Source organism: Mirounga leonina, unplaced genomic scaffold (genome assembly GCF_011800145.1).
Source record: "Mirounga leonina isolate KUSES-001 unplaced genomic scaffold, KU_Mleo_1.0 Mir_168, whole genome shotgun sequence".
NCBI lineage: Eukaryota > Metazoa > Chordata > Mammalia > Carnivora > Phocidae > Mirounga > Mirounga leonina.
Window position 1 is genome coordinate 67,869,537 of NW_023270426.1, and position 72,089 is coordinate 67,941,625.

General features: G+C 35.8%; 1 pseudogene; it reads right to left on the reverse strand.

Moving 5' to 3' along the window:
• Window positions 1-16,885: 16,885 nt before the first annotated feature.
• On the reverse strand, window positions 16,886-29,846 carry LOC118017153 (annotated as a pseudogene).
• Between the last annotated feature and the right edge of the window lie 42,243 nt (window positions 29,847-72,089).

Here is a 72,089-nt window from a genome sequence, read left to right on the forward strand (position 1 = left end):
GAACCGCGAAACAGACCCAAGTAATACATAATTTAATATGCATTGTGGTTGTCTTTTTTCCCCATTTTCCCTGGCGGTCCCTGTTACAGACTCTTAATCCTTCACCCTAGATTTGGAGACCAGCCTTCATGGCCTCATTTTATACACCGGCCTCAGGTCGCTGTGCTCCACAGTCCTCAATCCTCAACAACCTCCAGCGATCCTGCCACGATCTGTTATTCCCCAGAACTGCTTTCATTGAACCTAAAAGCACGTCTGCTCTCTGAACAGCTTCATCAGATTAAAATGCTAACGTCGTGTCCTACTGAAATGTCAGAAACCTCATCCATTTCCTTTTTATAAGCTGCCTGTTTCTCCAATGAAACATATTTATGAAGTGCTGCCTGACATACCAAGACAGTTTTAGAGGAAAAATCAGAGGCATATCCAGGTTTTGAAACTTAGAAAATTTGATGCGTCCTCTGTAAGAAAATGAAAGCATAATTACAACTGTTAAATTAAATCTCAAAATGACTATATAAATCACGACAAATAACACACTGCAGAAAATTACAAACACTGCTAGATCACAAAATCCAGAAAAAAATATTTTTACCAAATAACTGTCTTATCACCTCTATAATACTTCTTACATTTTGATGCATTATTTCTGATTGCCTTGTCAAACGAAAACAATCTTGTAATATCATTGTCAATGTAGAAATAAAAAATATAATTCAGGCTTTCTTCTAGCATGGTCAATGAAGACTTTTATTAGTTATTATTCGGAAAAGTTTATTTTGGTTTCAAACTTGTTGGAAATGTCATATAAATTCTAGGGTTATTTCCAAATTTGCCAAAACCTCTTTTGAGCTTCTTTCATGTATGAAATTTAAGATTTCAGGACTTTTTTTTTTTTTGCTTTCTTATGCAATGTCTAGTATTAAATATTTTTTTGAAGTAACCACTATTTGTTGATTAAATCCTTTACCTTTTTTGGTTTAGCATTATAATTTTTAATATTTTGTGTTATTCAGCTGGAAATTAATATGAGTCTGTAAAGATATAATTGGGCAAGTCATTTCAGGCTGAAGCAAGTATATGATAAAGGCATAGTCAAGCAGAGACAAAGAGCCAGGTAGAGTACAGTGTATGGCTGGGATGTAAGTGGGCAAGAGGTGTGGAAAACATATGTAGAGCCAGATAAGGAGATGGGTCATCGTGCCAAATTCTGGAAGTGACTAGGGATCAACCAGAATGCTCTAAAATAAAGCAGATGATATTATATATTGTTAAAATCATTAGCATTTATATCAGACAGATTAAAATTTAATCTTAGTGCTGTCCTTGTTATCTTATGAAAACTTGTTAGCAATGACTGAAGTATCCACAGAAGTACCTGCAATCTCTCCGTCTGTCTGTCTCCTCTCTCTCTCTCTCTCTCTCTCTCACATACACGTATCCCAAACTGAATTTGTATCCCCAATTTAACTTTCTTTTAATTGGGTTCCCCAAATGACCGTAGTTACTCAAAGGAATGTGTCAAAACAAAAATTGCACCAGGGAAAGTTAAACAGGAAGGGAAGATTTTATTTAAGGCTATTGCAATAAATGAGAGACACCAAAATGCAATCTGAACTCAAGGCTATAGAAACAAAGGTGGAGGAGCTTTTAAGAGCTGAGATGGGAAGGATCATATGTCATCTGTGCTTGGTAACTGGCCTTATGCAAAGACAAAATGAATTTTCTCGTACCTTCATGACAGGAGGTAGTTTTACAACTTAGAGCAAGATGCCTCCCAAAATTAGGCTCCTACCTACAAAATTAGGCTCCAGTTCTACAAAGACCAGGAGATAGGTGCACTATCTTCCTTGATGGTCTCATTCTATAGAGGGATGAATCCCATGTCCTTGAGAAAAACATTCCTGGGTTGTAAAACTGGCAAGAGGCTTTTAAAGAGATTTATTTCTAAAAAAGGGGCAGAGAAAAAAGTTACAATTACAAATGTTATAAAGCAAAGCACTAGGATCAGGGAGTTCAGTGCCTAGAGTCAGGAAGAAACCTGTCTGTTTAGTCAAGCTGAGGGGAACTTTGAGACCATCTTGGTCACACCCAACATAAAGAGAATTGGTAGAGAAGTGTCTGAGTAAAACGACAGTGGACTGAACCATAGTTAAAATCTTTTTATAGAAGCACTGCCATGAGAACACATTTCTAGGGCCACTTCAGTGCCTTTGAAGGGACCTGAGTAAATGAAGGACACTGACGTTCAAGTTTCTTTCACCCCCAGTATATCTACCTCTGTGAGTACGTGGGAGCACTGAGTTCGGCAGAGCCAGGTTCACATCGCAGCTCTGTCATTTCTAAAATACTCTCTTGAACAAATTGCTTGTTCTTTCTCTAACCATCATTCTTTACACTACGCCAACAGCAATTTATGGAAATTTGGCTTCCTAAATGGTTCCTAATTCTTCTCTTCCACATTTGCGGCCACCATGCTGGTCCAGATCATCATGATCTCTCATTTACAACAACGCTGACACGACGGAGTCACTGTGCTTCTGCTGCCTTCACCACAACCACAGTGATCTTTGAAAGATTTAAACAGTCTGTCACTCACCTGTTTACAACTTCAAAGATATTCCCATTTCACTTCTAAATAAATCCACACTCTATCCCACAACCCACAATGGCCTAAATGACTTATTTCCTTTATCCAGTATATTCCAGAAATTCTGACCTGCTTTCACACCTTGAGCATGTTAAATATTGTCTTGTCTGGGCATGTTCATAGATTGATTCCACTGAAAAACAGCATTTTCTTCATTTTTAATTATTATCAATATGATGGAGAGAAACATTTAAACTTAATTTGATTATTAGTGAGGTTAAATAACTTGATCATCTTGGATTCTTTTTCATATGTATTTTTCAGCTACATTTTTTATTTATTATTTCTATCGTGCCCAATGGTTTCCAAAGGCTTTTGTATAAGTTTGTGTAATATTTTTACATATATTGCAAATGTATTTCCCAAGTTTACATTTTGCTTTTATTCATTATTAAAATATTTCCCCCATATTTTAAAAGTTTAAAAGTTCTACGTTGTGAATTCTTATACAGTTTCTAGCACATTCTTTTTTAACCATCATTGCATTTAGGTGGGTAGAAGTAGTGAGAACGTATATTCTCTTACAGTTGTCCTATTTTTCTTAGAGAAATAACAAGCAAAGTCATTAGCTGAAAGTTAGGATGTTTTGAGGGAAAAGAATAAGTCTAGGAAAAGAGGCAAAGGAAACACCAGGTTTGCTGAGCCACACTAATGGACAATTTGACACTTAGGCATTTATGTAACAAATATTTACTGTGCTCCTTCTAGATTCTAAGTGCTCCCCTAGGCTCTTGTGATACAACAGCAAATAAAAGAGATTTCTGGTCTTAGGGAACTTAGGTTAGTGGTCATGAATTTTAAATGAGACAACTGTGATTTTCACTAGCCATGTTCTATTGGGAAGTTTCATTCACAAAGTAGAGGGAAGAGGAAGGTAATCAGAGTTGAGGTTTTGCAGATATTGACATGAGATGAGAGAAAGGTAAGGAAATTGAGGTTAGACAGAAAAAAAAAAAAGATTTAAATCATGAACCATGGACTTTTAGCTGGTAAGGAACAAAGTAAAGGCATCAGATTTGTGAAGGATAATAAAAATTGGCAGTATTAATGAAAGGTAGATCTTGATGGAAGTCAAAAGATTGCTTAAATCAGAACTAGGCTGGAATAAAGAGGTTGTTTGGAGAACAGGATTCTTGAATGTGAACTTAACTGTAGTAGCAATAATTGATCATGATAATATGAATGACAGTGATTCTTGATTCTAAACTGTACAAATTGAAGCAGATCACAAAACCCCAGTGTGAGTCCTGAGCTTCTGTAGTTTATAAGTGCTCCCAGATGACTCCAATTTACAGCAAGAGCAGAAAACCTACCCTGTAGGAATGAATGGCTGAAGTAGCACGGAAGTTGAAAACATTCCAGGAACTGAGAGACCAGAGAAAGAATCAGCTACGTATGTACAAGGACTTTCAAAGCATCAAGATTCACAACAGGACTAGTGTTGAAGAGAGTGATGGTGATCTAGGTCGAAAGAAGGGTAAGTAATCCCAAAGTGGATAGTAAATTTAGAGCTGATGGCATGCGATTCAGAGCTGGGTGGTTTTGTTCTGTTTTGGAGAGAGGCGAGATGGAGAATGGCTTTGAGGCATCATGAAGAATGAAAAGGTCTCGTACCCAGAGGTTTGAGGGATGTGAGAAACAAAGAGCAGAAACAAAAACACCTAACATAAGGAGGCAGCAGAAAACAAAAAACAAAAAACAAAAAACAATGTCTATGTTTAGGGACCCTGACCGTGAGATCATGACCTGAGTGGAAATCAAGAGTAGGACACATTTAACCAACTGAGCCACCTAGGCGCTCCTGTTTTGTTTTATTTTTAAATAATGTACATTCTCCCAAAAGATCTGATTGTTACATTAAAGCCTAAAAAGCAAATTAAATTAAATTTAAAGGTGATTACTATGATCACTACAAATGAATTACATGGAGATTTAGGTAGCCATTGCCCGAAAATTATATTTTTAAACTTTTTCCCTGAACCATAACCTCTCGGGCAAGGAATCCAATGGTCTCTGTGCTTGTCTCCAGCCCTGATAGAGACTTTAGTCTCCCCATTGTCAACAAAGATATTCTTTCTTTCTCGCTTATGAGGAATGCAGGCTTTGTTCTCGACATTAAATGATAACTATAATATATTAAGCTCTCCCTGTACTGTACACGATCCTCCATAGCCATGAGGAATGCTAACTCTAGAGTCTCGAAGACCCGGGTTTAAATCCTACCTCTGTCACTCCCTAGAACGTGACCATGGACAAAGACTACAATCTCAGATCTCTAGTTTCTTTGTTTATAAAAGTGGGCTACTATGGTCCTTACCAAATGTGGGGGTTACGTAAAGGAGAGAAGCCACGTGGTATGTATTATCTATTCATTAAAATTGCTACTTTTCTCATCTGTCTCTGCCCACAACACTCTTGTGATGTAGATGTTATTAGCATCACTTTATCGACAAGGAAACTGAGGAACACAGCCAGCACATGGCAGGACCAGGCTGGATCACATGTATCTGCTGCTGCACACTGCAGCTGACTTCTTTTCAGTCGGTGGTGGTAGCAGATCACCCTCTCTCTCAAGACTGACTCGCAAGAACAGAGAGGAAGAGGGCTCATTAGCCTAGAACTTCTTCAAGAAGAACCCCTCTGAAGCGAAACTAGAGTTAGCATAGGGAAAGAACACTTTGTCTCAAGTGTCAGCATTTGGCAACAACCCAATACCCCTTTGATCCTGGTTGCTCAGAAAACCCAATGGGGCACAGGATCACATATTCAAATTAATTCCCAGGATATTTACATATATACATTTATATTTATATTTGTATATAATGTATATTTATATATTATTATAATATATAGTTTCTGAAGGGGTCTTTATCAACTAAATTCTAAACTCTAACAATGCTACTGATACAATTACTAATAAAAATAAATAACATGGATTGACTGGCTAAACTCAAGGCTCAGGGATTTAGCAATACAGAGACTTACAAAGCAGGATAGCTTTTATGTTACATTTATGGAGAGCGGCTTCAGTAGCAGCTGTTCTTTAGAAATCTATCTGGGAGGACAGACTAAAAACATGGCATAATTTTCTGTGATGCTAAACCTAGTTATATCTTTAATATCTTTAATAAAATTATTTTTAAGTAAAATGGATTAAGGTTAAACAGATTGCCTGTGTTATACCTCCCCTTCTAAGCAACATTCAAATTCATTCTTTTTCTTGGGTATGAAAATGCAGACCCTGCATACATTTACTTTTAAAACTAGTTCTAAAAGAGTAAATAAAATTTTAAAAAAATGGTCTCTGACGATAAATTTGACAGCTTCCCTAAAAGAGAAATATCCTTTCTCCGTATATGATCCAGATATCATGATAAGAAAGTGAATATGACGTAATAACCATGTGCTTGTTACTATGATGTCAGGCAGTCCTGAGCTAAAATTCTGGTGTTATGACTTGTTTAAGCTCTCTAAGCTTCCATTCCTGCATTTAAAAAATGATAATAATGTAATTAATTCATAAGATTGTTGCAGAGATTAAATGGATAATGTCCTTAATATAGAATTAGCAGATAGTGATCATCCTATATTATCTGCTATTAGTTGTTGTAGGAGTAATAAGATGGCGGAAATATTTTCATTTAAAATACTCTTCATGGGGTACCTGGGTGACTCAGTTGGTTAAGTATCCGACTCTTGATCTGGGCTCAGGTCATGATCTCAGGGTCATGGGATCAAGCCATCCTGTTGGGCTCTGCGCTTAGCAGGGAGTCTGCTCAAGATTCTCTCTTTCCCTCTGCCCCTCCCCCCAAAAAATAAATAATAAAACTTAAAAAATATAAAATAAAATAGTCTTCACAGTTTGTGACTCTAGGTAAAGAAAGATTAAGATTTCCTCAAAACCTCAGCTCTAAAGGATTCCAGATCCACCCTCTCAGAAGTCTGAATGGGGCTCACCCCTACTCATTTCCAGGTCTGCATTTCCAATGTAAGGCTCATTTTATTAGTTGTAGCACTGCCACTTTGGTCTCTCTTTGTTGTATATCCATCACTCCTAATAAAGAAGAAATTAGACAAAAACAAACAAACAAAAAATGCCAGGTTAGAAAATGCTAGCTGCATTGTTGTAAAGAAAGCGGTCAATGAAAGCCACATCCAGAGCATTTCTAGCTTACCAAAACAAAGTAAGATAGAAGGCATGGCCTACATGGAGGACATATTAAGTGCAAACAAATTAGTCAGTGGGAGAGAGTACCTGCCTATCTTGGGCATGGGACTGGGCATTGTATATTTGTTATACATTTTAATCCCAGAGGAAGGTTCTGGTATCCTTTAACAAATAATGGAGATAATGAGAGACAGGTGGAGGCTATGGAAGACAAAGGATACACAACGGCAGAGAAAGCATCCTAACCGGTCTTTCCTGACTCCACTGATCAAATTCTTTCTTCTATGCCAAGCTGCAAATTCTCTGAAAATGGTAACTGACAGTTTTCTTTAGATGGAAGAACTTTTCATTCAAAAGCTGGAAAGCTTTCAGAGCAAAGGAGGTTATATAGTATATTTCCCACTGCAATGCATAAAGTGTACATTACACCTTATGAAAAATGGGAAAAGAAACCGCTCTTTAGTCATAATTACTAGGGTCTCTTATTATAATGGGAAATACCAAGTTTATTATTTCCCTTAAACATAAGTGTGTGTATTTACTTTCAATGAAGTAAATGTGCCATTTTTGTAAGTCAAAAGTTATCAAACACTGGCAGTTGTATGCCATTCAATCAAAAATAGATGTGAAAAAAATTTTATCCTTGTTAATTTCACATTTTATTTTATTATTTATTTAGTTTTGTTTTGGGGGTTTTTTTGACAGAAATTTAAAAAATTTTTCAAAATGAATTATATACTGGATTCATCACTTGCCAATACTTGTCAAATGATATACTTGAAAATGTGATTATACTCCTTTAGAAAACAGAAAATGGGATATGATTTTTCATAGTGAAGGTTTAATTAAAACTTTACCTTTTTATCCTAAAGGTTTTGTCTTTATATATGCATGTGTGTGCCTCTGTATATGTCAGCCGAGGGTTTCATGGAAATGAGCAGAAGTGAAATAATATTTAGGAAGGACAATCAGGAATGTTCAACAAGGACTTGTTAGTACTTATAGAAAAGGAGATGGAAAGTGTTTGTGAATGCTTGTTGATAAAACTGTCATTTTAACTCCATTGAGAGAGTCTCTTTTCCCCAAGCTGCCTTAATGTCTTAAAATACATCCTATACTAGATGAAAAAAATGGAGAAAGTAATCAGTATTATTCCAAAAATAAAAACATAGAACCTAATAATAGATGTGATTGCTAGAATTTATGATGTGAATAAAAAATTGTTGCACTTACAAGTTTATTAGGCAAAATGTCATAAGCTAAAAATATGTCTTCATGTGATTCTGCTATAAAAAAAGAGATGAAACACATAAGTGCTCTATAGTATAATTAAATTATTTTTGTTAGTGGTAGTAGTATTTTTTTTTTTAAATATTTTATTTATTTGACAGAGACATAGCCAGAGAGGGAACACAAGCAGGGGGAGTGGGAGAGGGAGAAGCAGGCTTCCCGCAGAGCAGGGAGCCTGACGCGGGGCTCAATCCCAGGACCCTGGGATCACGACCTGAGCCGAAGGCAGACGCTTAACGACTGAGCCACCCAGGCGCCCCGGTAGTAGTATTGATATTACTGTTATATTCTAGGCAGTAGGGCATGAGGGGTAATGACACCTTTTAATTAAAAGATAGTGTAGAAAATTCTTCCCCAATTTATTGTGTCTCTTACATTTGTAAAAATCTCAAGTGAGGAACATGCTCTGTGGCACTTTACCCCTTGAATTGATCATGCTGTCTGGCAGCAGAAAATGTTTAATTATCCTCAAACTTGATCTCCTGCTTCTGCTAGACAGAACATTGTGTTCAGAGCTGGGTAAGAAGTCAGACATGTAAACAATCTATTTGCATTAGCTCTTTTAATCTAATGTGTAATTTAATTCTTGCAGCTTCTCTCTTATAATACTATTGACTTTCTTAAGGGACTGGTGATAGCAGAGCCCTAGTTACCTTTCTCTACAGTCTCCACTTAACTCTTGATTTTCAAATGTAGCAGGGCAGAAACTAGGTGAATTTACAGCTTCAGGATATCCAAATGCTTTATTTCACAAACAATAGTTAGATATATGATCTAGATATTTGAAGAGGTTAGATACAAAAGAATGCCAGATTTTTAAAAATAGTATTTTTAAAACTTTGGGGCACAACTCAGCTTTAGGATCAGTCAGAATCATTTTACTTCACTCATTACTTACATTAAGTGGATAAAATTAAGCCTTAAGAATTAAAATATATTTCTGGGTGCCTGGGTGGCTCAGTTGGTTAAGCAACTGCCTTCGGCTCAGGTCATGATCCGGGAGTCCCTGGATCGAGTCCCACATCGGGCTCCCTGCTCGGCAGGGAGTCTGCTTCGTCTTCTGACCCTATCCCCTCTCATGTGCTCTCTGTCTCTCTCATTCTCTCTGTCTCAAATAAATAAATAAAATCTTTAAAAAAAAGAATTAAAATATATTTCTTAGATTTATATTCACAAAAAGCTGAATTTGTTCTTCCAGCAGCTTTTCATTCTGGATCTCTACACACAGCATACCATGTAGACTCTTATGTTTCTTAGGAGTCTCCCCTCAGGTATCTCAGGAACCCTCACTGACAGTAAAATTACAAAAGCGCATTTCACAAGAGTCATTAATAAAAATGAATAGTGACACGTTAAATTTGAGCCAGCAACTTACTGATGCAATAAGTGGGATATAAAATAAGGTGGGGGTGGTCACTCATACATTTCAGGACAAGTAAGAGAGGCCCTGGTGTTTATCTGAAGGGTTCATTATGAGAATTGCCAGAAGATTCCTTTTAAGATGGAAATTAATATGATGATGTTAATATGAGATCTCCATTCATCTTTAACTGATAGTCATGATACCCACCTAATCAATAGAGGCAGTTTCAAATAGGACTCATATAATTATAAACATAGGAACCAAATTTAAATCATAATTTAGTTGAATAACAAAATATTTCAGGATTAATTCAACTAGAGCATGTTATACTCCAGAAGTAGAATATAAATAATCTATAGATCTCTATTTCACAAATGAAGAGAATATTTTTTTAAAATTTGATGTGGATGAATAAAGGTATAATCATCAGCTAAATGAATAACTCATTGTACTAAAAGGCAAACAAAAATCATTGCACAAAGGAAGATAATCCGTCCATCTTCCCAATGTTGTGTATTTCAAATCTTTAATAGAAAACATAGTCATTCATTTGAGTATTCAAAACTAATGTATTACTGCACTCTAAACACTGGGAATAAAGATATGTGTCTGTTTATCTATCTAACTATATGTATATATATACACACACACATATACATACACTTCAGGAGCTCACTGGCCCTAAGGGTAATAGACTAGCAAGCCAAATATTTGATATTTCATGATGAGTAGCCTAGCTATATTATGCTATCAAACCATAGAGACTGATCATCAAACTCAGCCTGGGAGAAGGGTTTTAGGAGTTTATACTAAAACTGAGCATTTGGTGTGGCTTGAGTGCTATAGAATAGATGGTCTTCCAAATAAGACACGTGGATTTAAATACTTTGACTTGGGGGCAAATTATATTCTCTCAGCATTAATCTAATGGAGAGATAAAATGCCTGGACTGATGGCAGTGAACAAAGCAGATGACAGAGAATGAGAGCTAAAAGAGGAAGACTGGAAATGAAGATGATCCTGATTAAACCAAAGTGTACCCTCCAAAATACAAATTTTGGGATTCCCATTATTCTCAAGGAGAATTCTGTAATGGATAATTTAAAATACTCCTCTCTTTTGAGAGGGTTGCAAATATGAAGGAAAACCAACTTGGTTTTATCTGGAGGTGGTCACAGAAAACTAATTTTTTAATTCCTTTGCCTTTTCACTTCCCTGCTTGACAACATTTACTAAAATTTTTCTATGTGCAGGCAGGAGTAAGGATTAAGAATTCTCGGGACGCCTGGGTGGCTCAGTCAGTTAAGCGGCTGCCTTCAGCTTAGGTCATGATCCCAGTGCTCTGGGATCGAGTCCTGCATCGGGTTCCTTGCTCAGCAAGGAGCCTGCTTCTCCCTCTGCCTGCAGCTACCCCTGCTTGTACTCTCGCTCACTCTCTCTTGCCCACGCTCTCTCTCTCTAACAAATAAATAAATAAAATCTTAAAAAAAAAATAAGAATTCTCAAAAAAGAAAAAAAAAGTGATTCATGGGAAGCACCACATTTGGGTTCAAGCAATCAACTGTAAGCATAAACAGTTTTACTCGTCTTAGAGGTGGGAGGGAACTTTTTTTTTTTATTTTACAATTTATATTGTTCAAAAAGGGCCACTGCTTTATTGAAAAAATTCAAAATCCTCTTCATTTTAGAGATACTTGAGGTAGCTGTTTGAAATTTAGCCTGAAGAACAGAAGGAAATCTTCAGAGGGAGCATGACAACTCTTCCTACAGGTGGTGGTGGATTGTCATGTGGAAAAGAGACAAAAAGCAGGATCTGTGAACCAACAGGCAAAAGGTTTATTTGATTCATTTAGAATGAGAACAGTACTTAATCCTCTACTACACAATCCATGTAGAAGCTAGAGACTACTTATGGATAATTTCTTGGTGAGAGTATAATGGTCAAGTGTAAATGACACTTCATGTTACTCTTAAACCTAGAATTACAATATTCTATTAAAGTTTTATAGTCCTTTAATAGTCCCATGTTTAAAAAGTTATTTGGAGTGAACACTGGCAATAAGTAGACTCATTTAAAAATCTTTTTATAGAAAATTAATTCAGATTTATATAATCTTTAAAAGATATAATCAAGAGACCATATAATTGTCTATGATTTTCAAAATGGTTTATTCTTAGAACAAAGCTCATTGTTCATATTTCCTATAGGACAATTGGTTCAAACGATATGAAGAGTATTCTGCTAGAATAGACAGACTAATAGACTCCTATTATTTTTAAGTGCTGGCTAGGCTTCAGACAGAGGCTGTGAAGCTTTCATCACAGGAGATCTTCTATGATAGTACAATATCACTTTTGGAGGTTTTAGAGATTCATCCCATCATCCGTGTTTCGGATGGTACATAATATGATATCAGCATGAGTTCATCCATTCCTATGGTTGTTCAAAATTTCCTCTTGTGTGTTATAATAGTTCAGTCTCCTACTGCCGTTGGAATAGCTTCCCCATTGGTAAGTAATATTTTGCACGATTTAATTTTAGGATGGTAATTAGTGCTTTATTGTTTCTTTTTTGTTAAATAAATAAGGTCAATAACTTTTATCCTTTTGATATTAGTTATAAATGCTGGATTATTTCAAGAAATTAAATACCTGTATATTCATTTTAAGTATTTTCTAATACACATCCTATGCTACTTTCAAGTGCTATTATTAAATATTATGAATAGTGTTCTCAAGAATATAGGAGATAATCTTTTCTTATTATCAAATATCATAAAAATATAACTGGAAACATTTCTCTCTGATTAACACTATCTTTACTAAATCAAGCTGAAATCACTTAGAACTATGATTTTTTTGAAAACTAAAATAGATTTTACAATTTCTTATTCTATTAAATGCACTGTTTATAACAACATTTTTTCTGGTTTATTTTTATGAAATAGAAACATGTTTTAATCCAACTGGAAGTATTTAGATCAGTTCAGGGGTGATATGGCAGCTTTATGGTACAAACTTTTGTTTTGCTACTCAACTGTCTCTATCTAAAAGAACTGCAAACCCAAACCAGCTGCTTTAAAATGATTTCTTAACCTCTAACAATTCCTGCTTATATCCTATTGGCGACGATGCATCACAGGCCACTGTTAGTTGTTAGAAAAGGTGGGAGGTCAGGAAACTGATCCAGACACATTGCTGCCCCGCACCATAAATGGATTAATATTAACACGAAAAAAGAAAATGAACGTCATAAATGCAAATAATTGTCTGGCATAGAATTGAAGGGACTAAAAATTCCAAGGAAAACAAGAGTGTGTGAGTTAGTGTTTTGAGAGATAGGCTAGAAGGGGCACCCTTAGAGAGCAGCTGTCTCATATCTAATGCTTGTAGAGATTGTGGTCAATGGTTCTTTAATTCATACCATGCTTGAACAGTAGTTGAAACACTAATTGAACTATTATTATGAATCAAAAACACTTCAGGAAAATTCCTTGAAGAATGTCATTGCTTCAGGTACTGTTCAACTCATAAAGGAAATAAATACATGAAAAAAGAATAATGACATAATACCTTTGCCCTTAACAAGTTCACCCTGAAACAAGTGACAAAAGAACAGAAAGCATAGTGATATAAGTACAAATAGGAATATCTATAATATTCTACAGGAATAAAAAATAATTTGTTCTCACTGGAATGGGCAAAGGTCAAATAAATTAAGGTAACATGGGATCAAAGAGTGTAAGAATTTTTAAAAGGGTCAAGGCTTCACAAAATGTGGTTGGCAGAAGCCATCCATTTTTCTAACAGATGTATGTAGACATGGTTTTATAAACTTTTTAAAGGAAACTTCAAGAGGGTAATTTCAAAAAAGATTATATGTTCAGTGCTCACTGATCCATTGAATTGCATAGTCTCCCATATCCCATGACTTAGTTTGTCATAATTATAATTTGAAGATATTTCTGAAAAGGCATATAATATTACCATAGTCCTAAAAATGACAACCCCATGGAGAAGATTATAGCAGAAGGCTAGCAGATTATTCAAGGGTTGTGAACTTGGTTAATAGAATAAGTCAACTTTCATACTGAAAAACATATAACACTAAATAATATCAAATGGGCATATGAACTCTCTAGCTTCTTTTTCACCTTTTAATAGTCTACCTTTATATGCCCTACATCCCAAATTGACATCCCTGAAATCAAATCCCATCATTAATTCATTTAACTATTAATACACAGAAAACAACAGGACAGAATTCTTCACAGCATCCTGTGACTGGGTTCAACTTCAACGATCAGAGCCTTTGTCAGTTTCATTACTGAAAGATTTTTTTTTTTAGGTATTGCCATCTGCATAGTAAGTTAAACAGAAATTAGTGACCTACAATTACCATTCTGAAACTATTCTTACATCTGAATATCCATCTCAAAGACAAAAAGAAGACAGGAAAATAAAAGAAAGGGAAAGAAAAGTTTTAAAAGGCATCAAAAATAATATTAGCATAAATGTTTAATATTTTCCCCAATGTATAACCTAGGTAACATAAAAGTCAAACATGACATGATTTTTAACTAAATGTAATGGATTTTTTTTCAAATAATACTCCTGGAGACCAACTACTTAAGGAAGTAATAGCTATAGTGAGCAAAAAATAAAGTTACATTGGTTAAGCTTTATTTTACCACATCCTTTGAAAGACTTGAAAAAAAATGAAGCTAACCATAAACACAGATGAACTGTATATACAACAAAAACATTTGGTTAAAATAAGAAACTAAGATTTCTGAGAATGATAAATGTGTTTTCACTTTAATAATAATAACTTTTTAATAAATTGATTTACTCAGAGCTTTAATGTGACAATTTTTACCACTATGGGGCACATGAAAATAAAAATGGTGCAAATATTTTGCATCGAGGAGAAATCTTATTGCATCTGCATTATACACTCCCATCTTCTTAGATATTTTTGAGAACAGCACAAGACTTAATGGGAGCTATTATTTTTTTTTTTTTTAGATTTTATCTATTTATTTGAAGAGAGAGAGATGGTGTCCAAGCAGGGAGAGTAGCAGAGGGAGAGGGAGAAGCAAGCTCCCTGCCGAGCAAGAAGCCCGATACGGGATTCGATGCAGGACCCTGGGATCATGACCTGAGTCGAAGACAGATGCCCAACCAACTGAGCCACCCAGGTACCCCAGGAGCTATTCATTTTTAAGCCCTGTTTATGTCATGAAATGGAGGAGAAACTCAACCAAAAAAAAAAAAAAAAACCACAAAGTTAAGATTTCCAAATTTTATTTATTTATAATAAATGTCATAATGTAGTATACTCTATCATAACTCTATCATAACTCAAATATTAAGCTAACTTTGAAATTCAGTTTTTAGTTAGCTTGAATTATTAGTTGAAAATGAGAAATTAACAGTTATGTTTGTGAAGATTTCTTTTAATACTAACCCTCATCCATTTTATTTTTATTTGAACACATCAGTTACCTTGGGCATATTTAACAATTTTTATAGAGGCTTTGGAAAATCTAATAAGGCTCCTTCTCTCTGTCGCTGGCTTTGCTCACTTAACCTCATCTCCATCTTCTTGAGCTTGAAAAGCAGGGTTTTCCATTTTATGTACAAGAAAAAATGATAGAGAGACACTTTAAAATAAAAGGAGTTTATTGTTCAGAGAAAGAGCGAGCACAGGCAGGGGAAGTGGCAGGCAGAAGAGAAGCAGGTTCCCTCCTGAGCAAGGAGCCCAGTGCAGCACTTGATCCCAGGACCCTGGGATCATGACCTGAGCCGAATGCAGACGCTTAACTGACAAAGCCACCCAGGCGTTCCTAAAAATTATTTTGTACCAAAAGAAATGGAACAGATTATCTTGCCTTTCATGGAGCCATAGGTAGCTTTATAAGTTACCCGTAATTATGATTTAAAACAATGAGTTTGCATAAATCTTTCATTGGCTGTCTTAATGCCATTTGAATTTTAACTGTGACTAAATATAGATCTGTCCTATGGAACAAGTAACTTGACTTTTCTAAGTCTCAGTTTTTTTTTTTTCCGTAAAGTGGGGATGAAATTTATCTTGCAAGGTTTTTTGAAAGAGTCAGATAAGATAATAAAGGTAAATCATTATAATGCTTGACCCATTAAATATTAAAATGTTATTCATCTTCTCTTCTGGCAGCTAAAATCTAAGTAGCTATGTTTGTTATGCATCATTTTGAATCAGTAATTAGAAATTAAATAAAAGCATATGTATTGATTTCAACAAATCAAGTATATATCATCTTTTGCAAAAAGAAAAAAGCTAGCGTCTTGATATGAATACTCTAAAAGTCAGCAAATCTGAGACTCAGATGATGTTTTGTTGACACTATAATTACGCTTAGTCTACTTCTGGGGTTCACTCTTAATTTTCTTAACTTGAAATTACCACAATTAATACAGCTCTCTAAAAAATATTTTGTTAAAAAAGAAATCTGATGGAAAATAAAGTAGATATTTTTGAGAACAGCACAAGGAAAATTAGGAATAAAGTTGAAAGGAGACAAAAGACTGAGAGGAAAAAAATGAATCACAGTTATCTTCTGCTTGCTTTTCCCTAAAAAAAAAAAATCACTTAGATAATAGCTATTTTGGTGTGAGAAGAAATGTGTAGGTTTTCTGCTGTTTTAAATATTTGAAATTTTATTCTCTTTTGACATAAAACAATGGAACACTCTGATAATCTATACCATGTTGGAAAGTATAAGAGAAAACTGCTTAAACAGTATTTAGAAAACAGTACCAATAAACCTTATTACAAGCATTAAATGTGTTTAAAAAGTTGGTATTAATTCATACCTACAATTGTCAAATGTGTATGACTTAAACGTTAAAACTCCACGTTATTTTATTTTTTTAAAAGATTTTATTTATTTATTTATTTGAGAGAGCGAGAATGAGAGAGAGATTGAGAGAGAGCACATGAGAGGGGGGAGGGCCAGAGGGAGAAGCAGACTCCCCGCTGAGCGGAGAGCCTAATGTGGGACCCAATCCTGGGACTCCAGGATCATGACCTGAGCCGAAGGCAGTCGCTTAATCAACTGAGCCACCCAGGCACCCCAAAATTCCACATTTTAAATAGTCTTCTTAATTATAAACCCAGACTTTCTGTAGTCTACACAAACCAGATAAGCAGCTAGAATATTTAAGAGCTAGGGGATAAATAATAAATGCATATATTATACACATATATTATTATATGTATGTGTATAACATATACATATAAAATACATATGTATCAGTTATATTATCTAATAAAGCCATATTCTGTTAATGCAGATACGGATTTATTCCAAAAGTTTAATCAAAAGTATCATTAATAGTATAGCTGTTGCATTTTCCAATATTGATAAAGTTATTCAAGTTTTTCATTTTCACGGACTCCAGACTGAGCTGCCAGATGCTGAAACTCTCCTTCTGGGTTAAAGGTTTGTTTCACATCTAAACTTTTCCCGTTGAATGCTAAATATCTGCTGAAAGTTGGTTGAACACATAACAGTTTAGGAGTTGGAAGAGTTTGGTTTGGACAGGCTGTAACATCTAAATCTGTTACACACGGTGATTCATTAACTCGGCTTTATTAACTACAAACACCAGAGTCTTTCTTGTTGACATCTTTACTCATTAAAGGAACTAGTTGTAGTTGTCATACTATAAGCTTATTCAGTCACTGTTGAATTGCACCATTTCATTATTTCTTTTACCAGAAAAGCTTTGGTGGAGGTCCTACTGAGATCTGGTATTCTAGCTTCACCGAGCCTCCCTCAAAAACTTGTTTGCTTTGTTGTCTGAGGACAAGCATTGGTGCTCTTCTATGTTCTTTTGGAAGGATGCTCAGCAGCACAGTACAGCTGGCTTCTCCTGTTCTGCTCATGGGAACACATGCAAAAACCCTGCATCTGAAGCTGCTCCCACTTCAGAGATGAATGAACGAAAACTCTTGTCAGACACCATCATTTTGTGAAAGTCGCCTGATTAAACTGGTTCTCCACTTATAAAGCAAGACATATCAGGAGCTGGTGGTCCACTCATGCTGCAGAATCTTCCAGTTCAGTCAACATGTTCTCTGGCACTTGAATGAAATATGGTGGGTAAGATTTCTTCTGAATTGCATCCTGATCATTCACATTTCCCTCTGAAATTTGAACTTACAGTTGTGCATGTTCAGAACTGTGCTGTGGCAAATCTTGTGCCTCTCTGCAATTTTGAGCTTGAAACACAGCAGCTACACTCTGTGATCCTAGCAATCTGCAGCCCACCTTCTCCTCATATGTTAGCCATTGATTTCCATTGTCCTTACATTTCAGCTTTCCCTCCAAATCTTGACTCAAAGCTTCTCTTTTGATCCTTGTGTCTCGTGGTTGGGAGTTCCTGATGTGGGCCTAGAATTTGCAGTTTGAGATGGCTTAGCATTTATAGTTGACCACCTTAGGGTTGACGATAGTTGGAGTCCACAGTGGAGGGGATTTACTGCTGTGGTAATCAGACTGTGATGGCAATATGGAGCCCAGGAAGCTGGCTGAAAACTGGTTATAGGTGGCTATAACCCTTTGGCCCTGGTTGGAACCAGAAAGGTGCTGGAGAGAAGGGAAAGCAGAAGGGGACATGGTGATGTGAGAATTCACTGTTGAAGAGATAGAACATCTTTTCTCTGTGCATGGGTTAGGCTGGATAGTGGAACACTGGTCTGGCTAAAAGAGCTGGAGGTTTCAACAAAACGTGTTCTTACATGCATTATCTTTCCTGCAAATTCTAATATTAATTAAACAAAATGGAAGCAAAAAATATTAAAAAAAAAAACAAGCATGGTCTTTCAGATAAGACTTCTACTCAAGTGCTTAACAGGGCTTACTATTAAAATGTATTTTAAAATAATAACTTGAGGATGTAGAAGTATGTATTAAATCCCACAGATCCTTTGCTTTGCAAATGGGCTATAATTTGGAGGTGATAGTAGTTTCCATTTTACTTGAGTTTGTAAATATTGCGATGGATGTTTTAAATTATAAATGCCCAAGACCTCCTTGAAATATGTTTATTTTAAAACCATTCCAATTATTTATTTTGTCATATGCTGATAGGTGAAAATAAATCAGTAATATGAGGTAGAGATCAGTAGTCAGAAGAGGTTAATTTAAATCAAAAGCTTTCTGTGTATAAGTCTGTTCCAAAAAAAGTTTTACTCACAGTGTGTGTGTGTGTGTGTTTGTGTGTGTGTGTGTGAATGAATGAATGAAAGAGTAATGTAGTGGGGAAAAAAGCATGAGTTTTGGAATCAGAAGACCTATTAGACCAACTTGGAATATCTACTTGGATGCCTTTAGGCATGTTAAGCTTTGTAGACTTTGATTTTGTTTTTAAAATGCTAGAAAATGGGCTATAATTTGGAAGTGATAGTAGTTTCCATTTTACTTGAGTTTGTAAATATTGTGATGGATGTTTTAAATTATAAATGCCCATTATTATCCATATGTGTGGCTCTGGCCAACTATACCATGTTGTGACTTTCATGGTACTTGTGGCACAATGGATATTTAGAGTGTATGTCATAGACTTTTCATAGTCACCTGGCTTTGTCCTCAGTAAGTATCCTGCTAATAAACTCTACCACTACAATTTGGTCTCAAGATTTTTTTAAAAAAAAGTTAACCTTTATTGAATGTCTATTTACTAGAAATCATTCTGAGTGCATTTATGCATATTACTTAATTAATGTATATGTATAATACCATGGAGTATTTATTTTTAATTCCCATTTTTAACAAACAAAGCAAGCTTAAGAATAACGTACACACACTGGTACTTAGGAAAGTTACAGGACTTTCGGGATCAGGAAGGACATACTTAGAAATGTGTATGTTGAAGATTTGGATGTTAAAATAAGTTAAATTGAAGTAAGTGTAGAACTGCTGAATAACAGTCTAAGGTGCTTGGAATGAAACTCACTTAGGAGTCATAGAAGATTATTTATGTTGAACCAGAGGTGGCATTGGAAAAAGTATGAGAAGACTGAAAGAGCAATATATATACATCCTTCCTCTGAAGCCTACTTTTGTTTGTAGGCTTCATTATCATGCACTTCATTATCATGAGAACTATGTCACCAATAGAATATATTTCCCAATGTGGTGCAGTAGATTGAATAACTGGCCACAATCTTTCAGCCCTCCTTATGTTTACATCCTTTCAATGTAGCTTGGAATCTCTTTCTATTAAAGAGTGGAATTTCTTTTTCCATTTCTTGAATATGGGCTGGCTGTATACTTGGTTGGCCAATACAGTGTAGTATAAGTGATAGCATGCCAAGTCTAAGCTCATGGGCTCAAGAATCCAGAGTCACTTCTATTCTCTCTTGGAACCCTGCCCAGTTGTCATGCAAACAAATTTCAGCTGGCCTGCTGAAACATGAAAGACCATGGAGAGAAGAGACATTCTTCCAGCTGCAGTCATTCCACATTGCCACTTCCAAGCTGACTTTACTGTTGAGCTCAGACATATAACTGAGCCAGTGAAACAAGAGTTGCCCAAATAAGGCTAACCCAACTGTCAAATCACAGAATCATTAGTTAAATAAATGGTCATTATTTTAAACCTTTAACACTTGAAGTGGCTTGTTATGCAGCAAAAGCTAACTGATACATGGTCAATAGCCCCCTGATAGAGGAATATGGTTACATTAGTTTATCATGCAGGGAATCTATATGCATTCTGAGCCTATAGGTTTCATTGACACTCTATCCAACTGTAACATAAACTTCTTTTTCACCAAATTGTATTAAACAAGTCAGAAGTCTTACTTCTTTAAGTTGTAACTTAAAATGAATATGCATTGTAATTTCACTCTCCAGTGAGTTCTGGCTTTCTGTTCCTGACATATGAATGGAAGGTGGCTTTGTTGATTGCCCAGTCCACTTTTGGAATAATCAAAAAACTGACTTCTGGTTTTAAGTCATTTTACATTAGGATGCCACACAACTGTCTAAAATACCAATGTACATTTTAGTTAGGCTCAGTGTAACTCCAGATTGGGAAGCTTTGTAGCATTTCACACATTTGCCTTTCTGTGCACAGACTCTGTGTATATGTGTGTATGTGTGCATCAAAGAATGAATGGCAATATAAAGCAAATTGTCTTTCTTATGCTCCAATGTTAATTAAAACCAAATGTCCCTTCCACAATGTAGCTAATATACTTTAATTATTCTGTCTTGTGCAGTTGTGACAAAAGGGAACATGCAATTATTAAAGAGAAAAAGTACACATTGTACCAATAATTGTCCACATTGTGAAATACTATTGCTTTTCTCCTGTGAGTAACTTGAATTGTTGCCAAATAATCCTCTCCACACCATTTAAGTAATGTAAATTATTCTTTAACAATAATTTACCTTTTTATTGAGTTTAACTGAAACATGTTTATTTCCATTTACTTTCTTTCCACAGTTTTAAACAATGCAAAGCCAATAACAAAACAATAAGTTTTTAATGTTCTCTACTGGCATAAATTTTTCTTTTTTAATTTTTTTATTGTTATGTTAATCACCATACGTTACATCATTAGTTTTTGATGTAGTGTTCCATGATTCATTGTCTGTGCATAACACCCAGTGCTCCATGCAGAACATGCCCTCTTTAATACCCATCACCAGGCTAACCCATCCTCCCACCGCCTCCCCTCTAGAACCTTCAGTTTGTTTTTCAGAGTCCATCGTCTCTCATGGTTCGTCACTACTGGCATAAATTTTAAACATAATAAAGTGAGTGTTATTTTACATAAAAAAGAAGGTTGGTAGCAATCATAATTACCTTTAAATGTTAACCTTTTCCTTTTAAACGTGGGAAAATCTATTCCCGAGAATAATTTTCTTCTTCTATTAAATTAGGATAAGGATACCAACAAAGATTGCAGATGGAAAGTAGTTGAAAGATTAATAGAAAACATGTATAAAGTGACAAGGTTACATAATAATCTTTCTTATAGTGCTCAATAATTATGAAACAGAAATAGAATCTATTAAAATAAATTCAGATTTCCAGATATTTGAATTGTTTCTCTGTCTCCCACTCTCTTAAATTATCTTTCTCTGGCTTCTAAATTATTTACTCTACCAAAGAACACTTTTTCTTCTTCTAAATGAGATGGTATGATAAAAATTTGAGGACCTCACTCAAATCAAATGCTGATATGTCAGAAAAAGAAACTCACTAATAAAACATAAGGGTGTCTAGGACAACCACCAGAGACGTTGTGTTCTCTTCCCAAAGGAGGAAGTTGATTTTCCCCCAAAAGCATTGATTAAAAGGATAACTGAAAGGAGGAAATGAAGCAGAGACCAATTTCAGTCCAATTTTGGTGGTCGTTTTTCTGCAGCTCTGTTCCAAGCCTATTATTCAGTATTCTGATAGCGAGGAGTCAGCTCTGGTAGAGGCTTTTTGATTCTGACATTAGCTCCTGTGTTGGCTTCAGAGGAAGTGGCTACCCTAGAGAATCAGTTCGTCATTGCTGTGGGAATTGTTCTTGTAGCCCGAGTGAGAATCTGATTCTGGTCTTCAGCATTTCCATCAGTTTTGTAGTCACTTAATTCCCTGTATTGAATTTCTTTCTTGTTAATATACCTACAGAGTTTTCTTTCTCTTGGATTAAACCATGATTGATACAGCTTCAAAATATTTTTGATAAGGCAATAAATTTGTCCAATACAGTAGGATTTCAGAAGAAAATGATTGAGAGATTAGATTCTGATTATAGGTATTCTTTAATGCCTCAGTAACAAATTGGAATTCACTCTGAAATTCATAACAAGCCATGAGAGGGGTCTTTGAGCAGAGAAGTAGTATGATTAATATGTATTTTACAAAAATGAATCTGGAATCTGTGAATGGAGTAAATGGAAGTATGCTAGGCCAGAAGCAAATGGTTTGATCTGATGCAAACAGTTGGACCTAGTACCAGTTACAGCATGGAATAATTGATAATTCTCTGAGATAATACCCCTTTCATAAACAATAGGCATAAAATATTTTCAGTACTATTAGAAAAATAACCGGGCGCCTGGGTGGGTCCGATGGTTGAGCGTCTACCTTCAGCTCAGGTCATGATCCCAGGGTCCTGGGATTGAGTCCAGCATCGGGCTCCCTGCTCCTTGGGAGCCTGCTTCTCCCTCTGCCTCTCTCTCTCTCTGTCTCTCATGAATAAATAAATAAATCTTTAAAAAAAAAAATAACCAAGAAGAACCCATTTTATTTTTTTTTTCAATTACAGCCAACAGCTTTCATTTTGTTAACAGCATTGTAACAGGTTTCCCAGCTAACCCAAGGGCATTGTAGTATGTAAATGAATAGATATGGGGTGCATACATCAAGTATCCTTACTCTGACTGAAAGTTCCTGGCAAATACATCAGTTCTTGAAGCTCAAATACACCAGTTATTTTAATCAAACTGATGGAGCATTGGCAGAATCAAAAACAACTTGAATATTTCCCAGTAATAAAACCAAGTGCTCAGCCTTGTATACCTACTCAGTACATGTTAATTCTCTTACTGTCTATTATATCTACAACACTGAAAACTCCCTGATATTCCAAGACAAAGCTAGGCATGTTCTGAGGCTAGAAGGCACCCCTAGGTTTAGATATTTTGTCTATGACATACCCAGGCAACTGTATAACCATTGAAGGAACTGCCTAAGCACCATTTGAGAAGATAAATATCCCCTGGTGCTCCAGGAAAAGTAAAGTACAAATTCAATTATGGGGCCAGAGAGGGGAGAAAACTTTCTGAGCAATAGAGCGCTCAAGATGAGCAGTGAAACAAAAATGGAAGAGTGGAATGTATGGAAATAGTATGAAGAAAGGTAATAACCAGTATGGGAAAAGAAGGATATAAGAATTTAAGTGAGGTTGAGTCTGTATTGTGGAAGAGAAGAAATGGCCTGCTGAGAAATCAGTATTTAATTGATGGACTATAGAAAAACTTTAAAGGATTTTAAGTGGTAAATTGATAAATAATTTACAAAAACCCTCTAGTGTCTACATGTCATTTCCAGATGGAATTCCTCAGAAAGACAAGTTTAATTTTGCCTGTGCACGGTTGGCCTATAATATAAAGGTTTTACAAAAAAAAAAAAAAAAAATTGCCAACATTTGCGAAGTTGGATATATTACAATTATCAAGCTCAGACGTCTGGCTTTTTAATTTTTTAAATCAGAAGATATGTAAACAGCATGAACTCCTACTTGGCAACTGTAGTAGGTTTAGAGATGAAGCCTTACTTGATTTCATATTTTGAGGCAATGGCATTACCACTGTGGCTCCCTTTGCCCTTTTTTATACTTTCCACCAGAACATTTTACTTATCCATGGCCTCATTATATCTGAGAGATATGAAATCTGGTTTATGGAACTTCCTATATCCCCCTTCCTAAAATATATCCCACCCCATATAAATCTGTGAGATACCTTAAACAGCCCAATATATTTTGCCACCATAGGATTTTAGTACTATTATCCATACAAGTTAATAGACTGTTTATTTCAGGTTTGTTTTCCTGGGCAATTGCTCTGGTTAACAATAAGTGGGAATAAATGTGGATAAAAGAGATATAAGTATAGAAGCCAAACTTTACATTTGATTATGCTTTCATATTTATTACTTGATTTTTTTTTTATTTTTTTTTAAGATTTTATTTATTCATTTGACAGAGAGAGCGAGAGAGGGAACACAAGCAGGGGGAGTGGGAGAGGGAGAAGCAGGCTTCCCGCCGAGCAGGGAGCCCGATGCGGGGCTCGATCCCAGGACCCTGGGATCATGACCTGAGCAGAAGGCAGACGCTTAACGACTGAGCCACCCAGGCGCCCCTCATATTTATTACTTGAAAGAAAGTTTAAATTTGTTCCCTGTGTAACCAAAGTGGAGGGAAAAAACTCTAATTTAAAAATCGCATACTCACCGAATGCTAATTTATTACATTCATCAGTTATAATAAAATGTGTCTACATGTTTAATTTTGCTCTTTCATATTTAAATATTGAATGAATATTTATTTTATCACTATAGTGAAAAGTTTTGCATTAAAATGATTCCTTTTTTATTACAACAAATAATAATTTAGCTAAATGATTGTCTCTGTATGAAGGCACTTGATTAGGCTTACATGGGTCCTTGATCACAAGAAAAGTCAGGAGGTTTTGGAAAGTTTGGAGATGCCTAGCTGAGACATTTAGAATACTACAATTTTGACACTGTTGGGGTTTTGTGATTGCTTTCTGACTAACTAGAAGGTAAAGTCCAGGGAATGGCAGAAAAGAAAAAGGACACAGCTGGGCATGATGTTCCTTCTGATTGCAAAATCAATTCCTGGCCCCTGAAAGAAGCAGAGAAGGATAAGGGATTTCCGTATCTTAGAGATGTGCTGTGTCAACCAGAAGCTCAAGCAAACACAGGGAAAATAAAAGTAAATGTTTCTAGATTTTGTAACTTTCATGTTCCAATTTGCTATGTTTGCACCACTTGTTTACAAAGCCACTGAGTCAGGCCCACAAACTTAAGATTGTTTGCTCACCAAAATAATTTCAAAAAATAAACCAAGTCTTTAACCATTAAACAAACAAAAATATATAGCGTTAAAATAATGCTGCTGCTAAGTGTACAGGTAGTGTGTAGAATTATGGTTTTCTGGTGGTAGCTTTATGTCATTTTGACCCAGGCTACCTACCAGGAATATTTCACAGATCACCTCTGATGGCCCTTATTTGAACATGCATGCATGTGCGTGCACGCACACACACACACACACACACCATGAAGAGAGGAACATATGAAAGAAATGGTATCCAAATGAAAATTCCAGGTTATTAGCATATAGGCTAAACCCGCACTATGACATAGGGTCTGGTAAAGGCTGTGATATAGTTCACAGTGTAATGAAAACACTTCCTGTTTCTTAAATGTTGGCTTTATTTTCTCTATCTGCCTCCTAACCAAAATCAAAGTAAAAGGGCAAGTGACATCATCAGATATGTATAGTCAACTTCAGTATAACTACATCACATGGAAGTGGATGGTACACAAAGGAAGTGGAAAATAAAGAGGAATGGAAAAAGCACAATGGCTGGAGTACAGTTTGATCTCACCTTTTAAAAAGTGTAACCCTATCAATGTCTTGGACTGATGCAATTTGATCAGCAGCTTCTCTTCTCTGCAGGAAGCGCTAGTAGGGAGAGAGGGGAAAGAAGCAGAAACACTATGCAACACCCCTCTTTTGCCCCGCTCCCCTCATACAGCATGTTCCTATTCATTTTATAAGTTCTGTTTATGTCTTCATTGATAAAATCAACTTCCTCGAATAATCAGCACACAGACTATTTGTATCCAGGTTTATAGATTTAAAATACATCCTCTGAGAGTCTATTGTTTCTAAAGAAAAACAAACAAAAAAAAAAGCATTCAGATAAAGGCCATAGTGTAGAGATACAGAATTTTAGCATTTGCCGTCTCATTTTGAGATGCAGTTCTGGACTTTAGGAATTTCAAATTATTCCTGTGATTTGCAGACAACGCAAAGTTCAGTGAGGCAGTATTCTTCATTAAGAAACATTTAACTCAGTAATGGTCTGGGCCAACTGGAGAATGAAGAAAAGCAATTTAAAAGAGCACAGGATCTGTTTTAAGAATAGTCACTTGTTCACCATATAAAATGAATAATTTAGATGGCCGTTAGCCACAATTATTATAGGTGGGCAAAGGCAAATAGAAAATTGTATAATTTCATGGATGTTAATTGCATTTTGGTTGAGGAAGAGAAATTCATGCACTCGCTGAACTGAACTATAATATTAAAATGAAACAGCTATTTGGTTGCTTGTGAACTCATCAGAGTTTTAAATTGCATATTGATCTTTTTTCTAATTTTTAATGTATTATTATAAAAAATATATAAATATACCAAGCATCAAGCTTCAGTAATTAATAAGTCATGGCCAATACTGTTTTACCTAAATGTCTACACAGTTTCTCCAATCACCCCACCCAGATTTTTAATAAATATTTGCATATCCTATCATTTAATCTGTAATTTTTTAAATTGATTCATTTTATGCTGCTATCATGTCAATTCTGAGTTCCTCTCATTGTTTTCAATGAGATTTCTCAAATGACTGAAGCAAAGGAAATGAGCCACATCTACCAAAATATATCAACATTCTGCTTTTCTTGCATGAGCATAGTTTTGTGGCTATTACAGTGGCTGATTGCTGAGATAAAGTTATTTTAGGTTTCCTCATCCTTATAGTCATTATTTCCATATATTACTTATGAAAGGGCTCAATAAATGCTTGTTGAATGAGTTCAGAGTTTCTATATTTTATGACCAATTACTCTCAATTCATGTCACTGTTACATGTAAGTAGATACTCATAACACAAAACCTGTAACAGTACCTACCTCGTATCATCAGAAGAAAATTTGAGTGCATATAGAGCACTTAGCACAAGCCCTGGCTTGTGATATACTATTAAATATATGAACTTAATATTTATGTTTTTGTTTATTAGTGAAAGTGATTTTGTAATAGCAGCCACAGAGGACTGAGGATCTGCAAACCTCCCTGGGGCAGACTTGCCTTCCTGATCATTCATGGAAAGAGAACTCTTCAAAATCTTAAAAACACCTTGGAGCTTGGATATATTTCTTCTGTACTCAACTGATATCAAAAACAGCCTTTTATCAATCATACTTAAACCACAGTGACAGAACAATAGTTTTGTCTTCTCAGTGCAAGACCTCCAAATACTCTGGATATCTACAATGCAGATATTCTAAGAGTGATGATCAATAGGTATGGCTCTCTTCCCCCGACTATTTGCCTAGAATCACACTAATTACCTCAGTAGGACACTCTTGCTCTCTAGAGCTTTAATCTCTACATAGAAGAGTGTCAAGTGGGAGAGAAACTGGATAGGGGAGTGGGAGTGTGAATATCCTTCATTACTAAGAAGAGTGCATTAAAAATTAAGAAGCATTATTAAGAAAAAATAGAGCTAAAACTTTGATTAGATATTTCAGTGGCATTAACCATTTTCTCTCCTGCGAGACACTAGCAGTCTGGTTGAGTAATGGACTCTAACAGATGAAACAATTCCACAGCAATGGAACACCACCTACTATAGTTCCAAAATATAAATGTTGTGTTACATTCCACAATTAAAACTTAACTAAATAGATAGATAATATGTATGAGAAGGGATCTGCAAAAAAATCAGTACTCTTTAACTAAAATATAATTAGATTTCATCCTCAGAGACTGTGATTATGTAACTCTGAGCTAGATCCTCAAGAATTTATGCTTTTAAAAAACTCTAGAGGCAATTTTGATACACACTCCTTGTTGAGTGATGAGAAAAAGACTATGATGTGAGCTGCATATGTACGCAAAAATGAAGTCACTTTATGTCTCCAGGAGTTCCCCAACTGGTCCTCTAAAATTACATAAGTGACTAGTACCTATCAAACACTCAAATGATATTTGATTAATTAGCCTTTTAATTTTTATGAATTAACTTTTTATTTATTGAACCATTGAAAGTGAAGTTAAATTTTAATGGGGCCTGTGAGTAGAACATGGGTCAGAAAATTGATCAAATATTGTTACTCACAGAAGATTAAAAAAGAAATTCATGAAATGCAAGAACAAAAATGTAAGGCTCAGGTTTACTGCATGAGATATACTGAGTTTAGGTGAAATCTACAACAAGGAGACTTGAGGTAGGGCCAGAAAAGATACATAAATATTTTCCACATGTGCATGTATATTATTTTAAGAGATCTTTTCAGAAGCATTATTAAAAATTAACCTAAAATTAGCTTTTGCTAATGCATTAGAAACTCAAGAAATGTCTCAAACTATTATGAAAGTTATATTAATCATTTTAGAAGATTCCAACATATGTCAGAGTTAAAACATGTCTTAGCCAACTCTATAAAAATTCGTTTCATACTAACAGATTTTCTCCCAGTATATTGTTCAGACATATCCTGTTTGTTTGCCTTTTTTAATCAAATTATTGCAATGAATTTCCATACAGTAACTAAATGCATGACCTGCCACCTATAACCAGAATATACTTGTCATACAATATTTTCACCTAATACCCAATACACTTAAAATTTCTGAAATTATAGCTAAATTGGATAGCTTACATTTTACAGCAATATTAGGGTCTGTATTGCTTGCAGCACCAAATTTTGGTATGTCCTAAGAATTCAGCTTTACATTGAAATAGAAACACCACAGAAAATCAGTCCTATAATTGTGGAAAATGTGCCAATGACTGTATGTGTAGTTTCTGCCTAATACTATAATCTAAGGGACAACATTTACCTCTTGTCTAGGACCTCTTTCAAATATGGAGATGGAAGCAAGAATCAATTAAATATCAGGCAAATATTTGATCATATTCTGAACCATGTTAATAACTTAAATTGATTTCATTCCATTCTCTTGTTGAGCAGCCTGCATGCCTTTGTAAACTTGGGCATAGTAGAAGTTAGGGCTGATTTTTTTTTTGAGAAATGTATATAATGATCTTTATTTTCTGTGTAAGCAAACAGATGATAGCCAGTGGCAACCCCGAACAGATTTCATAATTATAGTGGAGCCCATTTTGTGATATCTTCTAACTAATGAATTAGTGAGGAAAACTCAATAAATGCTCAGAGTTCATCCACGTTCTTTCAGTTATCTGTCTCTACTGCCTCAGGCAATAAACCAAATCACATTTAAATAAAATTTTTTTTAAAAGCCATTCTAGATATTGCTCTGTCCTGACATGCTTTTTTGCTTCTAAAATGCTCCAGGTGTTCATATCCTGAGAATTGTGTAAGCCAATCTTTGATAGAAAATTCCATTTTAGAGGGAAAATAGCACAGGATAGAAGTGGCAATTTTTTTCTACCCAGGTCTCAGTGAAAAGTAAAACTTCACTTACATGAAAATGAAGGTATCATCTACAAAGATTTTTTTTCTGAGGTATATATATATTAACAAGATTTTAAGGAAATCATTTACTGATGTTTTATGGATAATCATTGCATACATTTAAGTTAAACAGGCATTCATTAAACACCTACAAGGGATGAAGCATCCAACTCAGTACATTACACCTGCCCCCGAAAAGATTATATTCTAGTGAGAAAACAGAGAAACATGTCAGCATTGAAGACAGACTCTCAGCATACCTGGAAGGTTTCAGGATGATGTTTATATGACCGTTTCTCATCAATAAGACCTATCTCAAGTATAAATATATAATTACTCATATAAGCTATTTCTAGATTGGAAGATTCATGAGGACAGAAAAAAAAACCCTCTGTTTTAACAGTTTTACCACTAGAGTCCAGCATAGTATTTAGCATACAGTAGGAACTCTGTTAAATAAATAGCAAGTCATATGAGTTCTAAGTTGTGATCAAAAGATAAGTGAGACTGAGCGAAAATGTTTGCTGGGAAGGGCAAGGTTTAAGTGAAGGAAGGAGGGGGTAGGATATTAGTGACAAGGCTGTGTTAGACTGAGTGCAGATCACAAGCCGAGGTTTGAAGCAGGACCGGCGAGGAGTGCTACAAGTAAGAGTGTTCAGAACAGGGCATTCCTGGACATGAAGCTGGGAAGCTGCACAGGACCACACTGAAACATGGTAGGCTATATGGGTCCCTTGGTTAGGCACTAAAGTCCATGCCAGAAGGAATAAGATGGCATATACGTTTGTACTCATACTATCACTACCTTCTCGAATAAACCAAAGAGCCTTAACTATTTTATCACTGATCAGAGCATACTTTCACAAGGAGCCAGGATGGTCTCTAAACAAACATTGGATAGAATCCAACAACTGAAACCTTTTTTCCATGCCTGTTCAGGATAAGATGAAGCTTTACAAGTTTCTCACTAGGGAAGTAATAACATCAAATCTGTGGTTTCGCTTATTTTTATTGTAGAAGGGTGACAAAAGATACTGAATGCAGATACTGAATGTAATAGTTCATATGAAATATGAATATCCTATATTAAGGAAAAATGCCATATTCAGCCTTATTTCGTAACTTGATTAATGTATCCATTTGGCATTTTATTTTAGACTTAAAGTTTTAAGATTATATTCACATGTTTACATTTCTTCTCGTTTTTACTACCTTCTAGTAGGATTTGTAGTTTATTTTCATTCCACAATAGTTTTTTTTCTCTTTATATACTCAGTAGGATTTCCAGGCATTGGACTTCCCTTCTGGAAATTGGGATAAATATTTTAATATCCAGGGTCTTTTATAAATGGCTTACTCCTTCAAGTCTTCTGACATACTGCTCTTATACTATACTTCGCCAGTCCTAGATTAAAACAGAGTTTATTTTGGGCTTAACTCATTGATTATTATTTTTTATAAAGACAAATAAAACATATCCATTTTAACAAATTCCCTATAATCATTTTCATTTTACTTGCCTGGGGATAATGAGATAAATTCATTAATATTACCTCCATTTTCAACTTTTTTTCTTTCTTGAATATAAAGTTATTTGTCTATATTTTAAAGAAAGGTTTACTATGTGCTTTAACTCTCAGATATGCTTAATTTTATTCCAATGCATTTATCTTTCAGATAGTTTTGATGAAAGGGAGCACAACTGCCTGTATGCATTGATTTTTTTCATTAAAATGTTTAAAAAATTAAAGTAAGAGAAAACTAGTGTCATACAAAAATATATTGCACGGAAAACTAAAACCAAATACCCAAAAACTATCCAACAAAGGATAGTAAAGCAGAGGTTAAAAAAATTGATTTCACAATTTTCTTATATTTATCACTTCACAAATATACCAAGACCGTGTTAATTTAAGAAAACCTACAGTCAGACATCCAATAGTTAATACTTTTTTTCACTCTCTGACATCTGAGTGTGACTGATCTTTTTTGTCCAGCCCCATGCACATAAAAGGTATATATCTTTAGGTAATATTTCTATAGCAGAGAGTTTTCATTTTTCTACTTCAAGAATTCCAAATATATATCCCTAATGACACTAGTATCATATCATTGATCAAAAAATTTTCCCCATAATCATGTTAACATCATCTACTTAAATGTAAGCCTTGTTGATTCTTCCCTCAACAAATTTTTCAATGTCCCTGAAAATAATAAGATTTAAAAATCTGTTTCTTATCATACTTTCACACACTAATTTTAGCATCATTGATAAATCTTGGCTGCAATATTGATTTCTCTTTTGACGTTTGCCTAATGGTAACTTTCATTTTCCCCTGTCCCTACCACATGCTACTTCTCCTCCGTTTATTTAATGTTTAATTACTCATTTTTAAAAGAAAGGTTGTGAATATTTAGATTAGCCCACAGCTTATTCATAATTTGCATATCCATAATTTATCATAAACTATCCATAAATTAACATTGTTATTTATTTTTTGCCCACATTGTCTCAGGTTTGGCCGTTGCTTTATGTTGGTGCTTATCTCTTTTTTTCAATAACTATATATTTTTGAGCACTTCATTAATTAGCATCATCAGCTGTTCTAGGCTCATCTTGTACTTTCCCTAACCTCACCCTGAAATGAAAGATTTTTCCAAGGAGCCCTGATATTTTTTTTAACTGGCAAATAATACTTAGAAACCAAGGTTTAGACAGTATGTGTGCTCACTAGTGCTAGATGCTAAGTCCTGTATACTAACATACATACATCGATGTATTATCTATCCATTTGTGTGTGTGTGTGTAGACTAATAGCTCTAATTCCAATCTATCAATCACCACAGTGGTCATTTTATCCTTCTTCCTTTCCTTTTTTGTAATTCTCCTCTGATACTGTAGAACCTGGTTATCATTATGCACAATATATTTGCTTACTTTAGTAATACACATAAACCAACATGTACACACATGAAGGTGTTTCAGAATCACAAATAAATTCCCCCATAAGAAACAAATGTATTAACTAGAGTAAAATATCTGTGTATATTTTGTTTAATCTTAAACCTTAAAATATACAAAGTGCTGTTTTCCAAAATTATATAGGTTAGTTCTTCCCAACCCTCTTCACTATGTTTTGTCATTCACTTATAATACAATTAAGTTCCTTTGTTACTGTGTGTGTTCAATCCTGAATAGATCCATTTCCTCATCCTTCTTGATTTTAATTATTTACACATGGAGGGTAGGAGGATATGGAAAACATGAGTATGGTTCTAACAATAAATAACTGCTACGCAAGTGGGATATATGTAAGTTCCACATACAGTTTCTTTAGGTAACGGTATATATAGTTTGTTTAGTCAGTTGCAGAGCAAGATGGCGGAGGAGTAGGAGACCTGGATTTCGTCTCCTCTCAGGAATTCAGCTGGATAGGGATCAAACCATTCTGAACACCTACAAACTCAACAGGAGATCGAAGAAAAGAAGAGCAACAACTCTCTCATCAGAAAGCGACCACTTTCTGGAAGGTAGGACGTGCGGAGAAGTGAATCCGAGGCGATATTCGGGAGGATAGACGGCAGGGGAGGGGCCTCCGTCGGCTGCTTCTGGCAAGTGATAGAGCCGCGGAGCACAAAATCGGAACTTTTAAAAGTCTGCTCCGCCGAGGGACGTCACTCTGGTGGCTAAGCAGGGGGTGGAACCCTCCAGGACAGTGTGGTCTCAGGACCCTCGGGGTCACAGAAAGACCGGGGGTGCCTGAGTGTGGCAGACTCCCAGGTAATGGAGCAGGGAAGCCGGCTGCAGAGGCGGAGCCCAGGTGCGGGCTCTCAGCTCGGGGTCGCCATAAACCGTGATCCGTGGCACAGTCGGGCCACTGCTCCTCCAGCAGGGACCCAACAAGTGGCAGATCCGGGGAGACTCACCTTCTTCCCCGGGAGGAGCGGCGCGGGAGCGCACCGCAGGGATCTGCTGGGTTTGGAGACTCCACCCGGGGTCGGGTGCCAGAGATAGAAACGCGCGGTCACAGGCCGGGCGAGCACGGAGTGTGGCTGGAGACCAGGGAGACGGGAGTGACTGACAGCTTTTCTCTGAGGGCTCACTGAGGAGCGGGGCCCCGAGTTCTCGGCTCCTCCGGGGTGGACATTGGGAGGCCACCATTTTCACTCTCCGCCTCCAAAGCTGTACGGAAAGCTCGCAGGGAACAAAAGCCCCGGAGAGCAAACCCGAGCAGACTACTTAGCCGGGAGGGGGCAAGGGTGGGGCAATTCCGCCTCCGGCAAAGACATTTGGAAACCATGGCAACAGGCCCCTCCCCAGAAGATCAGCGAGAACAGCCAGCCAAGATCAAGTTTACTGATCAATGAGAACGGCAGAACTCCAGCGCTAGGGGAATACTGCACATAGAATTCATGGCTTTTTTACCATGATTCTTTAGTCTTTCAAAGTTAATTTTTTTTAACTGTCTTTTTTTCTTTTTTTTTTTGAATTTTTCTTTTTCCCCTTTTCAACCAACATCTTATCAATCCCTTTTTTTAAAAAAACATTTTTATTTTTCATTTTTAGAGTCATATTCTATCCCTTCATAGTAGTTACCCATGTTTTTGGCATATATATATAAGTTGTTCTCTCTTTAAAATTTTGAGATAGTTTCTTCTAACAGATTAAAATATACCCTAAATCTCTAGTATATGGTGTTTTCTATGCCCCTGTCTGATCACATTCTCTCCCTTTTTTTTCTTTTTTCTTTTTTTAAATCCTCTTCTTTCTTTTTTCAAACAACTTCTTATCAATTCCTTTTATAAAATTTTTTATAATTTCCATCTTTACAGTCATATTCCATCCCTTCATCATATCAACCCTTATTTTTGTACATATATAAGTTTTTCATTCTTTAAAATTTTGGGAGGCACTTTCTTCTAAAAGACCAAAATACACCCCAAATCTGGTGTGTGGCACTGATCTATATACCAACCTGATCATATTTGATCACATTCTGGTTTTTTGTTGTTGTTGTTGTTTTGTTTTGTTTGTTTTTGTTTGTTTTTATCTTTTTCTTTTTCTTTTTTTCTTTTTCTTTTTTCTCTCTTTCTATTTCTTTTTCCACTGCTTCAGGTCTTTTCTGATTTGTTTAGAGTATATTTTCTGGGGACATTGTTACTCTGCTAGCATTTTGTTCTCTCATTAATCTATTCTCCTCTGCACAAAATGACAAGACGGAAAAAATCACCTCAACAAAAAGAACAAGAGGTAGTACCGACTGCCAGGGACCTACTCAATACGGACATTAGTACGATGTCAGATCTAGAGTTCAGAATCATCACTTTAAAGATACTAGCTGAGCTTGAAAAAAATATGGAAGTTATTAGAGAAACCCTTTCTGGAGAAGTAAAAGAGCTAAAATCCAACCAAGTAGAAATCAAAAAGGCTATTAATGAGGTGCAATAAAAAATGGGGGCGCTAACTGCTAGAATAAATGAGGCAGAAGAGAGAATCAGTAATATAGAAGATGAAATGATGGAAAATAAAGAAGCTGAGAAAAAGAGAGATACACAACTACTGGATCACGAGGGCAGAATTTGAGAGATAAGTGATACCATAAGACGAAACAACATTAGAATAATTGGGATCCCAGCAGAAGAAGAAAGAGAGAGAGGGGCAGAAGGTATAATGGAGCAAATTATAGCAGAGAACTTCCCTAATTTGGGGAAGGAAACAGGCATCAAAATCCAGTAAGCACAGAGAACCCTTCTCAAAATCAATAAAAATAGGTCAATACCCCGACATCTAATAGTAAAACTTACGAGTCTCATAGACAAAGAGAAAATCCTGAAAGTAGCTCGGGAGAAGAGATATGTAACCTACAATGGTAGAAACATTAGATTGGCAACAAACCTATCCACAGAGACCTGGCAGGCCAGAAAGGACTGGCATGATATATTCAGAGCACTAAATGAGAAAAATATGCAGCCAAGAATACTATATCCAGCTAGGCTGTCATTGAAAATTGAAGGAGAGATAAAAAGCTTCCAGGACAAACAAAAACTAAAGGAATTTGCAAACATGAAACCAGCCCTACAGGAAATCTTGAAAGGGGTCCTCTAAGCAAAGAGAGAGCCTAAAAGCAACATAGACCAGAAAGGAACACAGACAATATACGGTAACAGTCACCTTACAGGCAATACAATGGCACTAAATTCCTATCTTTCAATAGTTACACTGAATGTGAATGGGCTAAATGCCCCAATCAAAAGACACAGGGTATCAGATTGGATAAAAAAACAAGACCCATCGATATGCTGTCTGTAAGAGACTCATTTTAGACCCAAAGACACCCCCAGATTGAAAGTGAGGGGGTGGAAAACCATTTATCATGCTAACAGACACCAAAAGAAAGCTGAGGTGGCAATCCTTATATCAGACAAATTAGATTTTAAACCAAAGACTATAATAAGAGATGAGGAAGGACACTATATCCTACTTAAAGGGTCTATCGAACAAGAAGATCTATAAATTGTAAACATCATGCCCCTAACATGGGAGCAGCCAATTATATAAGGCAATTAATAACAACACCAAAGAAACACATCGACAACAATACAATAATAGTGGGGGACTTTAACACCCCCCTCACTGAAATGGACAGATCATCTAAGCAAATGATCAACAAGGATATAAAGACTTTAAATGACACACTGGACCAAATGGACTTCACAGACATATTCAGAACATTCCACCCCAAAGCAATGGAATACACATTCTTCTCTAGTGCCTATGGAACATTCTCCAGAATAGATCACATCCTAGGTCATAAATCAAGTCTCAACGGGTACCAAAAGATTGGGATCATTCCCTGCCTATTTTCTGACCACAATGCTTTGAAACTAGAACTCAATCACAAGAGGAAAGTCGGAAAGAACTAAAATACATGGAGGCTAAAGAGCATCCTACTGAAGAATGAATGGGTCAACCAGGAAATTAAAGAAGAATTAAAAAAATACATGGAAACCAATGAAAATGAAAACACAACTGTTCAAAATCTTTGGGATGCAGCAAAGGCAGTCCTAAGAGGAAAGTATATAGCAATACAAGCCTTTCTCAAGAAACAAGAAACGTCTCAAGTACACAACCTAACCCTACACCTAAAGGAGCTGGAGAAGGAACAGCAAATAAAGCCTAAACCCAGTAGGAGAAGAGAAATAATAAAGATCAGAGCAGAAATCAATGAAATAGAAACTAAAAGAACAGTAGAACAGATCAACGAAACTAGGAGCTGGTTCTTTGAAAGAATTAACAAGATAGATAAACCCCTGGCCAGACTTATCAAAAAGAGAAGAGAAATGACCCAAATCAACAAAATCATGAATGAAAGAGGAGAAATCACAACCAACACCAAAGAAATACAAACAATTATAAGAACATATTAGGAGCAACTCTATGCCAGCAAATTAGATAACCTGGAAGAAACGGATGCATTCCTAGAGATGTATCAACTACCAAAACTGAACCAGGAAGAAATAGAAAACCTGAACAAACCTATAACCACTAAGGAAATTGAAGCAGTCATCAAAAATCTCCCAAAAAACAAAAGCCCAGGGCCAGATGGCTTCCCAGGGGAATTCTACCAAACATTTCAAGAATTAATACCTATTCTTCTGAAACTGTTCCAAAAAATAGAAATGGAAGGAAAACTCCCACACTCATTTTATGAGGCCAGCATTACCTTGATCCCAAAACCAGACAAAGACCCCATCAAAAAGGAAAATTACAGACCAATATCCCTGATGAACATGGATGCAAAAATTCTCACCAAAATACTAGCCAATAGGATCCAACAGTACATTAAAAGGATTATTCACCACGACCAAGTGGGATTTATCCCTGGGCTGCAAGGTTGGTTCAACATCCGCAAATCAATCAGTGTGATACAATACATTAACAAAAGAAAGAACAAGAATCATATGATCCTCTCAGTAGATGCAGAAAAAGCTTTGACAAAGTACAGCATCCTTTCTTGATCAAAACTCTTCAGAGTATAGGCATAGAGGGTACATACCTCAATATCATAAAAGCCATCTATGAAAAACCTACAGCGAATATCATTCTCAATGGGGAAAAACTGAGAGCTTTCCCCCTAAGGTCACGAACATGGCAGGGATGTCCACTATCACCACTGCTATTCAACATAGTATTGGAAGTCCTAGCCACAGCAATCAGACAACAAAAAGAAATCAAAGGCATCTAAATTGGCAAAGAAGAAGTCAAACTCTTACTCTTTGCAGATGATATGATACTTTATGTGGAAAACCCAAAAGACTCCACCCCAAAACTGCTAGAACTCATACAGGAATTCAGTAAAGTGGCAGGATATAAAATCAATGCACAGAAATTAGTCACATTCCTATATACCAACAACAAGACAGAAGAAAGAGAAATTAAGGAGTCAATCCCATTTACAATTGCACCCAAAACCATAAGATACCTAGGAATAAATCTAACCAAAGAGACAAAGGATCTGTACTCAGAAAACTATAAAATACTCATGAAAGAAATTGAGGAAGAAACAAAGAAATGGAAAAATGTTCCATTCTCATGGATTGGTAGAACAAATATTGTGAAGATGTCAATGCTACCTAGAGCAATCTACACATTCAATGCAATCCCCATCAAAATACCATCCACTTTTTTCAAAGAAAGAGAACAAATAATCCTAAAATTTGTATGAAACCAGAAAAGACCCCGCATAGCCAGAGGAATATTGAAAAAGAAAAGCAAAGCTGGCGGCATCACAATTCCGGACTTCCAGCTCTATTACAAAGCTGTCATCATCAAGACAGCATGGTACTGGCACAAAAACAGACACATAGATCAAGGGAACAGAATAGAGAGCCCAGAAATGGACCCTCAGCTCTATGGTCAACCCATCTTTGACAAAGCAGGAAAGAATGTCCAATGGAACAAAGACAGTCTCTTCAACAAATGGTGTTGGGAAAATTGGATAGCCACATGCAGAAGAATGAAACTGGACCATTTCCTTACACCACACACAAAAATAGACTCAAAATGGTTGAAAGATCTCAATGTGAGACAGGAGTCCATCAAAATCCTAAAGAAGAACACAGGCAGCAACCTCTTTGACCTCAGCTGAAGCAACTTCTTCCTAGAAACATCGCCAAAGGCAAGGGAAGCAAGGGCAAAAATGAACTATTGGGACTTCATCAAGATAAAAAGCTTTTGCAAAGCAAAGGAAACAGTCAACAAAACCAAAAGACAACCGACAGAATGGGAGAAGATATTTGCAAATGACATATCAGATAAAGGGCTAGTATCCAAAATCTATAAAGAACTCATCAAACTCAACACCCAAAGAACAAATGATCTAATCAAGAAATGGGCAGAAGACATGAACAGATATTTTTCCAAAGAAGACATCCAAATGGCCAACAGACACATGAAAAAGTGCTCAATATCGCTCTGCATCAGGGAAATCCAAATCAAAACCTCAATGAGATACCACCTCACACCAGAATGGCTAAAATTAACAAGTCAGGAAATGACAGATGTTGGCGGGGATGCGGAGAAAGGGGAACCCTGCTACACTGTTGGTGGGAATGCAAGCTGGTGCAGCCACTCTGGAAAACAGTATGGAGGTTCCTCAAAAAGTTGAAAATAGAGCTACCATATGATCCAGCAATTGCACTACTGGGTATTTGCCCCAAAGATACAAAAGTAGGGATCCGAAAGGGTACGTGCACCCCGATGTTTATAGCAGCCATCTATTCTTTAGCACTCAAGCCACACCAAATGCCACTTGCTACCTCCTTTACCACATTAGGAGTATTCTTTGGACAGAATAGTCAGAAATGAAAGACAGCTAAGTAATTAATATATTTTCTCTGTTATTTTCTTCTGTTACAACACTGATCCCAAGCTGCCCAAATAAATAGATCCCAAGATTTATTTATTTATTTTTAATGAGAGAGAGAGCACTCCTGCAAGCAGGGGGAGGGGCAGATGGAAAGGGGAAGAGAATCTTAAGCAGACTCCCTGCTGAGTACAGAGCCCAACCCGGGGCCCAATTTCAGGACCCAGAGATCCTGACCTGAGCCAAAATCAAGAGTCTGATGCTTAACCGACTGAGCCACCCAGGTGCCCCAACAGTTAATTTTCTTATGTGTGAATTAAAATGGTCTGTCTTACATCTGAGACTCACCATCTCTCTCCGTGTCTCTTCAAGTTGCTCAACATGGATGTGATGCTATCACAGGTTTCTCATCAATAGTAGAAATATAGCACATACAATGTCCACAATAGCCAAACTGTGGAAAGAGCCAAGATGTCCATCGACAGATGAATGGCTAAAGAAGATGTGGTATATATATACAATGGAATATTATGCAGCCATCAAAAGGAATGAGATCTTGCCATTTGCAACGACGTGGATGGAACTGGAGGGTATTATGTTGAGTGAAATAAGTCAAACAGAGAAAGACATGTATCATATGACCTCACTGATATGAGGAATTCTTAATTGCAGGAAACAAACTGAGGGTTGCTGGAGTGGGGGTTGGGGTGGGAGGGATGGGGTGACTGGGTGATAGACACTGGGGAGGGTATGTGCTCTGGTAAGTGCTGTGAATTGTGCAAGACTGTTGAATCTCAGATCTGTACCTCTGAAACAAATAATGCAATATATGTTAAGAAAAAAAAAAAAGAAGAAGAAGAAGGTAGCAGGAGGGGAAGAATGGGGCGGGGGAAATCGGAGGGGTAGACGAACCATGGGAGACGATAGACTCTGAAAAACAAACTGAGGGTTCTAGAGGGGAGGGGGGTGGGAGGATGGGTTAGCCTGGTGGTGGGTATTGAGGAGGGCACATTCTGCATGGAGCACTGGGTGTTGTGCACAAACAATGAATCATGGAACACTTCATCTAAAACTAATGATGTAATGTATGGGGATTAACATAAGAATAAAATAAAAAAAAATTATAATAGGATAAAAAAAAAAAAAGTCATCCATTCTGAAAATACACTTGCAATGGCCTGATGTTAGAAAAAAAATCCCTTGTCATGTGTTTGTTTGCAATCTGTATGTCTTCCTAGGAAAAATGTTTATTCAGGTTCTCTGCTCATTTTTTATATAGGATTTTTTTTTTTTTTGGTATTGAGTTGTGCATTTTATATATTTTGGCTATTAACCCCTTAATGCATCTATCATTAGCAAACATCTCCCATTCAGTAGGTTGCCTTTTTGTTTTGTTAACGTTTTTCTTCACTCTGCAAAAGGTTTTTATTTTGATGAAGTCCCAATAGTGTATTTTTGCTTTTGTTTCCCTTGCCTTAGGAGACAGATCTAGAAAAATGTTGCTATGTCCGATGTCAGAGAAATTACTGCCTGTATTCTCTTCTAGGATTTTTATGGTTTCAGGTCTCACATTTAGGTCCTTAATCCATTTTGAGTTTATTTTTGTGTACAGTGAAAGAAAGTGGTCCAGTTTCATTCTTTTGCATGTTGCTGTCCAATTTTCCCATTATTTATTGAAGAGACTTTCCCCCATCGTATTTCCTTGCCTCCTTTGTCACAGATTAATTGACCATATATGTTTTGGTTTATTTCCCACAGTCTGGAGGCTGAAAGTTTGAGGTCAGAGCACCACCATGGTCCAATGAGGGTCCTCTTTCAGTTTTCACACTTCTTGTGTCCTCAAATGGCAGAGAGGGAAATGGAGATTTCTTCGGCATCTTTTATAAGGGCAATAATCACATTCACAAGGGCAGAGCCACCTAATCCTCTCCCAAGGGCCCAACTTTCTCCAGGGTTAGGTTTCAACATGTGAATTTTGCAGGGGTACACTCGAACCTTGGCATAATTTATATTTTTCTTATTATTTATGTTGAGATAGATTCCATCAGATGTGATTACTTAATGAGGGAGTAAATTATAAATAATGTCATTATGTTGATTGGCCAATTAAGGACTTTGCATAATTTGGAGTATAAAGTATTTCAGACAAAAGCCACTGTGATATAAAAAAAAATTCTCAACTGAACCTGGAAAAATAAAAGTTGAATGATGGGACATAAGAATATAATCAGAACTGAAAGCCACATTATGATTGGTTTCAGATTCTGAAAGTGTATTGTTGCATTTGCACACATACACACACACACTCCCTCTCTCAAATAAATAAATAAAAGCTTTAAAAAAAATCTACTATGTCCTAAGCTGTGGATAAAGGAATGAAGAAGGTATGGTTTTTGCTTTCAAGGGGCTTATGATGTTCAGTATCCTCCCGAGATGGTTATGAGCAAGTGAGCAAATAAATTTTGTGAATGTGCTCCATAAGTTGTAAAGTGATCATTAAATGTTTCTTGTCATTCAGGAAACATGTGAGTCAAGTGTATAAAGTTTCTTACCCAGAGAAGGTGCTTGATACAGATTAGTTTCCAACTTCAATTTTATGGTTTTCTAAGTATAATTAAATATTTATTAAGAAATTTAATAAATATTTGTTGAACTCAAACTAAGTACCATATAATATTCTAGGAAGAGGACAAGAGGAATCAATTATGACCCTTTGGATTCTGAGTTCAGTTGGTAGGTGGTTGATAATTCATGCTACTGAGATGAGGAAGAAAGGCACAGATTGAGATCAAAGATTATATATTGCCTTATTATGATGCTTGAGTTACCTACTTGACAACAAAGTAAAGAAGTTAAGATGTAATGGGCATTTTGTTAAGTATTTGAGCACACTGGAAAAATCTTTGCTAGAAATATAAATAAGTGTATGCATAGGAATATGATATGTGTGAAGGGAGAGTCTGAAAACATGAACCATACATATACGAAGTTTTACTGTTACGAAAAGCAAAGAAATGGAACGATGTCTGGATATTTAATTGCTGTCATGGGGAGATTTAAAGTTTTTGCATATAAAAAAAGTCTCCCAAATGACTTTCAGAGAATTTCCCAAGCATCTGTTTACTGTAGTCAGTGTTGTTTTTCTTTGTTAATATAGTTGAAGCAATGCATAAAATGCTTATTAGCAAATGCTCATAAATAATGTAAAAGTATTTGACTACAAATATTATATGGTTCAATCAATACTCCAGCTGAAACAAATTATCCTAGATCAGCATCTGATTGTCTTGGTTTTTCCTAAATTGCTACCTTAAATTTTAATGGACTCTGGAAATGAAATAGGAGTTCAGAAATAAACAAACAGGTAGATTTTAACTGTATGTTTTTCCTTATTACTTCTCTCTTCCTTTAGAAATTTTAGTATGACCACTTTATAATTTACCATTACTCTGTGACCACCATCTGCTCAGCTTCATATTACATTTATCTGTTTTCCCTTTCAATCTGACTCAAAATTCAATTATGATCTCACCTTAATTAAAATAGCAAGAACTTTATGGACATTATCATTAATGCTAATGGTGATTTTTCTTGGTGCATATATATTTCATTTGAAAATGACCACAGATACCCCAAAAGTAGTTGCCCTATAAAGAAATATATTCACAAAGAAAAACAGAATATACTGAATCCTATCTAAGAACCCGAACTAATTACTATTGGTTGAATTTAAAATGTAGTTATATGGCAGATGCAGGCAGGAGAGGAGTTGTTCATCTATTTTGCATACACTTCTTGTTTTGCTGTGTGATACCTTTAGGGTAGCCAATCATCCAGATGTCTGAGGACTGGGGTTTGAGCACTAAAAGCCTGATCCAGGAAATCTCTCAGTTTTAGGCAAACTGTGGCCCCTGGTCACCACACAGTCTACAGAGCACTTTTAAAGAAAAAAATACAAATGGCTAACAAATACTTTAAAGACTCTATTTAAACACTAGTCATCTGTTCTGTATATTACAGTTATGTATATTTTGAGAAAAACAGAGTTTATGACATCTATGTAAAGAGTTGCTTCAAACCTGTTTTAAGAAGTGCATTGGCTCAAAGAAAGTAATTACTGCTTTATAACAAAGATGTATGATACAGTCAGGCGATTTTATTTTTCTAACCTACTGTCTCTAAGCCTAGGCTGAATCAATATTTCTCAATTTGTTTTCAACTTTAAGGCTTTTGCAACTAATGCAACACAAGAGTGCAAACCACAAAGAAACAAACTTCTGAAATTTTAAAATTTGGACTGTTTAGAGAAGGAGTACATGCCATAGACCTTATTCTGAAGACACAAAAAAGCTTTTTTTCAGATTACAAAAGAAGCAGGAAATTCCACAGCGGTTGCAGAAATGTTACTTACATCTTTCCTCAACATCATCTCTGATGCGATTATAAATATTCAAGAATTTGCCAATATTCAGTGTTACATTCTTGATTCTCACTTTTTTTTTTAATTTTATTATGTTATGTTAGTCACCATACAATACATCATTGGTTTTTGATGTGGTGATCGACAATCCATTGTTTTCGTATAACACCCAGTGCTCCATGCAGTACGTGCCTCCTTAATACCCATCACCGGGCTAACCAATCCCCCCTCCCTCCTCCCCTTTAAAACCCTCAGTTAGTTTCTCAGAGTCCATAGTTTCTCATGGTTCATCTCTCCCTCCAATCCTTGCCCCCCGTTTTTCCCTTCCTTCTCCTAATGTCCTCCATGCTATTCCTTATGTTCCACAAATAAGTGAAACCATATGATAATTGACTTTCTCTGCTTGACTTATTTCACTTAGCATAATCTCCTCCAGTCCCATTCATGTTGATGTAAAAGTTGGGTATTCATCTTTTCTGATGGCTGAGTAATATTCCATTGTATATATGGACCACATCTTCTTTATCCATTCATCCTTCTCACTTCTGACAAAGATCACCTTTCACAATATAGTGAATTTCAATAAAACCCCAGGACATGTCAATGAAAGGGGAAAAAGTGAGGATAAGCAAAAAGCTTAAATGAGACCTTTTTTAAAATTTTGGAGACAGGCAATAGCACAAATATAACTAACCTGGTTTTTGGAGATATCACCAGACTGAAAATTATTAAAGAAAAGAAAAATCTTACTGCAGCAACACTCGGAGGATTGTCCCATCTGTCTTTCAGGGAAAAGCACATTACCAAACATACTATAAAGCATTCTGACTGGGCCCAAATAAAAATTCAAGATTGTCAAAATTCCATCGCTGTATACAAAACTTGATTGCTTCTAAAGCAATCAAGTAAGCTACAAAACCAAAGCACTCTAAATACTAATTCTAAATTCAATCTCTGCAGTACTACCTACCTTGTACTTCAGCTAATAATGCTTTCCTCATTCTGCTCCTACTATATTGGCTCCAACTACCCTTCTGTCTAGCCAGCCTTCCTCCAATGTCTGCTAACCATCTTGATATTTCCCTCACTCCTGTGCTAAATGAAATGTTCTGAAATTTTAGTATGACCACTTTATAATTTAACATTACTCTCATACGTTATACATGTATACAATTATACATATGTATATCATCAGCTTATATAATAACAATAATAATAGCTACCTTTTATTGAGTACTTTTTAAATATCAGGCACTGTGCTAAACACTTATATTTATTATTTTATTAAAAAGAACACTTCATGGGCGCCTGGGTGGCTCAGATGGTTAAGTGTCTGCCTTTGGCTCACATCATGATCTCCAGGTTCTGGCTAACCACATCAGGCTCCTGGCTAAGCAAGGAATCTGCTTCTTCCTCTCCCTCTGCCTCTCCCCCACCTCGTGCTCTCTCTCAAATGAATAAATAAAATCTTCAAAAAAAAAGAACACTTCAAGGCAGTTTTTATTATATGTTCTATTTTACATATGAGAAGACCAGAGACTCAGAGAAATAGTTACTTGCCTCATTCAGCAAACTAAAAATGGTGGAGCACCTGGGTGGCTCTGGCAGTTAAGCATCCAGCTCTTGATTTTGGCTCAGGTCATGATCTCAGGGTCATGAGATGGAGCCCTACACTGGGCTCTGTGCTGGGTGTGGAGCCTGCTTAAGTTTCTATCTCTCCCTCTCGCTTTGCCCCTCCCTCCCCCTCTGTCTCTCTCTCTAAAAAAAAAAAAAGAAAAAAGAAAAAAGAAAAAAAAAAACCCTTAAAAAAAGAACACTACAAATGGTAAATTAGAAGCTGTAAAATAAGATTTTACTATGTGAGACTAAATATACAGAGTTTTTCACTTTCTTACTCAAAGAAAACATTCCATTCAGGTTTCTTTGGATGATTTTTAAAGATCTACTATCCAAAAATTAGAAAGTGCAGCATGACTAGAATACCAGTCTACCTATTTGCCACTCCTCTAAGCAAATTTCATCCATTTTTTGGACAAACACTACAAAGAAAGTGATAAATTAGAGGAAAATCTCATTCACATACCTAACTTCAGGGAACCCAGAATCTTCTCAAATAGTGTCCTTAAACTCCTCACAGAAAGAGCTTAAAAGCCTCTCCGCTTGCCCTGGAATAAACAGACTTCTAAAATAATAAAAAAATAAGTATCTATGCCTGTATACACATTGTGTGTGTATACAGAATTAGAAAAAATGATGAGTAGAATTTGAATTAGAAAAAACAATATGTTGATAAGCAGATATGCAGACAGTTAGATAGAAAAATAACTGATTGCTACTAAAAATTGGCAGTGATTATGACATCACACAGTGTGGCAAAATCGATCACAGGAAAACGGGAAAGGAAGGAAGGGAGAGAGGGAGGGAAGGAGGAGGGAGGGAGAGAGGAAGGGAGGAAAGAGGGAGGGAAGAAGGAAAGAGGGAGGGAGGGAGGGAGTGAGGGAGGAAGGAGGGAGGGAGGAAGGAAAGAGGGAGGGAGGGAGTGAGGATGGAAGGAGGGAGGGAGGAAGGAAAGAGGGAGGGAGGGAGGAGGGAAGGAGGGAGGGAGGGAAGAAGGGAGGAGGAAGGAAGGGAGGGAGGGAAGGAGGGAGGGAGGGAGGAAAAGACCTATAAGTCAGAGGGGAAAGAAATCACAGTATGCATTTAGGAAGCACTAAAAATGTGGCACTATTAAAAGCATGCTTTGGTTATTGATTCCTTTTACCATCTAAACTTGACTAAAAATACCAACTGATTTAACTTCAGTTTTTATTCAGTAGGCAATTGGTAGAGTATAAAACTTATGTATAAAATACTTTCATACATGAAAGGAGTAGCTACAGGAAGAGTGTATGTTTGAGTTCTATTTTCTCACTATCCCTCTGAGTATTTTCAAAGCAGCTTACATTTTGTTATATGGATGATACTACAGTTATTTATTTTTCTGTCAAGTTTCTATTACTGTCACAATTTCACACTTGTAGCAAAGCACATGTGATTCTAAGTCTTATATATTTTATGGCTTTTTATTGTTTTGTGTACATGTTCAATAATCACTATTTTTCTCAAATTTATTTCCTTCCTGCAGTTCTGGCCAGATATATGAGCATTATTTTTCTTCATTCGGCTAGGGCTGTCTTTGCTTTTTGTCTTGGTATGCACACTTTCAGATTATTCCAGATTATTCCTTCTTAATAGATTTTCATATGCACCTCTTCAGTCATTTTCATTCTCTTGTGTGCTTGTCCCAGCATTCTCCTTGTACTTCACACTCCTTCCCTTTATTGGCTAGTTTTTCTTTGAGGACATTTATTTCCTATCTATAAAATCCATCTATCTTAAAGCCATTTCTAATTCCCTACCAAACTGAAATCTATTCCATCTCTGCCTCAAGCTAAGTTTTTAGTTTTATGTTCCTCCACGCCTTAGCCTAAATGAGGTACAAGTAGCATAATGAACTCTGACCAAATTTCAAGGATGGCTTATGTGGCAAAGCGAACAGATCGTGCTTCCATTTCATAAGGTGACAGCAGCCAGGAGACTCTTCACTAATATAAAATAAAGCAAGTGGGGAAAGAGTCTTTGGCATTGAGGCAGTGCTCATAAAACTTAGAGAAAACTCTGCTGGAGATCATTTCTTCTCTCTTGACAATTACACTGATTACAAAGCATCACAAACAAATATTAAAACCTATTATCAGAGACACAGACTCCAAAACCATCTCTCAAAGGGAAATAGCAATGTGGTTATCGGAGTTTACTTCCTTTTATTTTTTCTTTTTGTTTTCAGTTTCATAAATCATATTTTAATCTTGCTTCCCATATCTTCCTAAGATCTCTCTGATACAGGAAGCGAGATTAGAAACACAATTACAAAGATAATAATGAGAATTACTCTTTCTGGCATTCTCCATGAAACATACCCACAAATAAAAACTTCCAGCATATAAATAGTGAATCACTGCCACATTCTATCTAACTCTTTAAAGATTGATAACTGTACCTTTATGAGGATTATAAGGAACAGTTAATCTTTAAGAGTGAAAATTACAAAAAATAATAAAGTTATTACAGATTTAAGGTGTCACTATAATAGTATGCTAAAAGCTTGTTACCACTTAGTATTAACTATGTGAAAATTAATGCAAATTCACAAATAATTATTGAGCATAGACTATTCTAGATACTTGCTCCTGAACCCACAAGAAATGCATACTACTTTGTACTTACTACTACGTAAGTAGTTGAAGACAGACAGCCAAAGTTTTCAAGAATTCACTATAAATTGTAGGAAAGATTAAAGGTTTCTCAAAGCCTTTGTGTATTTTAATTACTTTTAACACATATTCTCACAGCTTTATATGAGAATCATCTAGCTCATCAACCTCGCTCTTTGTAACACTTTGCACAGTGATGGAGACTAAAATATTGTAATGAAGGACCTTTTACAGCCACAGTCAGAGATGATCCAGGAAGTATGAGTAATTCCTTTGTCAAGTTTTTCTATCATTATTCTCATAATGAGAACTAGTTTTTCACTCCTGGTTCCAAGCAGTATTTACATACCTTGTAATGGTGGCTTCCAACGTATGCTGAGTGTAATAACCTGTGCTCTTCAGAAAGCGTCACAAGGCATTAAAAGAGAATTGTCCATGTCAGTTTTAGGACTAAAAGACTTCTCTGATGGCAGGTCTAACTGCCACCTGCTACAAGTTCTGGTTGGCAAAAAAGATGCTGTGTCATATCATTAAAGAGCCATGAAGCTACATAAAATCATCTCAACTAACAGTGGCCATTTCTGGCTTGTTAAGAGCAGCATCCCTTCGAAAAGATCATTCTGAATTTTGTCACCAGAAGTTTTTACTGACATAAATAAGATATAGCTTGAAAACTGGAACTCATGCTCAATAGTCTCATAATTTTAAAAATCTACTTAAATATTTCTGGTTTGGCTTTAACTTTGGATGGAGAAACAGTAAAGTATGAATTTGAAAGTGCTTTATTTTTTTATTTAAATTCAATAGAGGTAGAATTTAGTGATTCTTCAGTTGCATATAACACCCAGTGCTCATTCCTTCAAGTACCCTCCTTAATGTCCATTACCCAGTTATCCCATCCCCACACCACGTTCCCCTCCAGCAACCCTCAGTTTGTTTCCTATAGGTAAGTCTCTTACGATTTGTTTCCCTCTTTGTTTTCATCTTATTTTTCCTTCCTTTCCCCTATGTTCATCTGTTTTGTTTCTTAAATATGAGTGAATTCATATATTTGTCTTTGTCTGACTGACTTATTTTGCTTAAAATAATACCCTCCAGCTCCATCCACATGGTTGCAAATGGCAAGATTTCATTCTTTTTGATGGCTGAGTAGTATTTTATTGTGCTTGTGTGTGTGTGTGTATCACATCTTCTTTATCCATTGAAAGTGCTTTAAACACACCTGAAACTTCATCCCTTTTCTGAATAGCATATTGAAAATGGAAGGCTGTCTTCTCTAAATTAGACATAAATATTGAGTTTACACACTAATTACTAGACCAGATTATGCATATTATGAATAACTAGAAGGTAGATAGAGTTAATATGTCACATTGTTACTATTTACTATCCCGGAATTTCAAATAATTGATTATATCTTTCTAAATATTAAGCCCACAAGAAAATAGTTGGTTACCCAGTATAAGGACACATGATTACAATGAGTCCTCAAAATGCTTGCACCCTTTTGCCACCTGTGTTTACTTAGTATTTATTCTTTATCTCTTGTTTTAGGCCTTGGCTTTCTAAAAATATTGTCATTCTAGGAGCTTCCAGGCCAGGTTCATGGAAAATGATTATGTGAGTACCTTTTCTTAATATGATACATTCTTGTTTTAAAAAAAATGTGGCCATGTTAGCTGTTGATTTACATATACAGACTATTCCTACTTTCTCCTTTTACAATGAAGACTAAGGACACAAATTTATTTTTGAAATATATTAAACTATTTTTGCTATTGTTCCTCTGTTTTTCCCTTAAATTCTTGCTTCCTAATTATCCTCTGAGGTAAGATATAAGTAGATGATGGATAAAATGGAGAGTATAAGATAGAGTTATTATGCCTCCCAAATCAAACAAACATATTTTTTAAAGTGCATTGATATATGCATTTATTTTCCTTTCTCCACCCAAATGTTATTTATTGTTTATATTTGACAAATTCTTCAGAGAGATTTTTCTCAGAATGATGCATTCAGATATGTTCTACATATTGGAATAGGACCTTAAATCAAGATTAAGCATATCAATAAAAGTCTAAACTTGAATTGGATCTTAGCATTCTCGACTTCAAATCCTTTCTTTAACTGCCTGGTGCATGACTTTTGAGAAGTTTTTTGTTTGTTTGTTTGTTTGTTTTTAATATAATGAAAGAAAAAGATATATTTCATTATTCTGCAATTTCTATGACAGAACTTTCTTGTCCTAACATTATTTTATCACATATAAAGTTAACACTCTCTTGTTAGTAGACATATCTTGCTGGAGGTTAAGCAGAAATGTGCATATTCCTCTCTGAGTTTGGCTAAAATAATGACTTAGTAGAGAGTCAATGAGGAATTAATTTTCAAAGAGCTTGTCTTCATGGTTTAATTCTTAAATAATATTAGTGCCACTGTGACTTGATTATAAAATTACTTGAAGTGAATTGTGTAAATGATTGCTTGAAATAATTGTGTCCACTGACACGCCACCTGAGAAAATTGAAAATACCTTCAGTTGGATTTGAAGTGTAACTTTTTTCCAAAAGCACACTTATTCTTCTCAGTATTCTAAAATAAAATGAAGTGCCGTGATTTTCACTAAGTGCTCCATCTGAGGAATGATATGAGATATAAAAGATAACACAAGTTATTTGAAAGCATTCTTAGGAAATTTTTTGAAGATTGCCATGCTGTTGAAGATTGCTAAGTATCCTGAAACAAAGTAAAAAACAAAAACAAACACTAATATAATCAAGTAAGACTTCACATGGTTATACCTGCAATGCTTGTGGGTAGAGGAAGCATAGTATTACATGGCAATCCCCCCAAATCATAAGAGAACAAATGACTAAAATTAACACGTATCAGCTTTTGGGAAATAAAATATTACCTAATTTAGGACTGGGTGCACACTTAAGAGTATGACAAATGTAACCAATCCCTAGGATTCACATGTCTTTCCAAGTAGATATGCTTTATTTAGACATAGAAGAGAACCACTATGATTAAATAGGATTGATTTTTTAAGCCTTTAATTTCTCCCAAATTAATTAAAAAGTGCTTTGTAACTATATGATCATACAACTTACCAAAGGATGTTACTCAAAATAATCCCATCTATACTCATTATATACTTTCCTAAAACATTTGTTTATAACCTAAATGTAAGCTTAATATATAGGGCTATTGTCTATCTTTAAAATAAAAATATCTTATTTCTGATTATATAAATAATATATGCTCATTATAAAGCAAAATAAAGTTTACATTATATGGAAAAGCTTAGGGTAAAATGTGACAATTATGTGAAAAACAAGAAAAGTCTCACTGCTTCACATCCATTATCAATGACATTTTATGGCCCTACTCTTTCATGTATTTTTAATTTAATTATGTATGCATGTAAATGCACTACGATCAAAGTTGGTTCATATAATTTAAATTTGTTTTTTCTTGTGGGCAGTTGTGGTAGGCAGAATAAGATGGCCTTCATGATTCTTGCCCCCTGGTAGTCACATCTTCTATAATCCCCTCCTCCCCTTGAGTGTGAGGAGGACCATTAAATATGGTGGGATATCCCTTATGTGATTACAGTACAAATCTGTTGACTTTAGGTGAAGCAAAAGAGAGATAATTTAGGTGGGGCTAACCCAATAAAATGAACTTTCTGAAGGAAAGTGAAGCACCAGAGAGACACTATCCTGCCGGCCCCAAAGAAAAATAAAACTGCCACCATATTAGGAGCTGTCTATCAGGACATGTGGCAAGGAAATATGGGCAACAGCTAGGACCTGAGACAGCACCCCGCTTACAGCCAGAAAAAGGAAGGGATCTTAGTCCTACAACCATAAGGAACCAAATTCTGTTAATAACCATGCCAGAGCATTCTAAAAGGACCTCAAGCACCAGAAGGCAGCAAAGCAGCAAGCAAAACCTTGACTGCAGCAGAGGACCCAACTCTTACTCAAATTATGAATCACAGAATCTGTGAGATAATAAAATGGTGGTATTTTAGGACATTAAGTTCATAGTGATTTGTTGTGCAGCAAGAAAATGTTAATACAACAGATTTTGACAAGAATTTAATTTTTTATTCTTACTTACTTTGATGCTTACTTATTCTGCCTGTTACAAGTTCAATCTACCCAAAATACCTACAAAATTCATCAAATATCTTTGAGTTTTTATTTCATTAATTTTAAAGATTTTACATTATAAACTATTTATCTGACCTAGAGTAGCAATATTTTTTCCATGAACCCATGTTTTACTTTAATAGTATAATTTCTATAAGAATATTTTTCATAGATTCAGATTTAAAATTTTTTAACATAGATAAAACTTCCCTCCAAGAGTTTCTTTTGTTTTTTAATTTAAGTCTTTAATCCATCAAACTATTTTTTAATATGTCTGACTTAATGGTCAAACTATATTTTCTGCCAGAAGACTAAGCACTTGTGCCAGCAACTTTTACTAAATAATTCATTTCTCCACTAAATTGAAATACCAGATAGACATGCATTTTTTTAGTAACACTGCTAAAAAGGTAGAAGAATTTCTCATCAAAATTATAAAGAGATTAAAAACAGTTTTTAAAAGTGTTATACAATCATAAATTATTGACAATTATTGAAAATAGTTATACAATGAATTTGGGAGAATTTCTTAAAATATCTCATTAATAATTTATGATCACCATAATTAAAATATTATGTGTCAGTAGGTTCTTAATGAGATATAGAGCATTATTATTTATCACATTAATTTGTTTGAATAATTCTACCTTTGATTATTATATTCACATGTTGTTAACTCTGTGACAAATCTAAGGTTAGTAACATGTAAATTAATTGGACACATTTGGGGCACCTGGGTGGCTCAGTCAGTTAAGCGGCTGCCTTCGGCTCAGGTCATGATCCCAGGGTCCTGGGATCGAGCCCCGCATCGGGCTCCCTGCTCCGCAGGAGGCCTGCTTCTCCCTCTGCTGCTCCCCTTGCTTGTGCTCCCTCTCTCCCTGCCTTTCTCTCTGTCAAATAAATAAATAAAATCTTAAAAAAAAAAAAAAAATGAAACAAGCTAGGGGCGCCTGTGTGGCTCAGTCGTTAAGCGTCTGCCTTAGGCTCTGGTCATGATCCCAGGGTCCTGGGATCGAGCCCCGCATCGGGCTCCCTGCTCCGCGGGAAGCCCACTTCTCCCTCTCCCACTCCCCCTGCTTGTGTTCCCTCTCTCGCTGTGTCTCTCTCTGTCAAATAAATAAAATCTTAAAAAAAAAAAAATAAAAAAATAATTGGACACATTTTCTGTGGAACAGGAATCACTAAAAAGTGAACTAGAAATGACAAGATTTTTCTTTTTTTTCTAAAGATTTTATTTATTTATTTGAGAGAGAGAGAGAATGAGAGACAGAGAGCAGGAGAGGGAAGAGGGCAGAGGGGGAAGCAGACCCCCCGCTGTGCAGGGAGCCCGACGTGGGACTCGATCCCGGGACTCCAGGATCATGACCTGAGCCAATGGCAGTCGCCTAACCAACTGAGCCACCCAGGTGCCCGAAATGACAAGATTTTTATGACAAGAATTATTAGCTACTCTCCCAAATCAGGATCTTCTCTTCTTCCTGGAAAAATTTAAGAGTCTATTTCCAAGGCTCTATTGAACTTACTTGTGGCCATGTGACTGCTAGCTAGTGGAGTGTGAGCAAAAGTAACTCTGTGCCTGTTCCAGGCCATAAAAATCCTCCTTTGGAAGCTCTTCCATGATCTTTTGCCTTTCTCTGTAACTGGAATGGAGATAAGTCTGAGGGCAACCCTATGATTACCCGAAGGAGGGCCATTCTGCCCACCTGTTACCTACCTGGCATTTTTACATGAATTAGGAATAAATTTCTATTACTTCCAAATAATTTATTCATGTATTTGTTTGGCTTTTGTTTTATTTTTATTTTTTGCTCTGCAAGTTAGCCTGCTTTAATACGTACCGATTACATGCTAATCAATATCCTAAGGAGTTTTAGATGCATTATTTCATTTAAACACTTAGGAACACTCCAAAGGAGACACAACAATATTCTGAGAATAACAAATAGAAATGTGGATTTTCAGTACCTCTTGTATTACTTTCTCATTACTATGTTATTATTTTATTCACACATTTAATGATTAAGATATTAAAGGAGCTGGTAAACACTACTCTTAAGAAGGGAGATACATTAAAAATCTTTTGGGGCGCCTGGGTGGCTCAGTTGGTTAAGCGACTGCCTTCAGCTCAGGTCATGATCCTGGAGTCCTGGGATCGAGTCCCGCATCGGGCTCCCTGCTTGGCAGGGAGTCTGCTTCTCCCTCTGACCCTCCTCCCTCTCATGCTCTCTGTCTCTCATTCTCTCTCTCTCAAAAAAAATAAATAAATTCTTAAAAAAAAAATCTTTTGAATGGCTCAAATTAAATATATTTAAGAAAGATGAGCTGGAGGAGATCTTGCACACCCATTGAACTCGCAACAAATTCTTCTTGAGTGTCTAAAGCAGTTTAATAGGCACGTTTCTAGATAGAAGATAAGGTAGAGATCCCATTAAAATGGAAAATACAGTATTTTATAGATGATAAAACTCAGGTATTTATCGAAATTATGTAGTAAGTCTGGAAACATTCCCTGGATCACTTGACAATTTATATCTAGCAAATGATGAAGCCAAGAATGTAATCCATGTGACTTGACTTGAAAGCTTACCTTCTTTAGCACAGTGCTATACTGAGTACCTCTTTGTATTTTCATATGGCCATAGATAGACTCTAATAGATACTCAGCACACCTTAGCTGCTGGCAATCAAGTCTTCTTACAGGACTTTGTACAATGATACATTAACTCTAAATCCAAGTGAAACTTGGAAATTCATATCGTGAGGCTAAGCGATGCACAAATATATAGAACAGATGTAGGAGCTGGCTAGACGATGGAGTTCAGAATAAGAGTCTAGCTAAAGATGCACAGCTATCATCAAGAGGTGCACAGCTATTAAAGACCATTAACTGGTTACCAGAAAATAATCAGGAGCATGCAAGATATAAAGTTAAGTCAGTTATATAAGAATCTGGAAAGTAATCAGAAAATAGAAATGTTTCACAAGATGAAGTCCTTTTAGAAAGCCAGAAGGTAGTAAAGAACTAAGACTAGAGGAGCAGAATAAAACAAAAAGGAAGTTGAACTTGTAAGAGACCTCTCCCAAGCAAAAAGATGCTGTGTTCATCTGGGTAGGCTTCATTATCATAAAAAATACCTGAAAAATGTACAATGTCTCAAACAAAATAGAAGATTATCATTTGTTTACATAAGAGTCCAAAAGAAGTGTTATAAACAGTGAATAGTTCTTTTCCCTCAGTAATTTACAGACTCATGCTCTTTTCAGCTGGAGCTCCACCATCTCCTGGGATCTTACCGCTATCTGCACCAAGTTGGAAAAGAGGGAAAACAAACTAATATGGGAGGTTTTGAAGTGACATTATATTTTAATAGTTTTGAGAGTTCAACTTGTTATGGCAGTAACCCTACCTTAATACAAGTGATTTTTTTTTTTTTTTGCTAAATAGTATAATCTATCCTACTTGATACTTTAGATAAATCAATTCAATTAACATTGCATTCACAAAAAATTCAAATGCTCATACCTAAATACAAAAAAAGTTAAGAAATGTTGGCTAGCTGTGCGTCCAAAAGAAGTAGAAACAGATTTTGCTATGATGCTTATCTGCTTAATTTAGTACAGAAGTCAGATCCAGAGTTGATCATTTCCTAATCCATGCAAACTAGGCTAAACCACCAAGCTTAGGGCTTGAGGTTGGACAAATTGTAGCATTACTATTTTGCCAAGATATTAAATATCTCACATAAATACAGATGGGAACGTTTGGACAAATTTATTCTGTTCTCTTTTATTTTTCTCTTGAATAGTGTTTTTATCTGTTTTTTTTTTTTTTAAGATTTTATTTATTTGAGAGAGAGAGAGAATGAGAGCACATGAGAGGGGGGAGGGCCAGAGGCAGAAGCAGCCTCCCTGCCGAGCAGGGAGCCCGATGCGGGACTCGATCCAGGGACTCCAGGATCATGACTTGAGCCGAAGGCAGTCGCTTAACCAACTGAGCCACCCAGGCGCCCTATCTGTTGTTTTGAATGTAGTTCTCTCCCACCAGTCATTTGAAACTTTTACTAACATCTTCTTTAGTTTCCTGATATTAAACTAAAATATAGACACACCTACAAGTAGAGACCCTATATATCTGCAATGTAAATTATCAAATGACATTAAGCATCATAGAATGTTGTGTTAAGATAGGTAAAATGTGTTATGTGAGACAATGCATTCACACACACACACACACACACACACAATGGCAAGCAAAATGTAAATCTCCTCTAACAATAACTGGTTAATGGTTTTAAATATGAAGTAACTGTGCTTTAGCCTAATTATTAAAGGTTACTGATACCTCCAAACACCTAAATTAAGGAGGGTTAAATAAGCATCCCAAAGAAGATAGTCAACAGAGGACCGCTGAATGACAGTGAAAAATATTGATGTTTTCAATTGGAATAAAAATAATGTTAAAAAATATGCATTATTTTCTTTTGAAATTAGAATTATATGATTTATAAAGTCTTACAAAGTATTATCCTTTAAGGTCTCCTCTCACAAATTTCACACACACAAAAAGCAAAATATAGCATGTATTTTTTGAATAATAAATTAAATCAGGCCTTCATACTTTATGCTTGAATATAGCTAGTACTCAACTTTTGGAATCATTACTTATGTTTTTTTAATGATGCATATATGCACTTGGGAGGAATATTAAAGCTTATAGACCTAATGGCCTTAGGGGGTCCAAAAGAAATTGTTTTAAATGTTTCCTTTGAAGAAGTAGCAAAATCTTTGTGTTTGCTCTCCCCCAACAATCAAATACTACATGGTACCAAGCCATCACTGGCTGGAACATTCTTAGCAGGGAAATACAGCACTGAAAACAATCAATCAATTTTATCTCAATAGACCTGATTTCAAGAATAACTGCAAACACGCAAGAGTTCAGTGTTCTGAAACACACAGCTATCTGACGTCAGTACCTAAATCAGAAAAATTTCTCTCCATGCTTAGCAATAGAATATTGTTAAGAAATGTACTCCTCTAGACACTTTTTACCACTCTGTTTTTGTCCCCTTATGTTTAGAAACTAAAAATATAGTTTTATTTAAATTCAATTAGCCAACATATAGTAGTATTTTCATTGCAGCTTTCTGTTTTTAAGTTTCAAGGAACTGTGAAAATTAGCAAAGACAATAAGAAACGACAGAGGAGGTGATCTAAGCATGTAATTTTTTCTCTTTACCCCAGTTTTCCTAAGTGTAGCCAATGGAAAAGAGAAATATCAGCCCCACCTAGAAATTTAAGAGGTGCTTATGAGAGAGTTATGAAGGAAGATGCTCTATTGCCTGAAATTTCTGTATCCACTTCCTGATTCTAAGGAGGCTTACTGCCTTTTACTTCAATTAATGTGCTTGGAATGATACCCACCAGAAATGTCAAAATTATTAACCACCTTCCTGTTATTAGAGGAAGACTAGTGAAAGTTTTACTTGCCTATCAAACCCTGAAGCCTCCAGTTGAGCTGAAGAGTAGGCTCTCTTTAAAACCATTCTTCTTCCACCCACGTGAGGAGAAGAGCAAACTTCTACTGACTTCAAGAAGATGCCCCAAAATATGCCTCTGGCCTCTGCTTAGGGAATGAGGGTGAGCATGACTTATCAGGGAAAATCAAATTTGGACCAAAAATATTTGCTCTGGAGAGCCTGTACTAGCTACCAATTCCAGGAAGTATATATAATGACATATAAATAAAAGCAGGTAATTTGAACAAATTAAAATCAACAAATAAAAAGAATCAGCAACTGAAAAACAGACACCTAGGGAAATAGAGCAAATGCATTGCAGTGAAGGCAAAACAAATAAAAAACATACAAGAAGAAAGTTTTTGTAAAAGTATTAATTATACTTTTATATGAGTATTAAAATAAATGCACTTCATTGAGAGTATTTACACTTTCAAAAAAATGGAATCAAATTACAATAAAAATATTTGAGATAAGAAAAATTTTGTCTGGCAAGAGAAACATAATTGCTCAAGGTAAAAATGGTAGAGGATGTGACTAGTAAAATAAATTAGTGTAATAAGAGATAGGTTACATAATACAAACAGAAGCAAGAGGAGATTAAAAAAAGGTGTTATTTAGGAAGAAAAAGAGAGAGAAGGCAGAGATAAAAAGATAAGTCAAATCTAGAGTGTCCAATATCCCTGTGTGTCAAACAGCATTCTATATATTGGACAGACTAGAAGCCTACACTGTCTAATCCAACAAAAATGAAATTTATAGGACATAATGTTCTTACATAAGCAGAGGTTTTGTTTTATTCCTGCACCTAGAATTGTATCTGGGACATGGGAGATTTCAGCAAATACTTCTTGCATAGATGGTTACATGGACAGATGATGGAAAGGTGGATAATGGATAAACAAATGGATGGATTTTTTTTTTTTTTTAAGATTTTATTTATTTATTTGACAGAGAGAGACACAGCGAGAGAGGGAACAGGGGGAGGGGAGAGGGAGAAGCAGGCTTCCCGCTGAGCAGGAAGCCCGATGTGGGGCTCGATCCCAGGACTCTGGGATCATGACCTGAGCCGAAGGCAGACGCTTAACGACTGAGCCACCCAGGCGCCCCGGATGGATCTTTTAGGAAGAAAATTTTACATGCACTGATTTTTGGAAAACAAACATAGGCAGAATTTTCCTTGCCAGCTTACTAAAGAATGGCAAAATCTTATTCCCTCAATGAAATAATATTCAATAATGCTGCAATGGTAACACTTGTGTTTTTAATCTGGAGATAAAGCCCTACTTCTGAGTGCTGACAAATGGTTTAGTACATTAATATGATAAAATTTATTTTAGAAGAATCAATTATAACATAAGTAGTTTTTGTTTATTATGATTGTAAATATTTAATATACAGTCTCCTGAAAACAAGAGAGCAACTAGAGTTACTTAGTGATATGTGCTTAAGAGCACTAATGTATCTTGAAATAATAGTACTCAGGCATGTACATAATAGTTAAACAACAAAACACAAATGGGAAGAAAAAGGACTCAGGGGGTAGTTTATAATGGGATGTTAAACCTTTTAGCTCAAGGTCACCAGTTTAGATCTTAGGTAAATCATCAGTCTTGACATATTTACCAATTTGTGGAAATAAGATGAAGTAATTCTCTCAAAAGCAGTTTTTTTTTTAAGATTTTATTTATTTATTTATTTATTTATTGGAGAGAGAGAGAGAGAGAGAGAGAGAGAGGGAACACAAGCATGGGGAGTGGGAGAGGGAGAAACAGGCTCCCTGCCCAGCAGGGAGCCCGACACAGAGCTCGATCCCAGGACCCCGGGACCACCACCTGAGCCAAAGGCAGACGCCCAACTGACTGAGCCACCCAGGCGCCCCTCTCAAGAGCAGTTTTATTAAAAATCAGGATGAATCGGGGCACGAGAATTTCATGTTATGATTATTCAAATGATATTATGACCATTCAAATGATAAAGGATGAAAAATTTGTACCACAAATATGTTCATGTGAAACTCTAAAATATTCATTAACTACAGGTCGTCACATTTAAATATTGCCAGTTATTAATGAAATGTACTTTAATAATTAAATGAATATAAATATATATATATACATATATATAGTGTACTGGAAGTTACTCTTATACTTCACTATAAATGATTGGAATATTGGGGCACCTGGGTGGCTCAGATGTTAAGCGTCTGCCTTCAGCTCAAGTCATGATTTCAGGGTCCTGGGATCGAGCCCTGCATCAGGCTCCCTGCTCCGCGGCAAGCCTGCTTCGCCCTCTTCCACTCCCCCTGCTTGTGTTTCCTCTCTCGCTGTGTCTCTATCTGTCAAATAAATAAATAAGATCTTAAAAGAAAAAAAAAAAAAAAACGATTGGTATATTGGTAACACAGACATGAAATAATTGGAATATAACTAAAATAACTAGAAGAGAAAACTTAAGTCATTGGTAAATTCTTTTAATTACCATGAGGAAAATGATTCTTAAATCTAAAATCGAAACCAAAATCTTTGCTCATAGTGATGCCCATTAGTGGTCAGTAGCTGAAATTTCAGGTTTAGAATCCACGTCTTATGAGACTTCTTCAATCACTATGCTGTGCATTGAAAGTAATGTAATATTGTGTATCAACTATACTTCAATAAAAAGAGACAATCTCAGGACCCTGGGTGGCTCAGTTGGCTGAGCAGCTGGCTCTTAGCTTCAGCTCAGGTCATGATCTCAGGGTCCTTGGATCAAGCCGAGTCAGGCTTCCTGCTCTGTGAGGAATCTGCTTGAAGAATTCTCTCACCCTCTTCCTCAGCACCTCCCCCTGCTTGCACTCTCTCTGTCTCTAAAATGGATAAATAAATCTTAAAAAACAAAAAACAAACAAACAAAAAAACTCAATCTTTTGAATGGCATAAAAATTGCATGGATGTACTTTAATTAGTCTTTTATGGACATTCAAAAAAATCTTACATGTATATGGCCAACAGCATATATAGGATAAATACTTAGAGATTAAATTGCTGGATAAAAGAATCTGTGCATATTTAATTTTAATTAAGATGTCAAATTTACTATATATAAATATATGTGTGTGTGTGTATATAGGACACACACACATATCCGTTAGTAGTACACAAGAATGCCTGTTACCCTTTATACCTGTTAACACTTTTTGATTTTGGCAAAATGATAAATAAAAATAAAAAGGTGTCTACTTAAAAAGATACAAGTGAAAAAAATGAAAGCTGAGTGGAAAATTCTCTAATGATTTCCTTACTTGAATTTTATTTAATCCAAAAGCATTTTCCTACTACTTTTTTTTAAGATTAAAAAAAAATTATGCCTCCTACTTGTTTTTAATTCCCATAATGTTTATAAGGTTGAAGTTACATCCTTCCAACAGCATGGAACCTTTTTCACACATTTTGTGTGGGCTGTGATGTAGAGTTCTGGAGTATAATCCAGTGTATCTTTATAAATACAGAGGCATTTATAAAGACTCCCACTATTATGTGAATAAAGCATCATCTCATACTAATGATGAACTCTTAGGGGAAAAAGCATTTATATCCAGATAAAAACACATATATAGTCAATAAACATCAGATGATTTCTTTTATTTTTTTAATTACTTAATGCCCCTATATTTTAGTGATTTTTAAATAGATGTTAAGGGAAGCTGCTATAATGCTCTTTCAAAGAAAATTAAAGATCAATATAAAGGCCATAGGGCTTGGCACGTAGTAGGCATAAAATATACTTTGTAGTTAAATTACTTTAGAATCTTTTGTGTGCATAAATGTATTTTATTTAAAACGTGTCTGAAATACAGAATATTATGACAGAAATCAAGCTTAAGTAAAATAATGCAAATTATTCCATAAAAAATTATACCTTTGCTTCCTTAGTGTCTGAGAACAGTATGAGTAATATGAATAACTGCTTTGCACATATTGTAGCTATTATTAAATACATCTGAATAGCATACAGGATCTACTAACTATGGAAATATTTTGTTATAATATTCAGCTGGAAGATTTGAATAAAATTAAATTACAAACTGTACAAAACACAGATAAAGCTTGTTCTACCTTATATTTTACAGGATTATACTTTGTGCTTTCCTTTGCTGTTTTTTTCATTATCATTATCAACTCACATTTTCACATGTAGTTTAGCCAAGTTTAAAATAAATTAACAAATTTATCATACCTTCTTATGTACTATCCTTCACACCAGAAAATGATATGAAATATTTTACCATAACAATTATTTTTCACAAGCATCATGTAAATATTATAGTGTGTCTGTAGGCAAGATAAATGTTTGGACAATGGCAGAAAGATCTGGGAAGTGCCTGATCTTGGTCATGGGTATCTAAGCGTCTGGTGCTGTTTTAAGACCCAAAGTTGGTGACAAAATATTATGACCTCTGAAAGATTTATTTATACACAAGCAAATCCCTCAGAATAGGATATGGCTTGGCTTCAAAATCAGATGACCTGCAGCATGTCAGACCAATGTCATTCTTTCATGTGTTCTTTTCTTCTCTATTTCTTTAAAATATTCTATTTCTCCAGACTTGTTTCTTTTTTTATTGTTATTTTAATCACCATACATTATACCATTAGTTTTTGAGGTAGTGTTCCATGATTCATTGTTTGTGTATAACACCCAGTGCTCCATTCAGTACGTGCCCTCTTTAACACCCATCACCAGGCTAACCCATCCCCCCACCCCCCTCCCCTCTAGAACCCTCACTTTGTTTTTTAGAATCCATAGTCTCTCATGGTTCTCTCCAGACTTGTTTCTTTAAACCTCCTTGTGGTCCCTTAATATGGTATCTATGTCTATTTTCCTGGTGCTAAGCTACACAAGATACATACCAATGTGTATATAAATAATCATATGCCTCTTATTGATAGAGCAATCAATCAATACCAATACATATGCATAAAGTGTAACATACATTTAGTACCTGAAAGTATTAAGGAGAAAACTGGCTGTGTATTTAAGGCCATTCAAGTTTCTAATTTTGTCATGTCAGCCTCTCACAACACTTAAAAATTCAAATGGATCTTTCTCCAGTCTTTTTCCTTGTGAAGCCCAAATTTTCAGAGATTGGCCCATTCCCAGAATTAATCAATCCCCCCCCCCCCCAGGGTAAATGCATCTGAAGAACACCTCATGTCTCAAACTTTAGTCACTATAATCCTGTTGCCTTCTCAGTTTTCTGACAATTTAAAAAACTCATCTAGCTTTTCTAGTTCTTTTGAGTTAAAATGTTGACTTAACAATCACTTACTCCATCCTACCAGCAATGGAAAGACTATCGCCAACATTTTAGATATATATGTAACCCAGACCAAAGCATGGGAACAAACAGGAGTATACACTGAGAACTAATTCATGTGAAGAACAATTGAAAATGTTGCATGTTTTGCACAAAAAGCAAAAGATTAAGTCATGATAACCAAACTCAAAATTTGAATGCCTGTCATATTGAAGACAAATTACTTATTTTGGCTTAGAGAATAAGTAAAACCTATAAATGGATATGGTAGAAATAAAAGATTTCATCGAAATTTGAGAAAATTATTTCAATGATATCTCATATGGTAGCAAATTTCCAAAGACTGGATGTATTTAAGAAGACATTTAAAGGTAACTTTTTCTAATGTTTCACTACTATATATATGTCCAACCAGATAATTTCCAAGGATCTTTTCAATTTAGAATTTTGTCATGTATATTATAATTGACACTATGAGACATGTCACAGGTATTTAATAAAAACATGATTTCTTGGGCTTTGACACAAATAGTATTTTGATAATTCCCCACTTCATCTCTTTCTTTATGAACTTCATTTTACAACTGTTGATGAGTTTATTAGTTTCCTGTGATATACATGTAAGTACATTTAACTGAAGATCAACTACAGATACAGAATTCTGAGAAAAAAAGCTAAACATAATTAGGGATTAGAGCTTTCAAAATCACTTAGGCATTTTAAATTGTTAACTAAAAAAACTGAATTTTTAAATATGCATTTCCTCATTTCTTAAGGAAAATTATTTTATGCATGAGAAAAATTTTATTTCAAGTGCTTATAATTTTTTTAAAGGTTTTATTTATTTATTTGACAGAGAGAGAGAAAGAGAGACAGTGAGAGAGGGAACACAGCAGGGGGAGTGGGAGAGGGAGAAGCAGCCTTCCCCATGAGCAGGGAGCCAGATGTGGGGCTCTATCCCAGGACTCTGGGACCATGACCTGAGCCTAAGGCAGATGCTTAGCGACTGAGCCACCCAGGCACCCCTCAAGTGCTTATAATTAAATAAATTCCTCTATAAGATTCATGGACATAGTTTATTTCAGTGAGCTACAATAAATACAGGAAAGTTTACATATAAAGCAATTTTCAACTAAAAGAAAGAGACTTTGATTTTTTTTTTTCTTTTAGAAAGAGGGAATGAGGAAGGGAGGGAGGGAGAGGGGTGGGGGGGCAAAGGGAGAGGGGGAGAGAGAATCTTAAGCAGGCTCCACATCCAGTGCAAAATCCAATGTGGGGCTTGATCTCACGACCCTGAGATCTGACCTGAGCTGAAATCTACTACCAGATTCTTGTTAATTAGGATAAATAACCAATTGGCAAGATAAAATTAAGGTAGTAGTTCAGCAAAGAGATCATCCGACTATGAATGAATGAATGAATGAATGAATGAATGAATGAATACATGAATACATGAATACATGAATACAGAAGAAATTTTAGTACCATTAAGTAAATGCACTAACAGTTTTCACATGTCTAAGGATAGGCTGCTAAATATTTTGCTTTGGGTTTTTGAGTTAATAAAGCAGAGATGTCAGTGGAATATTTAATTCAGTGGCCATGAAATGGAAATAGACGATTTGATTAGGAGAAGCAAACAAATGCTTGAGAGAATTTTATCCTCTAAGGCCTCATAAATAGACATTAATATTTTTTTTAAGTTTTCAGTTTGTGGGCGCCTGGGTGGCTCAGTTGGTTAAGCGACTGCCTTCGGCTCAGGTCATGATCCTGGAGTCCTGGGATCTAGTCCCACATCAGGCTCCCTACTAGGCTGGGAGTCTGCTTCTCCCTCTGACCCTCCCCACTCTCATGCTCTCTCTCTCTCTCTCTCCCTCTCTCATTCTCTCTCTCTAATAAATAAATAAAATCTTTAAAAAAAAAATTTTGTTTTAAAACACAATATTCATTGTGAAAAATCATGACTCTCATGCAAATATAACATTAAAGTGTCAAATCCTTTATTCCATTAATTTATTAATAAAGAACTAGTTAAGGGGGCGCCTGGGTGGCTCAGTCGTTAAGCGTCTGCCTTCGGCTCAGGTCATGATCCCAGGGTCCTGGGATCGAGCCCCACATCCGGCTCCCTGCTCCGCGGGAAGCCTGCTTCTCCCTCTCCCACTCCCCCTGCTTGTGTTCCCTCTCTCGTTGTCTCTCTCTCTATCAAATGAATAAATAAAATCTTAAAAAAAAAAAAAAAAAGAACTAGTTAAGATATTATGATAGCGGGCGCCTGGGTGGCTCAGTCGGTTGAGCAACTGCCTTCGGCTCAGGTCATGATCCTGGAGTCCCTGGATCAAGTCCCGCATTGGGCTCCCTGCTTGGCGGGGAGTCTGCTTCTCCCTCTGACCCTCCCCCCTCTCATGTGCTCTCTCTCATTCTCTCTCTGTCAAATAATAAATAAAATCTTTAAAAAAAAAAAAAAAAGATATTATGATACCTTCAAAGCTAGGTATCTATAGGTAGTGTTGGATAAGATTGTTGTGTTAGATTAAAAAAACTAGTTAATATCCAACAAGGCCACACAATGTAATCATAGGGTTGTTTCTTCCCATGGAAGGAAAGTATTTGCATCACTACCAGACAAATTCTACAAGCTAGTCATAGGCTGAAGAGATGCAAAATAAACCAAGAGAGAGAAATGTCAAGCTCAGTATTGTACTGAAAATACATCCAGTAATTTCTTAATAAATCTTTAAGGCTCAAGACAGCACTAAAGGAGAATGAAGATACCCCTGGAAAAACAAAGAATAACAAGAAAATGGAAGAATTATGCTGAAATCTAGATCAGCAATAGCAAAATAAAGAAAAATAATAGAACACTAATGAAAAGGTTAAGCAGGAAAAAATGTTTAAAAATAAAATTTCAGGGTGCCTGGGTGGCTCAGTTGGTTAAGCGACTGCCTTCGGCTCAGGTCATGATCCTGGAATCCCTGGATCGAGTCCCGCATCGGGCTCCCTGCTCAATGGGGAGTCTGCTTCTCCCTCTGACCCTCCCCCCTCTCATGTGCTCTCTCTCATTCTCTGTCAAATAAATAAATAAAATCTTTAAAAAAAATAAAAATAAAAAATAAAAAAAATAAAAATAAAATTTCAAAGTCTTGGGGCACCTGGGTGGCTTAGTTGGTTAAGCGTCTAACTCTTGATCTTGGCTCAGGTCAGGATCTCGGGACTGTGAAATCGAGCCCAGCCTTGGGCTCCGCACTGGAGTTGGAGCCTGCTTAAGATTCTCTCTCTCCCCCCCTCTGTGCCCCCCTTCCCCCTCTAATACATAAATACATATATAGGCATATAAATAGATAAACTGACAAATAGATGAACAGATAGGTTGAGAGATGGATACCTGAGACTCAGTTGGTATCCTTTATCTGTGTACAACAGAAGTCTACTAAGTTTATTTTAAAACATTCTACATGCCAAATGCAAAATAATGCTAGGATCCCCAAGACAAGGAAAATATGAAATAAAAAAAACTAATGTCATTTCTTTCCCAAATGGAGGCTTCTTAATTCAAACACCTTTGAACTGCAGGAGGTGAGGGTAACAAATTTTTTAATTATATTTAAAGTTTTCATTACTATATAGAGTTAATAATTTAATTTCTTAATCATTGTGCTTTGCAATAAATACAACACTTTATATTTCCAAAGGATGATCAGTAATTGTACCAGATACTTTATTGTTACATCCTATAAACCATGCTTGTTTAAATGCCAGTTACCTATTTATTTTTTTCCATGCCCCGACCTACCTCCCCTCTGGTAACCATCTGTTTGCTCTCTATAGTTAAGAGTCTGTTTTTTGGTTTGTCTTTTTTCCTTTGTTCATTTGTTTTGTTTCTTAAATTCCACATATGAGTGAAATCATATGGTATTTGTCTCTCTCTGACTGGCTTATTTTGCTTAGCAATATACTCTCTAGCTCCATCCATGTTGTTGCAAATGGCAAGATTCCATTCTTTTTTATGACTGAATAATATTCCATTGTGTGTATATGTGTGTGTGTGTGTGTTTGTGCATGTGTATGGCACTTTTTCTTTATCCATTCACCTATCAATGGGCATAGGCTGCTTCCATAGTTTGTCTACAGTAAATAATGCTGCAATAAACACAGGGGTGCATGTATCCCTTCAAACTGGTGTTTTTGTATTCTTTGGGTAAATACCTAGTAGTGTGATTACTGGATTGTAGAGTAGTTCATTTTTAATTTTTTGAGGAACCTCATACTGTCTTCCACAGTGGCTGTACCAGTTTGCATCCCCACCAGTAGTACATAAAGGTTCCTTTTCCTTCACACCCTATTTAAAAAATTGTAAGTGTAACTTCCATCAATGTATCATCTCTATATTATGTTACTCATATTTTATTTTAAGACAAGATACAAAAATCAAAATATATACTCATTTACTCACACATTTATCTTTTGCATTTCTACCAGAGGAGAGGTGGTGGAAAGCAAATCTTCATGGAAAACATATTCCTAATATAGACACCCAAGTCACTTGGTATGACTCATGGATCATTAATGACTAAATATATTTATTATTTCCTTAACTTCTCTTTAGTTCCTTTCTGTTGACCTCTTACTTCTGCTCCAAAGATATAGAAAATAATAGCAAATACATGAAAAGCAATAGAAAAAGAACTTTTAGGGTGCCTGGGTGGCTCAGTTGGTTAAGCGACTGCCTTCGGCTCCGGTCATGATCCTGGAGTCCCGGGATCGAGTCCCATATTGGGCTCCTTGCTCAGCAGGGGGTCTGCTTCTCCCTCTGACCCTCCCCCCTCTCATGTGCTCTCTCTCTCTCATTCTCTCTCTCAAATAAATAAATAAAATCTTTAAAAAAAAAAGAAAAAGAACTTTTAGAAAATATCCTTAAAATTATTTTATATTTAAAATTATCTATGAGAAGTCTAACCAAAAGTAAATTATAGCTAAATTGATTACATATACAACCTTTTCAATTAATTCAAAAAGTTGCTGTATTTCTCTGAAGAATTATTGTTAATTGCACTGTATAATATATATTATTTTATCAGGTTGCAAATTGTATATGGAGTAAAATTGAAATCATGTAGAATAGCCTATGCATAGAGAGAAAACTATAAGAAAATATAACAATTTATTTTAATAAAGTGAAAATTAAAATGCATTGCAATTTACCATCCTCTGACAGAAGGCTTAAGTTTCACTGCCTAAACAAAACTACAAAGAATTTCTCCTGTGAACATGCTTAGCAATACCAATTTAACATTGTTTTTTTTTTCTTTTGTTTTACATTCCCTTTTTTCTATTGTGATCCACAAATATCTTTCAACCTAAAGAATTATGAATTAATAACCCTTATTTTTCAATACTTAGGAAACAATAATCTCAAACAGGATATTTATTTTCATGTAGAAATTAATATTTGAAAAATTTGAGGATCTGTGAAGTTATATTAAATGCATTTTATTTATTTATTTATTTTTCCAGTTGGCTTTCTTTTTTTTTATTTTATTATGTTATGTTAATCACCATACATTACATCGTTAGTTTTTGATGTAGTGTTCCATGATTCATTGTTTGCGTAATAAATTTTATTTAAACAGGCACAACACTATATGTTCATTTGGGGCTTCATTTTTAATAATTTTTTAGATCCAAGTTGAAGCTGAATCACATGTGAAAATGAGATATGTTCTACTTACAATTATAACTACTTATCTTTCCTCTAAAATGTTTCAATTGAAATTGAAATCATCAAAATTACACAGAGCTTCATTGGTTCTCATAACCTTGGATGTAAAGTAGAATAACCCGGAAGGCTTTTATATATCCTATGCCTAGATCATACCCAAGACCAATTAAATAAACTCCCAGGGGCTTTTTTTCCCCCCTCAGGTGATTTCAAAATATGTTTGAGTTTCATAAGTATTGCTTGATAGTACACCCATTTTTTCTGTTGTTTTTGAGGTTTACCTTGCATACAATATAACAAGCAGACTACTATTCATGCATGTCTAATAACGCAGTTCCCTGTTTTTCCTGACTACATATAGTTTGTTTTAAAGTAACAGCTACAAAAGCTACTGAGATTTTGCATTTTCAGGGAGAAGAAATCATGTATTTCTCATGGTTTCTTCAGAGTATTAGTAATTCTTCCCTACATTCAACAGTGTTTGCCCTACCCTTAGAAGTGAGAGGTTGAAATTAATGATTGAAATTAAACTCCTTTATTAGACAAAGGAAAAAATAATAGCTAAAATGCAAATATTTCATTTTTAGCAGAATTTAAAAAGAAACCATTTGAAACTGTGTTTTTTGTTTTTTGGGTTTTTTTTAGAAAGAATTGTTAAAGCATTTGACATTCTTCTTGGCCAGATGAATCATTTATAGTTTTCTAGTTCTGTGAAATTTATGACCATCCTGCTTGTAGTAGTTATAAATAAAAAGTTTCAGTATAATTTATGGTGGGAATTCTTTACTGGTTTCCTAGTAATGTTAAAAGTGTCATGATTGCATCTTATCCTTTAAAAACAATGTACTGTTTTCTCCCTTTCATTGTAGGATTTTGGTATTGATTGGAATTGTATGAACAATAACTATAAGTCGCTACCTTAATCCAAATTAGAAATAATTGTGGAGAAGAGAGGTACTAATGGGAAATTATAATAACAACTTCTTAGGCTTAAATTTATGTTAGAAATCAAGTCCAAATTTTATAAAACTTATGTAAAGGTAATAATATTTCTAAATATCTCCCAGTGAATGTGTGTGTGTGTTTGCTTTGCTTTTAATCAATAAACTTGCTTTCTCCACCCACCCCTCTTTTTAAAGTTGACAAAGGAATACTGCCCCAAGAAATAAAGAAGATATATCAAAGGGAAATGTTTTCCAGGGAGGAAAAAAGAGTTGAAAGTCCAAGAAACTCATGAGCCAATGATTTGGCCAAGCAGCTGCCATGGGTGGGCCCTCAATGGCTAGAAAAGAAGGCAGACCCCCAAGTCAGTAGGAATAAATATTAGGCATACTCCAAGGCTAGTGGGACCAGTTTTATCCTTTTAGATATATCAAGAAGTGTGAAATAATAGAAAAAAGTATATATATATGGGTCTCTGCCCCCAGATTCAGGCACAGAGCTCCTAAAACTCTTGAAATTCCCTAAGTGATAAGAGCACTAGCAGGATCTTTTGTTCTAATATGTGGTTTTTGACCCTCGTTCTGAGACAGGGCTCCTGAAACCCCTCATAATTTACTGGGTGACAGGAGTGTCTTTTGTGCTAATAAAGCAAACCTGACTGGGCTCCTGAATGGCTCCTGGATGAGGGTTGGTTATTGGAAAGACCAAGACATAATTAGAAGCTTGGAATTTTCAGCCTTGCTTCCCACTCTTCAAAAAGGGAAGGTCTAGAAATGGAGACAATGATCTATCATGCCTACATAATGAAGCCTCCATAAAACCCCCAAAGTACTGGGTTCGGAGAGCTTCCATGTTGATAAACACATCCACACCAGGAGAGTGACACACCCAAACTCCATGGGAATAGAGGTCCTGTGCCTGGGACCCTCCCAGACCTCACTACACTGTATGTCTTCATTGGAAGCTTATCTGTATTCTTTACTAAATTCGGAAAGATGTTTCCCTGATTCTGTAAGCAGCTGTAGCAAATTAACTGATCGTGAGGAGGGGTTCCTGGAAGCCTCAGATGTGTAGCCAAATCAGACAGAAGTTATAGGTTACCTGGGGGCCTACTAGTTGCAACTGGCATCTGAAGTGGGGAACTGATGCTATCTCCAAGTACATAGTGTCAGAACAGAGATAAATTCTAAGACACCCATCTGTTGTCACAGAGAATTGCTTTCTGTGAGGCAAAAATCTTCATGCATTTGGTGACCAGAGTGTCAGAAGTGAAGTGCTCTTTGTAAAGGTAAAGGAGACAGAGAGAAAATAATTGCATACCAGGTACCAGGGTATGAGCTTATTTCTTCAACAATGAAATCGCATTTGGTACAGCAGCTGCAATTGGAATCACCACCTGATAAAACTTAGGATAATCTACTGTTATTCTTCAAGATCTCTCTGTCTTCTGTACAGGCTGAATTGAATGGGATGTGATGGGAATCACCACCCATGCATCCTTCAAGTACTTGATAGTGCCACGAATCTCTGTAATCCCCCCACAAATGGAGTATTGCTTTTGATTTTCTGTTTTTCAAAGTAGAGGCATTTATAGTGGCTTCCTCTTGGCCTCTCTCACCATAATAGTTCTTTGCTGCACCGATCAGGGAGCAAATTGTGGAGATTTTGCCAGCTGCAAAATATATCTGTTACAATTATGCATTCTGGGACTGGAGAAATAACTGTAAGATGAGTAGTATGCCAATGTGAGAAGAACGTGAGCTAAAACTCCATTGGTTGCTTGACTTGCATAAGCTCCTACCCTGACTATGGGCCACAGTTACATTTTAGGTCTTCTAGAATTAGTGTCAGTTTGGAGCTAGTGTCTAGTAGTCCCCAAAGGGAACTAGGGGAAAGATTAACAGTATAAGTGCTTGACAGTTTACAAAAGTCCATCCTCAAAGAGACCCCAGCCTCCCCTTCATTCAAGGGATTCTGGGTCTGCAAACTGCATCAAGTCTGGGAATTGATTATGGGGTCACGACTCTCTGTTTCTATGGTTCCAGTTAGACTTTTGTTCACTTATCCTAGAATTTTTCTGCTTGTAAAGATCAAGTAAGAATTTAGCAGATCTCCTCTCTCTTTCACTTCTAGGAACACCATTATCAACTAGCCAACACAACAGGTCTGCGTGAGACAATCTATGCTGATTGCTGCTTTGACTCTGCTGTCTATTATGGTAACAACACTTACCTTGCCTTGGGCAATTGGGTGCCCCCATTCAGCCCCCACTACCCTGGGATCCAATTATTTCCATTACATTTAGGTTTCCTAACTCATGACTACAGTTCTCACTGTGAGGTCTGGCGTACAGAGAAAAACAATCACAGAGCTATTCAAGGATGCCAGGAATCCCTCATAAATTTATTT